We start from the raw sequence: 72,089 nt of genomic DNA on the forward strand, positions 1-72,089 counted from the left end.
AAATTTGTGTCTGCAGATGCTCTGGCCTTTTTGTCAAATGGCTTTTCCTGTGGGAATGCCCCAAAAAATGTATTCCTCTTCTGTTCGGTAATTTAGTTTCTATCTAAAATGTCCACTTTGTACTGTATGCTCTTCAACTCTCCTGCTAAAACCATTTCTTCCCTATGGCTGTAGAAAAACATCAGCTGCAGAAGTGTTGTGGGCCTCTGTTTGTACCTGAAAACCTGAGGATAGGCCAACTTAATACATCAGACTGTATAATATTTTTGGGTTTATTGCTTCTGTGTTCTGGGGCTTTTTTTCTTGCATCACTTCCCTCCATCTTTTATTCTTTCGTGTTTTGAGCGTAACTCAACGGTATGACTGTTGTAGGAGGATTGTATCTTTCTGTCTGTAGTTGGCTTTGTGCAGCCTCTGGAAAGAGAAAGCAGAAATCTGTTGGCTTCACCAAATCTGCTTGGCTGAAGTCAGTCTGGTAAACTTTGTGTGTGTGCTACAAGATACTTCTTATCAATAAATATTTGAATGGAGTTGGAATATAGGACTCATTGTTAGATGATACAAATGCATATTATGGCTGTTTGAAGGGCTGTTTTATGTGAGTTTGAATTTCTTAATCCATTTGTGATGGCAAATTTATGTTAAGAATTTTCCAAACATGTACTTAAGTGCCACAAAATACTGTATTTTTTAATTTATTTTTTATATAATTTAGTAAACACAAGGTAATCTCCTTCAAAGAGATGCCACTTTGAATTGCTTGTTAGGAGTTGTTTCAATATTGTTGACCCCAAGAATCCAACTTTCCTGTTCTTTGTTTATTTAATATTTTTTTTTAATTTGTGGAAATTTCCATACAAAAAACCAGTGTAGAAATAGTAAAATTGGTTGTCTAGAGGAACATCATTGATAAAATGAAAATTTATTTTTTTAATAATAAAGCTTAAGCTTATTGTCTTTTAGCATGAACACACAGTAACAGATGAGTGCTTTTCTTAAATTAGTGATTGCTTTTAAAATTTCATTTTTTAGCTTTTGTGTTTAAGCCAGAAAGTAAAACCTGAATAGAACATCTGTTCTCCAGTACCTTTATTTTGCCACTCTGTTTACGATGTCATTGACAGCAAAAAAGCAATTTTTAAGGGCAATGGCAGTGTGCTTTTTTGTGTTTTTGTTTCAGGGAACACTCAAAGGTTTTGATCAGACCATAAACTTGATTTTGGATGAAAGCCATGAACGAGTATTCAGTTCTTCACAAGGAGTTGAGCAAGTGGTGCTGGGCTTATACATTGTGAGAGGTGATAATGTGTAAGTATAGCATGCTCTTGTTTAAATCCTTCCATTCAGACTTTGTGTGTGGATGCACATGTGTTTGTGTGTATTTATATATCCATAATCTGTATAAATTGTGATAGCCCCACACACCTTGCATCTTTGTGGGTGGCACTGAAAGCATTGTCAAGGCTGCAGGTATTAAAAGGATGTGTGGAAGTGAACTTAGAGACATGGCTTAGTAGTGGACTTGGCGGTGTTAGGTCAGTGGTTGGACCTGATCTTTCCTAACATGACTGTGATTCTGTATTAAATAGCAAACATCTGCACTTCTTTTACAGAAGTGATTGCCTTGTAATGTTGAGATTGAAGATGATCTCAGGGCTGGAGCATCTCTCCTACAAGGACAGGCTGGGAGATGATGAAGAAAAAGACAGAATAATCACTAAAAAATGAGCTAGAACTTGTGTGCAAAAACTCAGCAATCTGGTATACAAAGTTGACTTGCAACAGTTTTGTTTTGGTGGTTTTTTTTTTTTACTTTAGAGCAGATGTTCACAGAGAACACTTTATAATGGAAAATCCTTGAAGGTTCTGACTTGACAGTGTAGCGTGTTGAAGCCAATGAAGTGACATGTCAGATGTATGAGTTGGTATTTGATACAAAATTCCTTTACAAAATGAGAGTGAAAGCTCATTGAGTACAGAGGGAAGTAGCTGGTGTGCCAAACCCATGAGAGGGTTACAGGAGAAGTGGAAGAAGGCCTGGTAAGTGGGCCAGCTAGGAAGATTACTTTTGCAGCAGCATTGTGAAACCAATAGCAAAAGCAAGATGGTTTTTTTTATCACAGCTGGAAAAAGAGTATGTTGCAGTGACCAACACATGAGCCTGGATAGGAGTTTTCATCTTCTAATTCTAATGGATATTTCTGTACAGCAAAATGCCAAGGCTTAAATTGATATTTAGGTGCATTTATCTAATATCATTGAGAAAGTGGATCATTCTGAATCCTTTCATCACTTTCGACATAAACTTTTAAGAAGAACTAGTTTGACACATTGTATGCCACTCTACCAGTAGCTTTTCATTCAGATACTAAAAATGTGTATAAAACAGCAGATAATGGTTTACTACTTCACTGTTTGATCATACAGTTGAAATGTATGATGAAAGACATCATCATACAGCCACATTACTGAAATATATTCAGAATATGCTTCTGTGATATAGAATTGTTTTTGCAGTCTTAACAAATTCAAACATATTTAATACAAGTAATAATTATTTATTCATGCAACTCTTCAACATGCTGAAATTCAGTGTCCTTATAGGAAGAAGTAAAAAGAATCAACAGGTAAGTAACCGTAACTTCAAAACAGGGGACTCTCATGAAATAGGGAAGCTGTTGGAAAATAAAAGGAAAGAAAGAGTACATGATACAAAGTCTTTGAGCATTCCAGTGTGCATCACTAGAGGCTTTCATGGAATAAAGGACATCAATCAGAAGTTGGTATAGTTCAACAGGAAGTAAGGCTTGTTAGAAGATAAAATACAGCTTCTGTTTTAGAACTGTGTGATTTGATTTCAACAAATAATAACCTGATTTTTTTTTATTGCAGTGCTGTGATTGGTGAAATTGATGAAGAGACAGATTCTGCTCTTGACTTGGGGAATATTCGAGCAGAACCTTTAAACTCAGTTGTGCACTGAAAAGATAAAAATGCACTGGGACTTTGTAAATCTTTGGTTGTACAGACCTACTTAGCAATGTGGACAGTTTTTACAAATGGTGTTTAATTTGTTTAGTCACCGTTTTTTTATTATGAACATGTTGTAGTTTTGCATGTAAATTAAAGTTTCTACATTTTGCTAAAGATACTTTCATTGAATTTCTTTTGGGATTTCATGCTGCATAATTTCACTGGGAAATGCAATCAGTATCAGTGATGGTCCTGATACTGTGTATGTATACCTTGTTCTTAAAATAAGATCTCATTCCTAAAGGTAAACCAAGTTTTTTTCAAGTTAACCCAGAATTATTTGAAGGTAGATGTGTGCCAGTCAGTTTAACCATCTCTAAATGTAGTTGTGGCTGTATGTAGAAAACTGTTCTTTGTAATTTTTTTTGTGTATGTGTGTAGTGCAGAAAGGAAGAATGTTAAAAGATTTCACAGTCAAATTAATGACTTATGCACATAATACTTTTTTTGTGGTGTCAGACCTTGACTCCACTGGAGGTGCAGAAGTTTGTAATGCCTTAATCCTTGCAGACAAATTGGAGAAACAGACTTTTGAGCAGGAACAAAAAACCCAAATGCATGCATTTATTTGAAGCCCATTAAATTCCAGACCAACTAATTCTCTATCTTTACCTTTCAGCAGCTGTTGTGTTGCTCAAAATTTGGGTAAGACCTACAGAAAGAGAATTGTGTGTTTGCTAATGTGTAACCATTGTCTCTAGAATGTAGTTTAGAAGACACAGAAGTACTTTTGGTAGGTAAATAATTTATTTTGAAAGAAATTTGGCTTTATATTGGATATAAGTATCCCAAGTAACAATGATTACATACAGACCTCTTATACCAAGCTACATGGGACAAGCTCTGTGCAGCATAGTGTGTTTGATGCCATATCAGTATGAAATCTATACCCTTGAACAAAGCTGGTTTTGTTTTCTCCAGTGTCCCACAGGTCCAGTATTTTCCCCCTGTATATAAATGTGCTGTCAAAACAAACAAAAAGTAATTTTAATGTGCATATCAGGGGGTTTTATACTAGTTTTACTATTAAGTGGGATTTTTTCATTGCAAGTTCACTGTTTGGAAGCCAAATATGTTGAAGTGAAGATACTTGTTTTCCATAAAATGTGTCTCTCCATTCTTGTAGCCTCCACCTTGTTTTCTAAGATTGTTCTTGGTGGAGCATGTCAAGCCCAGCAAAGCTTTTTTTGCCTTTATCCATCTTGTGATCTAGTACTGTGTTGTGTTCTGTCCACGTTTCTTCTGGGAACTGCTGAGCAAACATTGAATAAGTCAAATTAATGTTTTCCTGTGATTACCAGAAGTCAGTACTAACTCTGGCTATAATTGATTATGTCAAGAGAATCAGTTTCATTAAACAGTCAAGAAAAAAGCCTTTTTGCTACTGAAATGCTGATACCTTCACAAGAGAAAAGAAAGTATAGGAACTGAGTTGTATTGATAAAGAAAAAACAGGTTATTAAATTAGATATTTTAGAGCTCAGCAAAAAGTGCAGAGGCAAAGAGTGGAGTCAGGATGAGCAGATTTTTAATGCACTACTTATTGTTGGATGTATTAGGAGAGTTATAGTTGAAACACATGGATTGAATACTTGTAGTAGCACTGGAAAAACTATGGAAATATGTTGTGTTATGGCTGAGAAATTATGTTTGAAGATTAGTTATGGAATGCTAATGCATTATGGAGACCATTTACCTCAAACACATCATTTGCAATAGTGAAGGGATCAAAGCCAGGAGACCTAATCAGAAGGGGTTTCTTAGAATCAAATGTAGGACTTGATAATTCTTTTAAAAATTTTAAGATGCAAATAAAGCTTTGTGAACTTTCAGGGACTCTAAGTTATAGTGGCTAACTAGGTACCTGTAGTATATAGTGCAGAGAAATCACTCAGTAAAGCAGTATTTCGTGCATGAGGTTGAATTATAACCAGTCTGAAAGCCTTATTTTCATTGAATCAAGACCATAGTGCAGTCTAGGCTAAAAAACAGATCACCAATGAGAGTAATTTGTTTTCATAAATAAAAAAAGATGGGAAAAATCAATGCAATTGAAACCACAAAGTGGCCATAGACGGATGGCCTGGTATTAGTGATTCTGAAGAAAACCAGAGAGTGTTAGTCCCTAGAGGAAGAGTTGGGTGGAAGCTCAGCACATGTAAAGCCTGTCTATGTGTCTTCACACTAGGGCAACTCTGCAGTCAGTGTTGCAAGCACATTGAAGGTAGTAAGAAGGTACAATAGAGCAAATAAAGTAGAGCTGAATTTTTGAGAACAAAACTTAACTCCTCAGATGCTGAAGAGGTATGAAAGAGGACTGGATGGAATGAAAAAAGAGCACCACAGATTCTTGTTCTGTGTTGAGAAGGGGTATGTTTGCTGTATGCCAACTGGCTGGGTTGAAGGTTCTCCTGTTTGACACTGATTGCAGAGATGCAGCAATGCAAATTTTTCCTGGGAGATAAGTAGTATTGTCTGCAAAAAGCCTTTGCTTTATTTTTCCTGGAGAGAAAAGTACTCACAACAAAGAAAGAGTAACTCTCTGGAACTGAAGGTGCTCCCTAAGAGTTCTGACTGCTGGTGCCTTACGGCTGTCAGCTGGTTCCATGGGGTACATGAAGAGCCCTGCTGAGATCATGAATACTTTTTTCCTGGAACTGTCTTCCTGCAATGAGCCTAGATTAAATATTCAGTAAATAACAGGATACTCAATAAAATCCACTGAGTCCTTGCAGAGTAATAAACATACTATACAAAAATGAGAAGGGTAGAGAAAGGTGATACTAAGGCTAAAAGGAAGTAATGCTGAATTGGAGGTAATTGTGATATGCCATTAAATTTCCTGCATTGTCATAGGTTGGTCACTTCCTCCTTTTGTTTGATTGAGATCTTGGAGTGAAAGGACAACTCTTGACTAGCAGTGGAAAAATCCTCCAGTGAAATGAATGAGCTGGTTTATGAAGGGATTAAGTAAACTAATTTGGTGTGCATGAAGAAACACAGAAACTACCTTCTGTGATCCAAGGGCAATTTTTCTAACTGCAATCCACATTAAATTTACCTCCCTGTCCCTTTCACATACTTGCAATCAAAGTGCTTCAAATATTGCGTGGCCTACAAGTGTGTTACTGGCTGAACTGGATTGAAAGAACATGGATACTGTTTTGAGGATGTAATCCCACAGTGGACAATTTCTGTACAACTTGACCTTTCCTATCAATTGTAGCCTGTTGTCCTTAGCCCTGGAGGTTGTATTTATTCTTCAGTCCATTTTGTAAGTAAACATCGAACACTCAGTGCTAGAACTGAAGGTAAAGTGCAGGTCGATGGTATTTATCTGAAGGCCACTACTACTTTTGTAGCAGATGTACCAGATCTGTGTGCTTGAGTAGGTGTTTTGTACCCATGGCAACATAATTCCACCAATTAGCCTCTGCTTCATGCTGCTGCACTCTGCTAAGGATTTTATTCTGCAGATTAATATAGAAATTATCCTTAAATACCAGGGTTGTGTTCTCCATGCATTGATATGAAAGGATTTAATTTATTCCATTGTTAACATGACAAATACTAAGTCATGTGCTGTTGCTTGACCACAACAGTACTTCTCAAGAAGGAGAAGCCTCAGTTGAAGAGACTTGGAAACTGTGAATGTGAGTTATGCCAGTTAGAACACCAAGGTGTGTTTGCTGGTTATATTTGGTCTATGATACATTTGTGGCATCAGTGTGTGCTACTCTACTAATTTTTACTAGTGGATTCTTCTGCTTTCCAATTGAGAGAGCTGCAGCTTATTGATAAGAATGATGAAAATAATTCAGTGGATTAAGTGGCACTTAAGTAGCCAAGAAAACTGTCATATCAATTAGTTTTAACTTCTCTGTTAAATAATAAGGCATTGTAACTTCAAGTATCAGGTATTCATGGACAAATAACTATGAAACCCAGATGTGCCAGAAGTTTGAGATTGTTCAGGGGAGGGAGGGAAAGCTTGTACCACACCTAGGTTAAAAATGCATGACAGAAGATAGTAAAGAGCCAGGTATTTGTTCTGGGAATCCTGGTCCTGATGGCCTCTCTCAGAGTGCTATATTTTGCCTTAGGGTCCTTTTCAGGGTCCTTTTTTTTTTCTGTAGTTTTTACAGTAATGGCAGAAATGCTGATATTTCTTACCTCAGTAGCATTTTCCCTGAAGGAAATAAAAGCTCCACTGACGCAGGTGAAAACCAAAGCTGAAAACACAATAGCATTCAGACTTTTGCCAAAACCTGCTTACTAGCCATAAAAGCAGGCCTTATCTACTTGTTAATGTTCCTTCCTGGAGCATTGCAGCACGTTCCAGGAGCTCTGGAACTTGCTTGGAACAATGTGCTGCTGCCGTTCAGCCTTACATCAGTAACAGTGCCACTGGATGCCAAAAAATTTCACTCAGTGCTCAACTTCTTTCTGGCTCCTTGCACTTTTAGATGAAAAGCTTTCATTGCTTTAGAGAGGACAAGTACATGTGCATGTGCTGCTTTTGTCTGCTGAAGCCTCTTTAATGGCTTTCCTGCCATCTTGTTTTATACTCTAGGTTTATTTTATCTTTAGTGTCAAATCCAGCAGTGATGATTACAGTGCATAGAAATGGGAGTGGAAATTATTCAGTACAGAATTTGAAGAAGTTGGACCTGAAGTACTCTAATGCATAAAAAATAGGAATAACTAGGATGGACACCTGCTGAATGTGAACAAAGTTGGGCTTTACAGCAGTGGTCATTGTAGTGAAATTCTCTTAAACACAGGTACAGTTACTGTATCTGTATAAATCATTCATCTGATAAGAAATACTGAGAAATTGTGAGAAAACATTTTCTACTCAGAAGTATTTTAAGGCACTGGAATTTTACATGCAACTTCCTATCCTAAAAACTTACTTTTTAATTATGGTTATTGCCTTGTATTTTTGTGCTTAAATTTTTGGTAATTCTTACTTGTGTAATTTTCAGACTTCAGCTCTGTTTATGATGCAGATGGAAACCTGTATGCACAAAAATGCTGTCATGTTTGTGCAATTTGGCCAGAGCTGCAGGTGGTGTATGGCTGGGATCTGCAGCATTCACACTGATGAACATGTGTGTGATGTAGAGACCATGGATACAGGGGACAGGTTCTCAAGCTTGTATTCAAAGCAGTGTGCATGCAAAAGACCAAGAAAAAACATGCAGCATTAACCCCCCCCAGCTATGCGTAATAGTTTCAAATTTGGTTTGTAGCATTTCCAATTAATAAAACCATTTCTTGCCAACTGCCACGTAAATACCACCTCATCTGTACCATTTCATGCATACACACCTAATGTACAGTTCTGTTTTGCACTGAGTTACAAGACTGAACAGAAGCCAAGGCAGGAAGTGATTATGGCTAAGGAGCTGATGCTGATTGAAAATGTGTGATGCTGTGGAGGAAACATCAGACAATAGAACCTCAGTCAGTTTGGAAACAGATTTAAAAACCAGCACATTAGGATGTAAACAGTCAATAGGACCGGGGCCAGCCTTTCTCCTAACAATCAGATCATTAGCAGTAGGAGCGTGCAGAATGATTTCCATGATTAAAGTGCAAGTGCAAAATCCATGAAGGCGTGTGCTCATCAGTGCTGAACGGAAGCAGCCTTGCTTTTTGCTGTGTTTCTTCTACAGGTTGTCCTAACTCATCCTGGATATGAGAATCAGGCGTAAGTGCAGTTTAAATCTAGGAAGTGCAAATGGTCAAGGACTTTGAAAAGAAAGGTTTAGGATTATTTTGTGTAACACTAATAAGGTAGGATCCCTCTGGAATTGTGCTTCTGATTTTCAAGACAGCTTCTGTGAAAAGTCATCAGCTCATATTCAATTAAAATTGTCAGGATCCAAGTGGAAACAGTCTCTGACAAGAATGGAACAGAGCAATTGTTGTAATTGAAGTGATGATCATTATGTGGCTGAAGGGGACAGCTTCCTGATTTGTCTAGAGACTAGTTTAACTTCTTGCATCATTTATAACATCCATGAAGTAATTTTGAATTTTATGCTGCAACTTCCAATTTCACCATTTTACGGAAGTCTAGCCAATGCAGAAAGCAGTAAGAAAGGCAAACTTTATAAATTAACATGTTTGTATGTATCCATTTCATTTATGGATAAGACATGTACAGTGTTTTATAACTACACTGTACATGTCAATAGTTTTGAGTTTGGTTCTAATTATGCTATTTCTGAGTTTCAATGGCAAAGTACAGATGGCAGCAAAATGGCCCTTAGCTAAAAGGGAATTACCAGGCTACCCTACTGTTAATGCCACTCTTCAACACAGGAATGCCTGAGCAATGCCCTCCATTGTTTTGGGTCTTTAAGCAGCAGAGCATTAGTTATGAAAGCACTGAAAAGACTGAAGTTCCCATGCTCTCTGCCATGGGCCACCTGAGCCTTAGCATTTTAATGAAGCAAGAAACTTCTAAGATGACAAAGCTTCTACTACATTTGCCTGGCCTCTGGCTGTTAATATCTGACCAGTTGTTAAAATTATTAGAGACAAGTCTCTGACTAAAGGTGCAAGCGAGACCATATGCCAAAGACATTAGTACAGATTTTCATTTATCAGTAAATGTGAAGTAGAGAGACATAGGAAAAAGACAAGTGGAGGAGGAGAGGGAGAGAAGGGAGAGACCGAGAAACAGAATAAACATCAGAAGTATCACCACCCCACAGGTTCCAATGACAGCCTCTTGATTCTCTTGTCTTGTTGGCGGTTGCAGTCCTGTTGATGTGGTGGTTGCAGACTGTACCCATTAAGTGGGGAGGAAAGAGCCCATATAACACCAGGTCCATGGGGTTTATATTAGCTGAGGATAGGTATTATTCCCCTGGATAATGCAGTACTGGATCATGGGACATTCCCTGAGTCACTGACATCTTTCTAAGGTGTTGCATCTGTCTCTTACCCATTATAGCTCAATTAATCATGGCCCACCAGCCAAGATAAATACCTTCATCCTATGGTACTTCAGAGGGGAGTTCTCACAGCTGAGCCACTATGTAAGGGAAGATATGGGCATGGTAAAGACTATCCCACTTTGCAGGATTTGCCTGTTATCAGTCTTTTCCCTTATCTGGAAACCCAGTTTATAGCCTCAGGTGTGCACACCCACCTGCACTGGGGAGGCCACTCTGTGCACCAGTGGCCAAGCACCCAGCTGATTGTTTGAGCCACTCCAGTCTCCTGCAGCACCTGGGCAGTTACTGCAAATGGTCCAGTGTATGAGTCACTCATCTGTAGCAGGCCAGTCTCTTACAGCGGGACAGGTAAGGTGCATCTGTGAGCACAGGAGAGTTCTGGAGAGTTCTATGAGCAGGGAAAGGGTGGAAAGCAGTGTCCAGAAAAAGAACAATAAAACAAACTCATGTTCTAGACTGCAAAGTTTATTAAATATCAAGTTCAATTAAATACAGTGTAATAGCTTCACAAAAATGTATTCATATAAAAAGGAAGAATGTTACAGCAGCATTTAATGCTTTTCTCACTATCTGTTAACTCAAGTCCTTAAAATAGTGGGTAAAATCCTAAAATTCTTTCAGTCTTGATTCATCTCAGTACAATTATTCTTACTTTTCCAGAACTGGGACTTGGTTCTATACATTCCTAGTGACTTCTGCAGATGGGAAATGACAACACATATCTTAATTAAAAACCAGTAACTCTCTGAAATAAGTAAAACTGCATATATGGTTGCTATCAATTTTCCACCACATCTGTGCTACAGACACCATATCATCAGCTGCTAGCAGCAACAAAAAGATTGGGTATGCTATCACACAAGTTCTGGAGAGTACTGAGGAGTGTTGGTAATATTAATGTTCCTTTTCTTCCCCTCTCACTGAAAGTGTTTTCAGGTGTACCATAAAAGCAAGAGCTGCAAAAGTCTGAAGCTGCAGCAATTTTTCATACAGATATCAACACCAATACCATGAGAGGTACTGAGTTTGAGTACCCCTCATGATATTCAAGTGTATTGTGACAGTGACTCATCATGAGGTCAGGTTGCCTACGAAGGCTTTGGAGTCTCCATTTTTAAATTAAAAAACCAACACAGATCTGGGAAACTAGCTAAAGGTGGTCGTCCTGGAGCAAGAGGGCTAGAAAAAATAGCCTCCAGAGGTCCCTTCCAACCTCACTCATTCTGTGATACAAAATAAAAATACCAAAAAGACCATAAAACAAGTCTTGGCACTACTACACACTCACAGGCATTTTAAACTTACGTTGCATAAAGTGACAACAATGTAAAGTGCCCTTTCCTCCAGCTTGAACACCACTATAAATTAATTAGCAGAACTTAGTACTGCATCAGGATTGAAGCACTGGGCTCAAAGAACATCAAATGATGTCCTAAGCATTGAAATAACACCGGAGAACTTACATTGAGTGAAAGGATTAAACAGAACAAAGGGAATGCTTTTGTTAAAACACAGAACACAAATAATGCAACATAATGAAGCTACTGTAAGAGGAAACATTTCTGACAGTTTTGTCAAGCTCAAGAATCCAGATCAGTCAATCTCTTGGTCAGAAAAAATGGATGTGGTTCTTATTGTGAGTGCAAAAGAAACCAGCTATGCAGAAAAAACCCAACAGATGGGTGCACTGTGCTTGACATCCATTTAATGGAGTTTATATTCACACTGCAATGAAAAAGTTTTCAGATCTGAACTGGGGAGAAGGGAAACCATAGATGCTCTATAAAAGCAAAAACTGTTCAGAGCCTTTCCACAGCATTTCACTCAAATCATGTAATTTTTGGTTAAAACATCACGGTACTCCTCTATTGCCCTGGAAAGGGGATCCTGGGCCACATGAAGGTTTTGGGAAGATCCAGCACATCCAGTTTCAAGTTCAGCAGTGGCTGAGGGGAAAAGAAACAAGATTCCTTATGTTACTTCTACAGCAGACAGGGAGAAATAAGGCACTGTAAGAGTCGAGAGTCTGCATAACTCAAGAGCCTGCAATACTGAACAAGACTTTAAAATTTCCAAGGACACCTAATAAGGGAAGAACTAGGCACAAAGGAAGAAACACATTTTGTGCACATGTGCTTATCAGTCAACAGCATTTCTAAAGCTAGTGACAGACATTCCAGAGGCTACACACTGAACATCTTGTGGGACTCCACATGACTCCAGTGGCCCTTAACAGGGCTGCTTAATGGAGCCCCTGCAGAGCTCTTCAACCTGAAGTCTCTGCTTTCCTTAAAGGTTCAAAGCTGTGCTTTATTGCAACACTACAACTACACAGCTGCAGTCCCTGCAAAGCAGTGACTCTGGAGGACCAGCCATCATGAAGCAAGTGGGGTTTCCTCTTTGGATGCCTGGCCTCAAGTTACAGAGTGTGTTTTAGATTCCATGTTGAAAGCATTGAACTCATGTTTGCCTAAACACTACTGAACCATCTCTTCCTAAAGAAATGTTGTCTTTTATCCCTGATCATGTTGTTCTACTTTTTCAAAACAAGACTGACTGCAACACCTAAGCTATAAAGACAAGCCATGAATCATAGCAAGAAAAATCAGGATGTAAGCAGAGAATATGTAGGGTATGGTTTAGTACTGAATGCAATCCATGTAGAGGGAAGAAAGGAATGGCTGAAGTCTATAAAGATCTATAAAAACCTGGGGGCTTCTTTGACGTTTTTGCTGGAAATTAAGTCTAGTGAATAGCAGCTTCATCCTAAGCACACTGTTTCTGAGTGGAGCAGTGGATGAATTTCCTTTTTGCTTGTTTTTTCCTAAGCAAGTGCATAACATTCTATGCAGTATTTTGGGAAGCAGGAATTTTTCACATTCAAGTCTAAACTGGAGAGCTTGCAGAAAAAAATCTCTGTGCTTAGCAGGAGAAGGTGAAAATAATGGCTTGAAAGGTGTCAAGACTTAGAAACAGACACCATTTTCCTTACTAACCCTCTAAATGGAATGACACATTACCTTCTTTCAGTTCCTTCGTGATTTTCTCATCCAGTTCCTGTCGTACCTAGAATTATACATCAAAAATATAGTTAAGACATAATGTGACTCAAATGTAACTGCTAAAACTTCTAAAACATTCTTACACCCCATGGACAACATGATAAAACCAAAAAATATCATCCCAAATAGAGATGATGGCCTATGATGGCCTGTGATGGCCAAGAAGATGCTGAAGGCCCTGGACCACATGAGCTATGTGGAAAGGCTGAGAGAGCTGTGACTGTTTCTTTCCTGGAGCAGACAAAGCTCAGGTGACCTTGTCTGTATGTATTAACTACCAGGGGGTGGAGTAACAGAGATGGAGCCAAACTCTTCTCAGTGGTACCAAAAATCCAACTGCCTCCAAGCCTCAAGTTTTTTTCAAGTGTGGAAATAAAGCAAACACATGGATTTCCCTGAAAAGGAAGGAAAAGGCCTTTGAATGAAAATACACCTTTGAGGACTGACAATGTCTCCACTGTCCTCCTGCCTCCTCTGGAAAAGTCATGAAGTACCAAGGACTGAACAACAGGCCCTAATGAGGCCTCAACAATAGGCCTGGAGGCAAATCTGACCTTAGATGAACCTTCCAACCAAATGTTATCTATATATATCTGCTCATTAACAAAGTATTTTTATATGTGTACATTTACTGGCAGAACATGTATTTACCTTTTCGCTTCTAGAAACTAATCTGGCCTAACCCCCTAAGGGGGTATAGGATCTAAGACTTGATTCCTCCTTGAGCCCTGGCCAGGCTTTGTGAGAAAGCCAACAGGTGAATGAAATTACACATTATGTCAGCTTGTTTGTTTACCAGTATAAAAGCTGGGCTATTTTCACAGCAAAGTTGGGGGAGCCTGGTGGCCTGAAAGGTGGATGCACCACAGGAGTTCCCCGGTACCTTGGTTCTCCAGTCCTTCACTGTGACACCTTCCCCTGACAGCTGAGGTGTCTCAGACTTGGATTATAGCAAAGTACTGGAGTAACTGGTGAGGTATCTTTCTTTATAGGCATTCTTTTGTAGTAATCATTAGGAGCATTACTTAGCTTGTCCTTTATAATTATTTGCTAATGATTATATGCTTTGCTTAGCTTGGCATATCCTTCCAGAATTCAATGCAGTTTTACATTATAGTAAATTCCACTATTTTTCAAGTCAGTGTCTGTCTCACTGCTTAGCTCTTCAGGCAGTAACATACTGGGTCACTTGCAGCAGTCACCATCTCAGTAATTCTGTTTCAGGAGGTGATGTTGACTTACTACTTACCCACGGGGCTTCTTGAGCACAGAGTAAGTTGGATCCTCTAAGACTCCATGAGATGATACTCAGGGTCTAGGAACTCAACTTCAGTTCACTCAACTGCTACTGCACACACAACTGCTATTGCTACCCAGAACTTCTTGACTGTCAGAACAGACAAGGGCAGTAAAGAGCCTTCTCCTCTAGTTTAACCAAGTTCCATCAGAAGAGGTGAAATCCATGCATATGGTGCCATCTTACAGAAGCTGAACTACCACAGAAGCCATAACTTCACAAAGACATAAAGCACAGAACTACTGGGCAGGAAGTCATTCTTTCACTCAAGAGAAACCAGCAAGTTCAAAGTATCTCCAGCTTTAGGCCAATGTGAATGCATCAGTAAGTTGGAATCAAACCTAGCAGCATAAATAGACAAAACATTTGCAATAGCACCCAAGGTTAAACAGTACAGGCTACAAACCTTGTCATATATCTGGCTGCAAAGAAGAGAGAGATTTTTGATTAAGGATCTGAAGAAAGAAAAACAGCCTGAAGTTCAAAGGTCTTCAGTAAGAAACAAGAACAAGGCCTACATGTATATAAGGCAAGGAAAAAATCTCACAACAGAAAGACCACTAAAATACAGGGAGGCATTTGGAAAATGAAGCCAGAAAAGGAACAGAAGTTAAGAGAGAGCTGACATTCCCTTTCTCACATTATGCAGGGAAACTGGTTTCATAAATCCACCAATTCACACTGGTTGCAGCTAGCAGAGTTCACTATTCTTTTCTAGACACCCACATTCATTTGCAACAGCCTTTGGCACAGCTGTTAGGATGGAAGCTTGACAGTTTGTAAGTATAACAAGTGGCCTTGTGTCCCAAAATCTTCTTGCAATACTTGCAGCAAGTAGACAGACATTCTCTGCCTTGGGCTATGCACTACATTTCCAAATTCTGGTACACAGACCACTAACAGTACTTCCTATTTATGACTCAGAGAGGGAAGACCAAGTTTTAAGACTTCCCTGAACACACTAAACATTGAGGTACTTGAGGCTACAGGTGGTGCCATGACAGTCTCAGTTCTTCCCTAATTGATGATTTCAGGAAGACTTATCACAATAGAATGTGCAGCTCAATTTAGTATGAAGGCAGATAAATTCACAGCAGGAAATCTGAGTCCCAGACACCACCCTTTTGCTTTCATTGAGCAAAATGTGGCATGCTGAGATTTCCATATTTCTCTTAAAAGAACCTGGTTGAAATGGTAAGAAATACGTATGTTTTCTGTGGGTATAGCAGTTGCTTGTCTCACCCTTATTCAAGGGAGAAAACTTCAGAATTTGATACAACATTAGAGCTCAAAGGGAATTCTAAGAAGACAAGCTGTGTATAGTGAGAGTAAATTATCCTCAGCTCCTCTGGTGACAACAACCATAGGTTGTGATCAAGAGCAGAGAGAACTTCAGGGGACTAAGTCCTATCAGCAAAACTGCACTAGGAAGGAAAAGTGTTAGTATAAAAGAAAGTCCCAAATTAAGAAGAAAATAATGGACATCAGTAATTGAAGACTGGGAAAATGTCATACATAATCGTTCAACAACTTCCTTGAGAGTATGCTCAAAACTGTGAGATACACATGCTCTGCAAAGAAACTCTGTGGGTGCTCTTGAAGTCAGGACACTGAGAGGGAACAGTATCACCATTCTCAGATCTAATGCAGACTTGTCTTGGAATCAGCTCAAATGTTTTTCACAAGTGGATTTGGAAGCATTTTTCAAAAAACATTGAAGAGGCCTACACAGCAGCTTGAACTATACATCTGTATTTATTAGCAGCTGTATAAAACAATGAGCCACGAAATAGCCTGAAGAAATATTTAATTTCTGTAATTAAATTTCCCTACTTAGGGGAAGGCAGAAACCCGTGAAGGTGTCTATCTTGATATTGACAAAACTTTGAGACTCTCAGAGAGTTCCAATGTGTTCTGGAAAATGAAAATGGAAAGCACTACCTGAACACTGTAATTGAGTTTTAAGAAGCATTAAGTACTTCCATTTTCTTTCCCTTCCTGTTTTCCTCATTCTTCTCCAAAAAAGCCACAACTGTTAAGCTTTTCCTTGTAACCTAGGGCAGCTTTTTTTTTGTCTAGAAGAGGAATGATTTCCTCTTTTGCCTTTTTTTTAATGTCTTGTTTCCATCTCTCTGTCCTTTCTTTCCCTCTCTTGTTCTGTGCTCCCTACCCCTCTTGATCTCCTCTTTATTTCCCTTTCGCAGTGGGTCCCAGTATTTTCCTTCCTTTCTAGGGCTTGTATGCAGAATAGCCCCTGTAGATGATACAGTACTAATGACTCCATGAGTCCTTCCAGTAATGTCTGTCCACCTCTGCCCTCAAAAGAGTGTTCACAGCTACACAGAAAAGTTCATCTTTGTAACTGCCACAGCTATGCATTCCCAATGCTGCTTCGGTCCCATCTGTTCTCTTGGCTTGTTTTTGCAGAACAGGTGCTCTGTGCAGACACATGGTTTAAATGGGTTCTTTCCAATGAGGGGGGACCATCAAACTGAGATGGACTTAAAAGTGAAGAAATACTTGTCACATTCCCTTGACAACAGAATACAATGACTCAACAGAGAAACTTGGCCATGTTAAGTGAGTCTCTCACTGATTACACCTATTGGTGTGAGGTTTTTATGGCATAATGTTCAGCCTTCTGTGAGGGATGTGCCATCACAGTGACTGCTAATTACAGGGCATACTTAGACCAGCGGCATTGCAAAGGTTGCAGCATTGCTGTAAAATCAGAAAGCTGTAAAGACTTGCCAAAGAGAAGGTAATTTTACTATTTCATGAAATAACACATGGCAGGAACTACAAGAACAGATGTCTCTTATGCACAGTATGTATTCTGCAATGAAGTGTGAGAGCAAAGTTATGCCATCCCATTCATATCATCCTATTTTTGAAGCATCTTTTCGTTGGTAGTAACATACTAATGCAAGTTCTGTGAAGAAATTGCTGGAGTGAAGATCAAGGAAGAAGAAAAAAGCATCTCAGAGATGTCTGATTGGATTTGTCACTCAACGTGATGTTAGCCACTTTAAACAGGTTAGCCTGTTTAATACACTGGAATTTCATGATGAGCTTAGCTGGGAGTTCCCTATGCCACAGTACTCCTTGTCACAATTTCTCTTGTAAAAGAATGTCATAGCACAGTTCACTGCTTTGACTTAAATATTTTATGGCCTTTACCCTCTTGAAAATTTTTAGAACTCCGATCACCAAAAATCTTCAGCCTTACAATGTATAGCTGTGCACTGTTCTGAGGATTAGCAGTTGCTTTGGCCTATTAGACAATATGGCATGGAACAATAAATGGATTCTAACTTCAGGCTAAATGGGAGAACCTTGCATATGGCTACTCTTCAGCAGGAGCTGAGAATGGTATTTCAGAATGCTTACCTTGGCCACGAAGGCTGCAACCCTGTTTCTTGATGATAATGTGTTCTCAGCTGGGGTGAGGAAACTTCCTCCTAGACTGAGACTTCTGCTCAGTCCTAAATTGTTGCCAAGATGTCCCAGTGCAGTTGAATACAGAACTGGAGTAGCAGCCAGACCTCCGCTGACAATGCTGCTTGTGATTAAGGATTTGCTTTTATGGCGCTCACGGAGGAGCTTAGCATTGGCTTCCTCAAGTCTCTCATTAGCTCTGAAACATTTGCAAGCACACAAACAGTTACCTTCAGTAGCAACACTGTCCCAAAGTTAGTCTCCAGGTCCTCAACTATTATTTGGCTTCTTGAGATGAAGAGCCTCCAAAAGTAGTACATCATTTGACCTGAGCTTGTTTGGAGGGCCTGTTTCTAAGCCGTCACACCAGGTGCAAGGAGCAGCGTCACCAACACTTAGGAGCGCTCAGCATGAGGGCTTCAAAGCCTTCTGTGAAAGCCATGTGTTTACAGAGCTTCTTCTGGAAGGTACATCACCTCTGTAACAACTCTGGGCTGGATCCCCTTCCCAAGGAAAGCTCAAAGCTCAGAGCCACTGCTTAAACAGAAGCCAAGGGAGATAATTTCTATATTTCCTTCACAGAACAGCAATCTGTTCTCTGAGAGGCCTATCCTTATTCAAACAATAAAGGACCTGAAATTCATTTTTTCTATTGTACAGAGGATGAGATCATAGAGACTGGCAAACAAACCTGCCAGTTAAAACAACATCAACTTGAAAAGTCTCCTGTTCATGCCATAGTTATGTTCCTGTTGAAACACTAAAGAGAAATGAAGGCCTGCTAAACGGGAAGGGTCTTAAGGTACTTTTCCCACAAACATGTCATCACAGGCTTTCAATGCTGGCCAGGTGCAGAAGAGGAATTAACAAGAAATATGCATGAGGAAAAAGGAGTCTCTTATTACCAGTCCAAAGAAAGCATAGACTTACCTTTCCAGTTTCTTTGCTAAGGATCGTCTAGTTTTCACTTCCTCCAGATACAGCTCCTTGTACTTTTCCACTTCTGCCTGTACACATTCTTTTGGAAAAGTACTCTCTTGCTGAGTATTTTTTATCTTGTCCAATTCACATTCAAGGTCTCTAATTCTGTCTTTTAGCTGGTTTCTCAGAGAAGCATGATGACTTGCTCTGATGTGTTCTAGTCTGTCCTGGGAGGCTGCCTGTGCCTGAAGGAGACAGTGCACCTTCAACCACCACAAAGAGAACTCTCCCCACCCGTCAGTTGCATGTACCCAAGGTCATGGGCCCAGCTTGGCTTGGAGAGGCAGCTGTGCCTCTTCATTACCATCAGCAGTCAAGTCAGAATCCTGGAGCTACCACCATGGTAAATAATTCTTTTCACTCAGGACAAAGCCCAGATCAGTACCACTACTCAAAGCTACTAATGAAAGGGCGTTATCTCTATAGGACAGGGCATGGAGAACAGGATTCCTCAAAGATCTTAGCAGGATGCCTCACCTCCTCCCCATCTCCACACCTGCAACTTCAGTCACTTGTTTTCTGAGCACTGTCCCCCATACAAGGACAAAACCAGACCTGTAGGTTTGGCTGTGACAGGTGGAAGGTGCAACTGTGCATGCATGAACAGTCAGAAGCAGACCAGTGGAGAGAGACAGCCCCAAGCACTGCAAAATGGAAACCTACCTTGGGCAAGCTTTTGATTCAGGGACCTGCCTTCAGGGACATTGCACACCATAAGAGCACTCCTGCCCAGCCATATGCCCTTCTCCCACTGCCCACTTTGGCACAGATACAAGTACAGCACTAACACACAGAATCAGGCACCCAAAGCAAAACACTAAAAAATGGTGACCACAACCAAAGTCTACAGAGTGCCTACAGACACATGTCAGAAAGTCACTCACTTGCAAAAACAGATTGACTTCTTGTAATTTTTGTCTTATTTCTTGACCTGCTCGTTCATCAACCTCTCTTTTATACTGCTCTATTTGGCTGTGATCCACCATGTTAGTCTCCAAGTGATGTTGGAGTTTTGCCATTTCTTCTTTCAGCTGGCATTTGCTCTTCTCCAGTTTTTCACAGTTCCCATGCAGGGTAGATAGCTCTTCTCGCAAATCCCGGTTTTGGGCTTCTAGCTGCATGCTTTTTTTAGACTCCATGTCCAGCTGCTGGGAAAGTTCAGCAACCTGTATGTGGCAAAAAAAAAAAAAAGAGAAACTCAGAGGCATCTAAAGGCAGTGAATTTTGTTAAAATTGCTAAAGAGGTTGTCCATGGAGACTGTATTTATCATCTGCATACTCAGCCATGACCCTCACCCATGGACATGATGTCCTGGTAGTACAGCAGAACTGCCCATCCCTAAGGCCCTCCCTGAGGATCTGCACTCTTGGCTGACCCTGCTGCTGTCACCAGACCTGTCCTGTTCTTCTTGGTGAGTGCCTGTGGGATGGCTCCTTGGCCCATGAGGTCATGGACCCTGCCAGCCTTGCTGCCACTCTTGGCTTGCCCTTCCTGTGCATGATAGTCTGCTCTTCTGGTGCCATTGTAGATGCTGCTTTGCACTTAAGGATTGCATCTTTACCCATAAGGACAACTACATCAGTATTAGTTAATAGTCACCTGCTTCTCTAATAGCAGAAAAACCACTGAGAAAGACCAATCAAATCAAAAATACTGTCAAGGAAAGCAAATCATCAACATGACAAGAAAATCAGGCAAAGCTTCACACAGGGTTGAAAAGTAGTAACACCATAACCAAACAAACCCCAAATTAAGCAGAGCTCACCTTTGTTCTCAATCTATCAACTTCACTGACCATTTCAGAATATCTGCTCTTCATTTCTTCCTTCAAATTAAGCTGTGACTCCATTTCTCTCTCCTCATACACCTTTATTTTCTTTGTAGCTCTACTGAGAAGTCTCTTCAACCTAAATGGCAAATCAGTTCAGAAAACAATGAAACACAGGAATAAGCAACCTTTTCCATATGCTCTCCAGTAAGGCATGCAGAAATAGCTTTCTTCATCTTTAACATACTTGAAAGTACCAGGAATTGATGATAAAAAAACCTGGTCTTCCTGTGCCACAAATCACCTGGTACATCCAAGTTTCAGCTGAAAAAATTAATTGAAGACTACCTTCCCCATCCCTGGAGAACTTCAAGGCAACCTGGATTGTCAATTCTTGCAGCTTTAAGTAAGTATAGGCTCATGCACATAGGTACCTTGCAGGAACTAACACAAGACTTCAGTTTGCTTGCAGAGTATGTGTACCTATTCTTACGTTGCATTGTGATTTCAGGATTTACCTCATAACCTCGGGTTCCTCCCATGACAATTCCCTGCCAGGTGTGTCAGTCACCTCTCCTTCCCCCTCCCTTGCCCCCTGCTGAGTGCTGTCTGTCAATCCTGGCATTCCAGAAGGGCGTTGACTGATTGGCAGAATTCAAAAGATGCCATCTACCCCTGGGGGGGACATTGGGCCATCCAGGTGTCATTGTCCCTTAAGACCTCCTATCACGTACCTGGTTGGTGGGATTCCTACCCCTTCCCTCCCCCTCGCCCCGGGGTTAAAAGAGCCAGCAACTATGTGCTTTGGGAGTTCTGTTAGAGCAGTTGCTGCATTCAGAGGCCTGTGGGCCAGAATAAAGCTCTGGATCAAAACCTTCCAGCAGAACCTGACTCCTTTCCTTCACCATTGCCTTAAAGCTTCTCCACCAGAGGTAAACCTGAGCTTCTGCATGCCTGGACTTGTCTCCAAGCATCCAGCTTAGCCAAAGGTGTCTCTGAGGTGAAACCACCACAGTTGCCACTGTTGGGTCAGCAGCAAGGGCCAGACAAGCTCAGGCACATCCCATCCGGCTATATTGGTAATTATTCCAATATTTATTACATTACAGTTCAATAAAACTGCACTTCTATTCAGGGATATCTCTTCACCACATCAAAAAGCCATACCTCTTAAAGTCTTTCTGCAATTCTAAGTTTCGTCTCATTTCTTGGTCCAGACGGAGTTCAACTGGGCGTTTTAACTCTATTAGTTTCTTCACTTTCTTTCTTTCACTCTCACACTTTCAAAACAGAAAAGACACACGACACACAGAACATGTAAGAACCACAGCTATGTGCAATATGTGTCTCTAGTGTTCTCCATGGAGAAGCTACAGTCCATGTCCATTAGCCAAGTTACACGTTAGGTTTCACAGCAAACTGGGCCAATACTGAAGAACAAAAATAGATGCCTCGACTGAAACAAAGGTGGAGAAGATGCTGAGTTCAAGAGTTCTCAACTCATAGTAAGGATTATTTAGGTATGCTTATCATGGGAGAATACAAACTAATCTAAGCTTTTACAGGATCTTTATTGATAAGCAGGCAGAGGAATTTGATCTTTGGGAATTTTTTCAATATAATATTCCCTTCCCCCCCCTTCTTTGTGGCTACTTCTGTGCTAGTTGCTTTTTTTTCATTTCCCCAGAATTCCTTCACTATGTTTTTCTGCAAGGCTTTTAAGCGTCCACTGTCCTGAAAACATGCTGCTGCTACTCCCTGCACTGCACTGGAAAAATGAAATACTTCTGACCCCTTGTTTTCTGGGCAGGGTTGAAGATGGCCAGAAGGAATCCAAGAAAGACTTGGGGAACTGAAGCCCTGCTTGATGTGTTCAACTGATGCAAACCATACTGGGAATCCTTTCAAAGAGAATCACTCCAAAACTTACACAAGATACCTAGATATCTTTCATTTGCTTCCTTCATAACATATCCAGAGCCTGAATGGCAGGGGTAATAAAAAAATGCTCTTTATCTAAGAACTTGACCAAAAGGTTTATGTGGTTCTCTCAGGTACTGGCTTACATCTCTGGAGAATTTTCTGGATTTACCTGTTCAAAGAGGTCTGCCTTTTCCCTATCAAGTTGAGCAACACGCTCTTCAAGGTTAGATCTTGACTTAAACTGCTCTTCCCACATGCTCTGCAAGTCCTTTGATGTTAGAGCCAGCACATTCTGCTTTTGCACCTGTAAAAGCAACAATAGCAGAAGAAGAAACTAAGGTGACTGTAAAGAAAACACTGGAACAGAAAGCTGTAACTTAAATGGAAACTCTCTCCTCTCTCCATCCCATGTCTATGGTTAATGGGGGATGTAGAACACAGCTTGGGAAACATAATCAAGAAGAGAAACTGAAGCTGGTAAAAAGCATGAATGCAATAGGGGTGGTTAGATGAGGTGAACTTTGGTGAATAACAAACACACACACAAAATCACCCTGTAGCTTTCTTCCAAAGCTTCTCCAGAGCTCATTACATACTTTCTAATGCAGTCTTTTCTAGTGCCCGCCATAGAATATACCCTACCCTCATGGCTTCTGTGACAGCTGTATATCTCCTCAGAGCAAGAAAATGTTTTGAAATTGACAATGGTATTGATGGTTCTATCTAAAGGGACAAAGATTTGCCTAACAGATGCATTTGAGTTGAACACAACTTGCTGATTCAGTTCCAGTCTAAAGACTGGAAGCTGACTAGATGCTTTTAGTGGCATTTCTTAAGAAAAAAAAAGAAAATTACAAAAGCAAAAAAGGAAAAAAACAAGAGAGATGCTTACTGGCTACAGTAAGTGACAAAACAGTTAACACAAAGTCTCAGGTAAAAAAAATCCATAGGGTCTATGACTTTCACAAGTTCTCACAGAGGAGGTAAAACACTGTGGTCTCACGACAAAAACTGACGTGGCCTCAAGACAAGCTCTGACAAAATGACAAAGAAAATACAGATCTGTAAAGTCTGCTATCCTCTCTCAGCTTTCAACCACAGATCCCCATGCTGTCCACAACACCCACTATATCAGTCATCTGCTATGGCTTAACCCTGGTAGGCAGCTAAGCACTTCACAGCCACTGGCTCACTCCATGCAGCTGGCATGGGGAAGAGAATTCATTAGATAAATCACACTGATGAACACAACTATCTTGCACACCACAACACATATAAAACACAGCAGTAGGAAAATCAGGAAATTTACAGTCTTTTCCCTTGAGGGCGCCTTGCCCTAAAACCAGGATATTCAACAGCTGTGTGCTTACACAGCCCACATAATCTTTTCATCAATTACCTATACACAAAAAATTCAAAGACTAAAACAGTCATTCACAGAAGCCCGTCATGTACCTGCTTGTGGTGGTCCTCTGCGGCTGCCTGTGCTGTCTGCAAGCTCATTATCAAGTCTTCCAGGCGATTATGAACCTACAGAAGCATTACAAGAAGCAAGAAGGCACACTATCACTTTCTAAATTGAAGCTACACCTCACTGACAAAAGTATTACACAAAACCTCTTAACCTCTTTATTCCTACACTATTTGCACCCAGCAACAATGATCAGAATGGCCTTAGTTTGATGCCGCTCTAAAATTGTTAGCAATCATCACCTCTGGCATTTGATGCAGAGAGACAGAGAGAGAGAGAGAGAAGAGACCACATGGGATATAAAGAATATTCAGTGAAAACAGGCAGGAGTAGTTTTTCTCATCCCCAGTACACTTGAAAATCAGGCCCTATTAATCAAAGTGGAAGAATTTGTCACTGCCTTCCCACTGGCAGTCACAGTATCAGTACATCACAAATTTTGACTACCACATGTAGTGACATTCAAAATACCTTCAGCTATAACTGATAACCACAGTCGTAACAAGAACCCTAGTTCAGTGACTACAATACAAAAAACCACCACCACCACCAAAAATCTCTTAATTAACGCCACAGATGTTAGCACTTATCTGAGCTAAATTTAACCACTGTGTAGAAGCTGTGGTAAATTCCAAGGCTCACACTGAGTTTTGCAGATACCACAAGCAATCCTCTTCACTGTTTCATGAGAACAGACACACAGCAAGTAGGCAAAGAAAAAGCAATTCTGCACAGCAAAAGCTCTGGGACATGTAATTTTTGTTTCAGTCTAATGATGTCAGCCAGATCTCTGGCATGAAGGGCTTGGCATCAATATACCCTGTGGAATTTCCACCAGTAAAGATGAATATCTTAAATGGAACACACTGCAGTCCCCAAAGCAGCATCTGATGTTATGAAGTGTCTAAAGCAGACAGTAGTTACACCAGTGTATTGCTGTCAAATCCTTACCTTTTAGAGTGTTGTGTTTGACTTGCTATAGCACGGGAAAATTTTCAAAACTGGATGGCTGGAAAGTAGAGCAGGCTGCTTTCTGAGCAGCCTCTATTCAGAAAAAGCAGGCATTGAGCTCCCCTTGGCTCTCCAGGAAAACCTCACCATAAAATTTCCCCACAGAAATAGGTAACTAGGCTCAGGAGACACCAAAACGGAAATTTATGAGCAGCTTACTGAGGCAGAGGCTTGCAGGTCTCTCTGCAGGGCTTCAATCCTGTTGTTTTGTTGCTGGACAGTGGCTTCCAATTTGGTGTTTTCAATTTCAAGGCTTAAAAGAAATACAGGTCTTATTATAAAAATCTGCCAGAGGACCAATTCCAAAAGAACAGTGCAAAATAATAAAAAACAAGAAGATTCTTCATAATCTTAATAAATTGTTGTGACACAACAAGGTACCTATCTATGCTGTGGTTTCCAGCCAATCCCTGCAAGTGACAGATACCTCGCCCCACTGTGTTCTCTTACTGTTGCACGTGTTCTTCCAGTTGTTTTATAGTAGTGTTTGTCTCGGAAGATGCCAACAGCTGGTCCTGCAGTCTCTGGGCAGAAGCTGTTGCTTCTCTTTCCTTACCATCCAAGGCAGTCTTCAAGTCACGAACACAATGCTCAGACTGAAGATAGCTTTCTTCCACCTCCCGCAACTGTAAAATCACAGAAAGAGTCCACAGTCATCAGGTGAGCTTTTATAAAGGGCAGTCAGCTGCTGCCCAAGGATTCACATGCTGCAGATATCTGCTCATAACCACCGCCCAAAGAACTGTAATCATCTCAACTTTAAAAGCTTCTACTAGCAAATGAACGCAAGCTGTGTTACTTCCTAATCTTATACAGTGGCCTCTCCCATCCCTCCATGGATTTCCAAGAGCACAGCTCTAAGCACTGACACTGCTGCCCTGAACCTTTTGGGGACTTAGGATGTTCTTTGTAGTCACTCATTTGCTTCTCTGTGAAAACATGAATTAAAAAGTTCATCTGTCTGTAGTGACTTCACAAGTCCCTCATAAGGATCAGATTTTAAATTATTTTCCTTTCAGAACTCCAAGGCCTCTGTACATCCATACCTTGGAAAAACACTGTGAAAGGTAGTCCCTAACTCAGAAATAGCTTACACTTCCCTTGCAGGAAAGCCACTTAAGGATGGCAAATTATAGCAGGGCCAAAGGGGAAAAATGCAGAATAAGTTACAAAAGCATTCAGAATTTGGTGTGTTACCTCATGACAGGGCAGGGTGGGGGGTGGGGGGGCAAGGGGAAAGCAAGAGCATAAAAATGTCCAAACACAGCAGTCCAATATTTCTACCGTTCTTCAGAAATCAGACAATCTGCTTGGCTAAACCAAAGGTAACAAGGCATAAATATAGACACAAATTTATGGTGAAAAGCACCTTCGCAAATAAAAAATTTTGTCCAAGTTAGGGCATAATGTCCGCATGTCAAAGATGTGGACACCAAGTTTATAAAATAATGTAATTGATTCCCACATCATTAAATCTATCCTGTTTAATTTTTTCCTTAGGTTTAAGGATGACATCCAATCCTACTTTTAACAGCCACCCTAAGATTTATTCATATAATTACAGACATTATGTACCTTGGTTTTGGCCTTTTCCAATTCCTTTTGCAAGCGCAGCTTGTCTTCCTCCAGGTCACTGCGGTAGCGCGCAGTAACTTCGAGTGAAGCTTCTGACATAGATTGCTTTTTAAGAGCATCAGCAAGCTCCTGCTGCAGCTGTCTGATCATGCCCTAATGAAACAATTAAATGAGCATGAATAAAGTTGTAAGAAAATGAAAAATGCCTTTACCTTGTCTTATTTCATTATAGAGTTAGACTTGTCTTTGGATTGAACTCAAGTGAAATTGTCTGTCACCAGCAGGCATGTGCACAATCACCTCTCCAACCTTCTCAGCTGAGGGACCCCAAAACTGTCAGCACCTGTTCCTGAGGTTTTTTTGTTTCCTAATACATAAAAGATCCAGATATTTTTCTTCTTGAAACCATGCATAAGCACACACTGCAATAATGGGAATTTTACTAACAAAATCCAAAGAAATCTGTTGTGATGCAAGAGCCATAATCTGACTGCAGATACTATTTTGTTGACCAAAGGCAGGGCTTGATATCACATCATTCTTTGTTCTATTCCTACATTTTACAAATATAATTAAATGAATACCTGTATCTAAAATTTCTTTTAAGATAATACTCTAAGAATATGTTGAACCACATCCTCTTACAGCCGTCTTAATAAGTATGTTTTAGAATAACAACTGCCTTTATACTGACATATTAGGTTTGCTAAAACCTGGACAGTTCATACAGTTAGATAGATCTAGTATTTTCAGAGGGAACCTGTTGTTTTGGTATGAAGAATACACAGCAATTCACAGATTAAAATGACTGACAGTATTGCTGGAGTTCTCTCCCCACACACACCTTACAGTAACTTATAAATGAAGAATAAAGAAGTTATCTCACACATGCCTATATTTATCTCACTCAAAGATTCTGGACTTGTTAGGAAGAAGGAAGTGTAACTTTAAATCACTGTTTAAATCATTAAAGGCAACAAACCATACACCAGTGTGTCTAAATACTGACTTTTATTAGCTCCTATTTTCTAGAAAGTAAGGGAGATTAAACAAAATGAGTAAGGCAATTTTTAAGTCATTACTCTACCTGAAATTGGCCAGAACAGTCTATCACAGAATATCCTACCTACTCCTAGGAACACAGATATTGATGCAGACTCCTCAGAGCCCCCAGAATATTCATAAATTAATACCTGGACACTAAAATACTCTTAAATTTTGATAGCAACTTAGGGAGAAGCAATGTTTTTCCTCTGTAGGAACTCAATATATATTAAGTCCATCTCACACAATTCACTCAGCTGCATTTTCATTTCTCAACTGTCATATATTACATCATTCTTCCTTTTACATCACTTACTTGCGTCACCAGTGCAATGCTAAAAAGAAATAATCATCAAATACCTAAACCAATTCTGTAGGGCAAAAAATGGACTAAGGAAAAGAGAAGAACTGGAAAACTTTAAATTGCTGTAAGTCTGTATTTTACCTCTCTCTCTATTTTGTCAGTCTCATATTTGAAGACTTGTTCTCTTAAATCAATACATTTGGCATTTAATTCCTTGTTTCTCTCTTCCACTAGGTAAACTTGCTTTTCGGTATCAGCTCTGAGTTTGTTGAAAATATCATTAAACCGATCTTGCACATCATTAACTACTTTTTCTTTGATGATCCCCTTGTTCTGCAGATCTTCCAGTTGCTGACGGAGCAAAAGGTTTTCACTCTGGAGCTGGGCTAATCGCTCCTGCATGGATTCCTGCTTTATTATAAGTTTGTTTACTTGGTCTTTTTCAAGCTGTCGAGCATGATCATGTTCCTTTGCCTGACACTGGGTTTGACTTAATTCTTTTTGTGTCATTTCTAAAAGCAGTGTTTTCTCTCTAAGCGTTTGCCTTAACTGGTGAAGCTCATTTTCTAGACTATTAGCTTTGCTTTCAGCTTTACTCAGCTGCTGGGACAAGCTCTTGTTGGTTTCTCGCACATCTGAGAGGTCATGATGGAGCTTGTCTTGCAGGCGAAGCCATTCATCACGTTCTCTCTGCAACGTTCGCTCAACATCGCTTCTTGATGACTGCTGACGTTCAAGTTCTTGAACAGTAGTGTTCAAGCGGGAACGAAATGATTCAATTTCTGTCTCTAGTCTGTCTTTGCTTTCTTTTGTCTGCTCAAGTTTGGAAGTTAGCATTGCAGATTCTGTCTTTAGTAAGTTCAGTTGTCCATTGTACTGAAAAACTGTTTGCGTTAAGGCTTCCTCATTCAGCTTAAGTTCTTTTTGGAGATCTTCATTTTTTTCTTTCAAGGTCTCATTTTCCTCTAAATATTTTCCTTCTTCCTCCTGGTGCCTAAGTCTTATTTGATCAAGTTCTAGTCTTAGCATGGCAATCTCATCTTGCAGTAACTGATTTTTGTACAACAGATCCTTTTCTCTCTCAGTGTCGGATTCCTGAAAGACAGAGAACATGAATAAATATCCAGGTGGGAAATAAATCTACAAAACCACTTCAGCATTAAACTGCATTTTAATGTTTCTAACACTGCAACATGACTGCAAAGATGAGAATGAAATTTCAGATAAGACATAAGCTACTCTATGAACCAGTGCATGTGTCCAAAGCAGGCACAGAATGAAGGCGTAACACATCCATAAATAAACAAGCCAAATACATAATGTCTTTTTTTCTGTAAACCAGCAACTAAATAATAAGATTATTTAAAATATTTCAGGTATAAAGGTTATAAAATAACAGTGCTTTCTTATGTGTGCATGCCTTTAAAATATTCCCTTTTAGATTAATTTAGCTGTGTTACTGATCTGGTAAAATCTCTGCTTACCAGGCTAAAATGGGTATTTTCCTTTTTAAATATCTTCTTGACAATTTTTGTCATTACTGAAAGTTTGCGATACAGCTGAACCATCCCTGGAATGCAAGAGTTTTGTATAGTGCCTGTTGATTATATAAATCATTTTCCATGTAAACATATTCGCTCTATATTTATTGGGCAGTACAGCCAAGAACAAATAATTCTTCCAAGAATTTCACATTCTTAGTAAATACATTAAACTTTTCAAGACTTCTTTTTTTTTTTAAGTGTCCATGGTTGCTTATTCTCCTTCAATTCTTTTAACTAGTATTCAGAGTTTTATTGCTGATTTTCCTTCATAAAACTTTAATATGTGGAGGTGGAACAGAACTTCATACTTCAAGCTTGATAAGGGAATAAATAATTAAAAAAACCCCAAGTAATGGGAACACAGAGTGTCAACTTCCTTCCTGGCCAGTCTGGATGTAGGTAGCTAGGTGTTTCACTGCTAGAAACCTTAAAAAGTGGTGATAACATGTCAAGGAAATAAAAACAAGACAGTTTAAAAAATGGCATAAATAATGTTTTCTTTTAGCTTTCTACTTGTACATACAGAACTGATACTGCTTCCCAAAACTTTTAAAGACGTAAGGGAAAACAGAAGAGGTGTTTGCACAATAAAATCACACTGTAAATAATCCATCAAGAAGCAGAAAAAAATTTATAAATTTTATTATAACTTTAGAACAAACATGGTGAAATTGAATTAATTAGAAAAAAATCTCCTTACATCTGAACTTTTTCCTATAGTTCTTCTTGTCTCTTCTTCTAGTTCCTTCTGTCTCCAAAGGTGGTTGTTCAAAATGCCTTCTTGCAGGGCTCTGGCACTCTTTTCCTGAGAGAGCTGTCTCTGTGTTTCATCACGCTCATCTTCAACCTACGATAATACAATTAAATTACTTGCACCTTCAGAAAAATCAAAGCTAGCAATATCATTCCACTCTCCCTTTTATTCTTTTAAATATTTTTGCTTTCCAGAGTTACAATAATCCATCTATAAATTTTAATTTTCTTCTGAAAATTAAGAAGAAATACAGAATAATTTAGTTATTTTAATTATTATTTTGTAATAATTTTGAAAAATAACTCAAAGTTAGGCTTTGAAATACAAAAAAAAAAAAAAGGGGAACACACTACTAGGAAACCAGCTGTTCACAAAATCTGGCAATAGTTACCCAATGCCTCTTCCATGAACAGAGTACCTCTTCTCTAGGCATACTGGAATACAACACCAATTAAAAAGAAGCAGAAAATAAGAAGACAAGTGTTTAAGTCATTATCTAACACACCTGTTTGAAGAGCTTTCTCAGTGTTACTAACTCCATTTCTAAATTCCTTGATTGTAACTCAAGTTGCTGTTTCTCCTCCATCTCTTTACAATATTGCTCTTCTTTCCTTCTGAGTTTTTCTTTTGTTTTCTCATATAGTGTTTCTAGTCTGAGCCTCTTTTCTTCTTCTTGTTTCAAAGTAAACCTGGGAATTAAGAGTATAGTTGAGAAACTAAAGCACTAATATAAAAATTAGATATTCTACACTATGAACTTGCAGAAACAACTCAAACCATAAAAAATGTTAAATATTTTCAGATTTTATATTTTTACTCTAATTTTTAACTTTTTAAAGAATTCTATCATCATTCCATTATCTATGGTATCACATTTACAGTATATGGAAATAAACTATTGACTGTTTTATCACTTGTAAGTTTATCTAGGTAAATATACTGTTACAAGGTAACACATTTTCACAACACAAGATTACATACTTAAGGCTTTGGATATCACTTTTCCATTCCACTTCTTGATGAGCCAATATGGATTTCAAATCTTGAGTCTCTTCTGCTATTAATTTTGATTCCTCCTTTTCACTTTCCAGTTTTTTTACTTCTCTCCAGACCGCTGCATACCGATTTTTTTCATGCTCTATTATTTGTTCATATTTAAGAAGTATGTTTTGAATTTTCAGTAAAATAGCAGAACCTATTTTGAGATAGAGAAGACAAAGTTGCACATATGCATAAACACTTTCTAATGTGTAAATTATTTGATTTGGTGCAGGTGATAAAAGTTTTGGTAGTGGGAAGACTGAAGGAAGGCAAGTGGGAGTTCTCTGAGAGAAGAGGCCAGGGGTTGCACCATTCCAGACACAAGACAATGGACCAACTGCAGGGCACAACTGAGCCTTTCAGCCATGCTGGGGGCACCTCATAAGAATATATTCAGGAGAAGACAAAACCACCACTCAGGCAAAGGCAAAAAATAGGAAAAACAGCTGCTCTGTACACACATGTCAGCGATGAAGGGGGTGGTGGGGAGGTGTTATCCTAAATATAAATGAACCAAGACACCTAGGAATGCACACAAAAAAACCATGTTTCAAAAGAAAAACTTGTAACATCTGAGGAAAAAGTGACTTTAGAACATACCTGTATGATCCACAGTAAGCTGTTCTAAGAGCAACACAGCCTCTTTGTAGGTGGACGTTGGTAACTTGACGTCCTCTGATGTTGTGTCAGATGAGTGAGTTAAATCGAGGTCGTCAGTTACATCCATGTGCATGCTGACCTACAAACAATACAGTATTTTCTGTATACAAATATGTAATATTACAGATGCATGAAGGACTCATTCTTTCATTCACAGTCCATATCTGATTGGTCCCATCTGAGTGATTAAAAGCTGATAAAACTATTTATCAAGAAACTAATTTTACAGTACCTTGTTCTTTTCATTCGCTGTCTTTGCTGCAGGTCTGGAAAACAGAAATGTATTTCAGTTCTGGAATGTTTATCTTGCATTAAGAACAACAGCTAAAGTTGTTCTGAAAATGTAATTTCAGTAGGGAATTAAAGTCAAATTTAATACAAGAGTATTTTTAGACGTAGGTGAATACTGGAAAAAATTATCATCCTTATTGGAAGATTATTTTTTTTACAAGATATTAAGCAAATAGTTGAAATAACTGTTCACTCAAAGAGACAGGAATCATATAGCTACAGACATGCAAATATAGTTATGTGCATTCCCTGTATAATACTACAGGTTTTGTCCCCTTCAGTATTTAGACTCTTTCCCTTAAGGTCAAAGAACTGTACTTTTGGATTCTCTAGTGTACTTAGGTTGACTGGAGCGGAGTTAATTTTCTTCAGAGCAGCCCACACAATACTGTGTGTTACATTTCTGACCAAAACAGCATTGACAACACACCAGTGTTTTAGCTATTGCTCAACAGTGCTTATATCCTGTTGAAAACTTCTGTTTCTCATTTTGCCCCTCACAGTTAAGTCTGAGTAGGCAAGAAGTCAAGAGGATATACAGATGAAGAAAAAAAAATAAAAAGAAAAAAACTCAAACCCTAAGATGCATGTGATGAAATAGCAACTTTGTTCTTGTATAAGTCTCTCTTCTCCCTTTTAAAAAATATATGTTTACATATACACTGACCTTCAGGTAATTTTTTATCACTTGTGCACATTTGTCTTTATAATGAACTTGGGTAAGATGTTCAAAGCACATAAAGCAAAAAGGTTGTGTTTTGGAACACAAAAGATATCAAGTAATATTGTCACATGAAGGAATAAAAACTGCACATCAGGTTTACAAAAAAACTTACCTTTAGCCTTAGGTCAATTTTTATCATTAAATAAGTTTTAGTCATAACCTTTCTTATATTCGCGTACCTTCCTTCCTCTTGAGATGTTTCACTTGAAGTGCTATCATCTGGTACTCGAAAATGATTCCCACTGGCAGGGCTCATCTGCTGATTAGCCTTCTGCTTTGAAGTTTGTCCTTTATTATTCTTTGCAACATCATGATTCAGGGAAAGTTCGCTACATTAAACAGAAAAAAAAATACCACTTGAGTAACTTTACAGAAAATATTTCTTTGAAACAGACATAAGATGATGTCAGAAACTCAGATCTGTCAGACCTCAGAAACAACTGAGATTAAAAATATCTCTGATAAAATACAGACTTAACTCCAAGGATTGTATAGTATTTAAAAAACCTTGCCCGAAGAATGAGGGGGGAATGTGGAACCTGAACAAGATTCAGGCAGTATCTTATATCCACATTAGAGGAAGCATTAAGAGCAGAGATTCCTTTGAAGGACAGACAGAAAACCCCTCCTGCTTAGGATTTCATAAAAATATCAATGCCTCCTTCAAACTTTTAATATTTGGTAACATCTTTTCCTGCTTCCTAAAAAAAAAAGTGTTTTTCATAAATGTTTGTGAAGCAGTGGTCTGGTCAGTATTGCTTTCAGCATCAAAGAAACTGCTTCAACTAGTACAATATTAGAAAACCTAAAAGATACTTAAGTAATCCCACAAATATGAATTAGAGATCATGCCTTTAGTTTCTACTTTCATTGTCATTTTAATAATTTCTGACCTCTCCTCAGGTGAAAATTTCTTGTTGACGTTTTCTTCTGTAGTGTTTTCGTCCTCCATTTTCAAAGAGTCATTCTTCTTCAGTGTAAGCTTTTCTCTCATTTGCTGATTAGTAATGTTTGCTGGTGGTGTATTTAATTTATCAGCATTTTCCTCTTTTGCCACTGTCTGCGTATTCAAACTTCTTTCTTTGTTTTTTTCCTTCTCAACCTACAAAAATAAAGTTAAGTTTCAAGTATTAATCAGTCTTTCCATAAAAGAGAAACACAATATCTAATACTGAATAATTCAGGGTTTACCTCTGAAGAAGTGCAAAATGAAAAAAAATACAGAAAAGTATTTCCACAAAAATTACATTACAAAGTGTATTGTTATTGAAAGTACTTCAAATCCACTCATGATCCTGTGATGTAACAGAAACATGGTCCTTAGAAAGAAAACAAGTGTATCTTAACCCACAAACAACAAAAATGCAAAAGCATTACCGATGGATTAAAGAGTTAGAAGGACTGCACAATGTTTGTTATTAAAACAGAAATTAAAAAAAATCAAATGGAAGTGTGCTTGGTTACTGCTTCCTCCGTGGAGGGTAACCAGGGTAGCAGGGAAAAAGATGCCAAACCCACAAGTAGAAACAACTCCACTCACAGCAAACAAGAATTTAAGTGAAGGGCAATGAAGACACACCATGCAGAAAATCACAGCAAATGAGAAGTCCAGTCAAGACCCTGTTCAGAAGCTATTTTCATTCTTCATTTCAGAATCAAAACTGATTTAATTGTGTGCACTTCTTTTTATGTCAATGAAGTGATAACTTACACTGGAACCGAGTGCCACATACTGTTAAACTGGAACAATAGTGCATTCTGTGTTTTCTGAAAAAGGGGAAAAGGCAACTCTCCACTGCTGTATTTATTCATAAGTATTGTATTTTCATGCAAACAACAATTGATTTGCACAAAGCATCTTCATTTAATGATGAATAGCTGAAGTGAACAGGACCATTGATATGGAGAAAGACTAAAGAATAAGGAGTAGCAGGTGAACTACCTCTTTTTGCAGCTGTACCTTCTCTTTCTCCAAAGTCAGGAATACTGTTTGCAGCATTCCTACCTTACTCTTAAATCTTTCCATATCTCGTTTTAGCTCTTCATCAAGATTTCTTTCCAGCACGTCACACGATTCCTGAGCACTAATGTAAAGACTTTCAGTTTCTCCTATATTGCTGCTGATACAGCAGTCCTTGGGAACATCATCATTAAATCCACAGTACTTTTTCAGTTTCATTTCTGTTACAGAATGTACACTTTCATCACTTGCACAAACAGGTCTTATTTGAGGAAGAATATTAGAAATGTCACCCAAAATACTTGATTTTAAGCTATGTCTCAGGGAGTAAACAGGACCTTCCTCTGCATTTTTACTATTTCCATTATCATTCTCTTCTGTTTCCATAATGGGCATTTTCTTTTTCTCTCCTTTAGCCAGAGACACCTTTCTGTTATGTACATTGTTAATGCCAGCTTCTTCATCTGTATTCCAGGTATCTTCTACATTTATCTTTAAGCTATTTTGATCAGGAAGAACACCACGACTTGGAAATACAATTTCCATTTTGGGTATTTTTCCACCTGGTGTAAGTTTAATATCCCCAAATTCACCTTGGCTTTCTAAATTATTACTTGATTCTGTCACAGGAAACGAAAAAATGTGAGAACTCTTCAATTCTTCACCAATGCCATCTTCTGGTATTTCTTCCACAAGTGAAGCAGTTTCCCCAGCTTCATTTTCACCAAACAACTGCTTCAGCTCTGCTGTAATGTTTTTGAAATTTGTTTTCAATTCCCTTTTCTCATTTTCAACCCACATTTTTTCGTATCTTTCTTCCCAAGGTTTTAGATTTAACTCCTTGTCAGCACTGTGCGATTCCTCATTTTTTTTAGGACCTCCTGATGTGAAACTTCTGCTTTGTCAGTCTGATTTTCATGTGCTGTTTTTTCTATCAAGTTGGCAGTTTCTAAAATATATTTATCCTTAAGTAAACAGGCACAGACAAAAAGATTACCAAGAAAAAGGAAGTTAATCTAGGTAATTTCCATTGCAAACTCATCCTGTCATGTAACAGAAATAACAGCATCAAGATATTCTGAAAGCAATTTTTATAATATAAATCAAGGGATACTAAATTAAAGGTTCACTGACTCACCTTTTTCTTAAAAATAAAGCACTTACTAGCTACTAGGACTTATTAGAGATAACAGCTTTTCTAGGATTGGAGTTGTCTAGGGTTACTTTCACCTTTAGGCCTGCCTGCTTTCTGTATTCAGCAGCCTCTGTTAGAAAGCAATTTATTTTTTCATGTTTGCTGCTTTAATACCACTTTTCTTTGGAACTGCCCATATTTTCTCACCTTCCTTCCTCCATACTGTCTGGCATTTTACAATCCCCTCCCAGCTAAGCTAATACAGCGTAAATGAACACAATGATGTTTTTGTTGTCCACAACATGAGAACTGGGCCTATTTCTTCACCCAAGGCACAGATACGTTAAATTTCATTCCAAGATCCAAAGAAAAGCATTTATGAGGGAAACCTGTCCATTCCCTCCCTCATCCCAAAAGTCAGGAACCCAAACTTATGTGAAAACTGTACCATGCCTCACTTACAACTACCCCCTGTCCCTGACCCCACACGCTGCTTCTCACATGCTCCTTCCCCATTGCTTCCTAGTGCCTGCCCTGCAGGCCCGCACCTCCGTCCCAAGGGGCTAAAATCATTCACCTCCTCTCTCCTTAGCCAGGCCCTTCTCTCTCTCTGCCAAAATTCCTGCTTTCAGGACAGGGAAGGAGCACCTCAGCCAGCTCCCATCTGTCTCAGCCTCACCATTCCCCAAGTTCACTGCCCAACCACCACCACTTCCAGTAGGCCTAAGTTCCATGCTCTGCCTGTCAATATTAAGCATGGTCCTCTGTCATCATAGCTGGGTGTGGGGTAGAAGTGATTTGTTCCACTGTCCCTTGAGGTGCTACAGAAGACTCCAGACCCCTCTGTCCAGCCCTGTCCCTCTCCTGTTGCAGGCCCAACACAAACAGGATGTCTGCCTTATTCCTGTCTAAAACCCCCTCTGAAAAAAACCTTTTCAAACACTTACTAACATGGCCAAACAAGCACATATTTTGCAGAGACAGGGAAAGCATTGAGGTCACAAAATTTAACTTTTTTTTTGTTTCTTCTCCTGTTACAAAGTGGAAGGCCAGGCATATTTAATCAAATAGATCAGCATACTTACAGACAAATTTCTTTCTCTACTTGAATGTGCATTTTGGATAGGGAAAAAAAAGAATTTGACTGCACTGTTTCTCAGCATTGTGCAAAAGGAAAAACACTGAATAAAGTCTAAGCAAACAAGCTGGAAACAAATTAGTGTAACAGCAAGTATCCAATATAACAATAAGGATTTGTCCCCATCACAAGAAGACTGTTTTCCATTTTACTTCAGGTGTTATACAACCTTTATCTGTAGGATTCTCCAGAATTACTCATTGACTGGTAAATTTCCTTCACTTTACATATATATACATATAATTCTTTGCTTTACAGTATAATACAATTTACTGTTTCAGGCTCCTAATTCAAAACTTTTGGTGTTACATACCCACGCTCCATAGTTTTCAATGGCATCCTTATCTTCTTTTTCAGCTGCTGATGACATATGAAAAGTAGATCCTGAGTACTCACCTACAGTGAGAAAACTATTATTTTGATAACCAGCATGACCTAATACTACTTACTAACATTTAGAGTGCATCTTGGATCATATTTGTGAGAAAAAACTTAACACAAAATAATGCATTGCCTTTAATTTGTGAGCTCTTAGAGACAAAAATTACCATAAAACAGACTAAAGATGTATCAGTGTACACTGCTTTCTTACAGAGCATTTAAAGGAAATTTGCTGAAAATTGCTGCAAGTGGTCACAAATTAACCAATGCTGTTTCTTAAAGGTGCATAATCTTTCTCTTTGAAACACTGTGTGCCATACAGTAAATAGTTACATGGCTCCAGCAGCTGTAATTCCCCTATGTGTATATGTGCAGTACACAAAAAAATCATGAAAAAAACCCCACAGCTTTGAAATATTTTAAGGCCCCAGCTTCACTCTATGCATGAAACAAATCTGTCTCTAGACATGGATCTGGACTGAGTATTTCAAACTGCTACCTTATCTGTTGCAGAATGGAAAACTGAAAGACAGACTTGTGTAATGCTGAGAAACAATCCAGGATCTCAACACTTTGCTTATACTGTTGAAAGCCAGATTCCACTCTTCCCTCTCAGAATTTCTATATAATATGGGCGGGTCATAAACTTCTCAGATGTATTCACCCAGTCTGGCAGCCTACCCTGAATCTCTGTTACACCAGAGAACTGCACTCCAGATAATCCCAAACACAATCTAGAAGCAGCACTCCACTACCATTGTTCTTGTGGAAGGCATATTGTACACTTTCAAGCGACAAGCTTTCAGAAAGAAATGAGTCTAAGCACCTCAACTGGGGAATCTAAAAACAAGAGATGGAGTCTTATCACTCGTATCACTCTGCACCTCCTCTCTTGCTCCAAAAGGCCATGGATTCTACACCATAGCATTTCTATACACAAAGTTTAACTGCTAAAGAGGGACACAATATCCTTCCTACAAAAAAATGAGCCAGACTGAGAAAAATACATAGGTGTCATCATAAAAATACAAAAGGGCACAACCTCACTTCTTGGCATTTTCTGCTTTAGGTGAATACTTTTGCAAGCCTTCATTCCTTGACGGGCTCTTAACATTTGATACAAGCTCAGAGTTACAACTTTATGTCTGAACTCCTCAGTCAAAGGTCTCCAGAGGTCAATTTTGATCCCAAGTTACACAGTGTGAAGTAACAACCTTTTCCTCCCACCTCACTGCTGGGTAAAATTTGAGATTTTTTTGTAGATTTGACTGTTGGGTATTTCAGTACAAGGCATTACACAAAAGTCATTAGTGGATTGACACCACTTCTTTCACAGGGTTGCTATGATAATCTTTTGATGACAGATGTATTTCAGATAGTCTGATAAATACTAAAGACAATAATAACAGCAATAATTAGGGATTATCTAAGGATAATGTTCTACAAGGAACACAGGCATTTTTCCCTTTTTCTTGTTTTTCAACAAGAGGAGATTTAGACTTTACTCTTGCTTATAGATATCCCAATACCAAGCTGTTTGCTGGTGCAGATGAAGGCTCCAGCCAGCAGTAAAACCAGACAGATGTACTGGTGGTCAAGGAACATTTGTAGGTAGCACCACAGAAATTACTGCAGAGGGTATCCTAAGTTATCACTCCCAAGACTGCTGTAATCAAAAGCAACTCTAACTCCCATTTAGTCTTGCCCATCAGAGAAATTTTCAACAGCAGCTATGTTGAGTTTGAAGCCTCAGTCTTCAAGTAAGATTTTAGGATCTTTGGAGCCCATAAGACCTATTTCACATAGTGTTTAACCAATCTCGAAATTTCTGTGTAACTGGCAGAGAACAAGGGAAAAGACAGGAAAGACACAGGGCATCAATGTTCCTCCATCTTCAGGACTGCCTAAAAAGGGGAATGACAACACGTATGCTGGAGGAAGCCAACATCATGGAAGGGTAGACTGTAGGAGGGAGCAAACATATGTACAGGTGCCTATTTCAGTAGTCCTTCTGCTTCCAGAACACCTTGTTAGAACCACTGATTTAAAATTAAGAAAAAGATTTGCAATTAAAGTGTGCCTGTCCATGAAACAACATGACAAACATGAATACCTTCAATATCCTCAACATCTTCTAAATCAAATTCCTGCAATAGATCTGCAAAACATAAAACAGATGCCTTATTAAATACTCCTAAAAGATTATAAAGCTAAATCCAGAACCACTTAAGAAAATTATTACCTGATTTCTGCTGCCTGTTTTCAGGAGAAGTTTTGTTCATTTCCAAAGCAGAAATAGGAGTCTTAAGCTATGAAAGACAATTCAATGATAAAACATCAAATTCAAAGTAACTACAAACTATTTAATAAGCAGAATAAGTAGTCAGTCTAACATGAACAAATACTTACCTGTGAATTGTTGAGTTTCTCCAAAAAGCCTGGAAGTGAAAAATATTTTGGGAAATGTTATTTTTTTAAATTGTGGGTACATTTTACTCCATTCACCATCAGTAGTTTCTACAAGTAAGTATTAGTCACAAGCATTATTTCATCAAGAGTACAATACTGAACACTCCATTTACCTCATCATGCAGCATGTGTCTTAGTATACAAGAAAAAAACAATGCATACTTCCCATCATACACCTTGGATTTAAAAAATTATTATCACAGACCTAGGACAATATAGGTGAAGCAGTAAGGTCATGCTTGTTAACAGAACAAGATTAAAATATTTAGTCCTTTTGAGGAGCTGAATCCTGCTTTCTAAAAGGATTATTTCAAAAGCCAAAGCCGGTGTGCTGCAATGAATGATCATAAAACAGCACTATGACTGTGATTATTCTACAAGTGCTTAATACTGAGGAGCATTTTCTTTTCCATTGATGGGACTAAGAAAGCATGGGTGCAGACAGAGAAACCTCATATATGTCTAACAAGGTAAAATCAAGGCAGTGTTGATCAGATTGTTGTGGTTTAGCTTGCAGGGAAACAACAGAAACAAATGTTGTCTGGTTTTAATCTACATTTATAACATAGTTCTGAATATTTTTTTAAAATTTTGTCCAACATTAAATAATTTCCAAACCCACACAATTCCACCTGTACTTCTCAAATCCTCTGCTTAAGTCATCTTATGGTTTGAGTTCTCTCACTAAAGAAGTATATGAAAGAATACTTAGAATTATTAAGAATGGCTTCCACGGCAAGAATTTTATATTTAACTACAATTGTTTATATTTTAGATTAAAAAAAAACAAATCAGCATTAAAAAATAAACAGTATTCAATTTCAGTAAACCTGGTGGTCCAGTAGTGTGGAAAAACCTTAGAAAGATTACCATAACCAACTTCTACCATCTTTTCACACTGATCCTAAACTTGTCTTACTAGGATTCTTGTCTAAGCAGAATTCTGTGACAAATAGTTAACAACTACATTTGAAACTCCTGGAAGCTTTTAAAGTTTTGCTCAAGACACTCAAGAGACAGTGTCACAAACTCCAGGCAGAAATCCTCAGCAAAAATCCCTGTACTTGTAGTCCTACTTTAGCTCCTAGGCAAAGCACAACATAAAGCTATCAAAATGCTATCAAAGGTTAAGCTAGGGCCAACAAAAATGCTAAGCCAGATCACAGCTGTCTTCTGCTGCATTATCATCTAAGAATGGTCAGTCCTAATAGACATACACTGTCATCACTATGAAACAAGAACCTGAATCAAAAAAACTAGATACTCACTGCAAGAACACAAATAGGGCAAAGAATTTCCTTTACAAACTGGCCAGCAAGTGCTGTGATTACTGACATTAGTTTTCAAACAATAAGCATTTCATTGGTATGGTTCACACTCACATTCTGACAGCATTTCTAAGACAGACACTGATAAAAGTTTACTTCAGCTTATAAATGCTTACAGACAAACATAAGCCCACCAGGAAGTTACCATTGTCTCTTTCCCCTGAAACAAACTGGGAGCATGCTCCATGTCTCTCTGCAGCTGGGAGCAGCACACCACACGGTATCTTATTTGGCATTTCAGAATCCGCCTGTGTAACCTAAAACACATGAATGAAAATTGGTACAAATGCATTTTCAATTCATTTCTATACAAAATTTCCTGCTAAGCCAATTCATGTAGCACGGTATCAAGTGTATTCTACATACAAAAATGTTTTGTAAGGTCCTTGGCAAGAATCCATCAAAACACAGTATACTGGAAAATCACAGCAATTGGGTTTGTTTTCAGATCTTAAGCAAAAACTTCACGCCACTATTCTGCCACGCTGACAAACCTTGACAGACTGGACAACCACAAACAAGAATTAACATGGCAACTCAAGATACAGGTTGTGAACTAACAGCTACATGTCTGCAGTGGTCCAGCATTTGTACTGAACTTGTATATGACATTCAAGCTGGTACTGACATTCCCTAGACATATATCCTGCAGGAGTGAATGAACACAGTGCTGCTCCCAATTCCAAGAGCCATTTGGACTGAACAGAGATTAGCAAGGCAGAGCTTAAAATTACCTTGAAACTAACAATGTTTGAGCCTTGTATTTTTAAGAAGGGGATGGGAAGAGTTCTTTTTTCTCAAAAGAAGAACCAGACGGACTTAGCTACAGACTTTGCTGATTGCCATGGACAGGAAGAATGAAAAAGGCAAACAGGGCCATCACGTGCAGTGCCTCTGTTGAACATGATTTTAAAGAGGGCCAGAGTACACCTACAAAAGGTAGAGAGGATCTGTTCAGAAGCAGCTACCTGTCTAGCTTGTAGACCCCAAGGGCAACAGCTAACCAGGTCAGCACACCAGGGCTGTATGGTGAAAAAGCAACAATCCTGCCAGCCTCTGTGAAAAGGTCAGAGTATTTTAAGAAGCAAGGGACTTCACTGTTTCAGGACTATACTAGACACCAAACTCAGCCAGTTGCTGTGACCCAAGCCATTAGCTCAACCTAACTTCATCCCAATCCTAACTGAGCAGCTGGCCTAGAGCAGAATGATTTCAAGGGCCCCCAGTTACAAACATACAGCAAAAGGAAGAAAAGAGGAAATAAGCCTTATCAACAGTAGTGTCCAAGTGAAAAGGAAGCTCTCAAGTGATTCTAGATCTTACTTCTACTTCCTGCAGTGGAAACCCTTGTGTCCTTCACAAAAAGTACCTCGGAATCCCAGGGAGATTCAGCATCTTCCTCCTGCTCTGCTCCCACTGTTGGAAGGGCATCTACAAATAAGGTAAGAAGCGATTTGCTTGAGTGTTTGTACATCCACAGATGCAGGTTCAATTGATGAGGACAAACTAAGAAGCAAGTTTTATTCAAGTGTTTCTTCCCACCCAGACACATCATGTTATCTCCTTTACACTTCCAGCTCCTTTTGCTTCCTTTCTATCAGAAGATGTCTATGCACAACAGTTAACAAAGCTACAGGCAATATCCAACATGCTTGGGTAACATTCAGGAAGACACTTCAGTATCCTGCAGTTCTGCTGTACACAGAGTTAAGGCCTCTCCAGCCTACAGCTCCAAAATTTGGCATTTGCTATCGCTTTCCACTGTACAAGGGATACCACAGAAACACTATCCAAAACCTCCTCACACTACCATGCACAAAGTCACCAAGAAACAATCCACCCTTTGTTGTGCTACTAGGAAAGATCTTCCCTGACAAAGCTGTTACCTGGCTCCTTCCCAGAAGCTAGACACCTAAGCATTGCCATTTAAAAACAGAGGCTCACACTTCAAACACTTAACGCAAACACAAACCCAAACACAAAAAAGTCATTTCTGTCTTGAGGGGGTTAAAATTCAAACCTCTTCCCTACAACTTTAAGGTTCATCCCCAGGGGGTTACTAGCCAGATTTAACGATTGTATTTCTATTTTAAGCTAGTCCACCAGGAAAAACCGATTCAGAATTCAATTGTGTGGACACATACACATAAAGAAGGGGAAGGACCTGGATGCCTGTGAGGGTACGCACCCCAGAAGAGGAAACTGCTGGCTCCAATCCGAACTCTGACTACTTACACTATGCCAGATACATGCTTACAGTGAAACACATATAGGCAGATGAGCAGGTACAGGCACAACACTACAGCTAGCAGGTTCTGCCAGTGCCCCCTGTGCAGCATCTGAGAAGCAGCTACACATGCTCTAGTAACTAACATCTGCTACAACAAGCTACCCTCTGGAGACAGACAATGGGAATGGTGCTTTGTCTTCCTACTGTCAGACGTCAGGTAAGTACCAAAGTGCTCTGACTAGGCTGGTAATGTTTTCAAGCACACACATGTGGTGCTGGAGAGACCTTCTACATTTTAAAACTAGACGAGGTGAGGCACTGGAACAGCTTTCTCTCAGCTTGACTCAAATCCTTTCCTAGCTTCAGCCAAGAGCAATTACAGCCATTCAGTGTGACAGTACTCATGATAAAAGGGAATACTGCTGTCACTCAAGACATCCTAATCCTCCTTCTCCTTATCTGTGCATTTTGTTCACATCACTTCAGGAAGAACATAGCAACAAATCAAGAATGGCACCTGCTTCTTATTGCATTGCTTCATACCCAATGCTACAATTTCAGTTCTTTAAGAATGAATGAAAAGCAACACAATCTGCTTTCCTTCTCTGCCAATGCCCACTGGGACTCGCAGGAAAGAGAAAATTTTGCTATTGTAGGAGTCAATCACCATTTTAGCTCATTTTCTATGCATTAATATTTGTAGAGGAAGAACTTGGGTCAGGATTTACAAAGTCATTTCTCTCACCAGAGTTGTCCTTTGAAACTTTGTGGACTTCATGCCTATCATTACAAACAGAATTTTTCACATCCTCAGAAACTGCAATTTGTAGCTTTTTGCCAGCACCCTCCTTCTCTTCATATTCAGATGATTCTTCCTAAAAGAGACCAACCAAAACAGTTGAAAAGAACAGTAGCAAACATCATCTTTGCTGTTCCTCCATAAGCAATTCCTCATGTCAGTCTAACTCCAGCTTCATTTAAGTTCCAACATTCCAGAGCATATTTCTTTTTTTTTTCCTACTTTGCTCCATGAAAAATCATTAGTTTCCTGTTCTCGATCTTATACAAAATTATTTTTGTTTCCTCACTTTCAGCTATCACGCCATGAATTTTCCTAAATGGTAGTAAAACTTCACAGGTAAAAGCTGTAACACAGAACTTAGAAAAATCTAACCGATTCCAGAATCTACTGCCTATTTTTTTTCCATACTATAATGTATTACCATACCATAGCAAAGAAACTGTTTTGACTCCAAGGAAGACACTAACATCAAAAACAGATGATCAAAAGACGGATATATTTGAAAAATAAGTATTAAGAAAAATCTGGTTTAGTATGTGTTTCTTACTTATCTGACCCTCAGAAAATACCCTTGTGATTGAATCATCCTTATATACTTACTTCATTGCTTGAATGAAATGCTGCTCTCAAATTTTCTTCTTGCTTATTTAAGTGCAAAATTTCACCTTCTTTTTTCAGTGGTTTACAGACTTTATCATCTACTCCTTCATATTCCTCCTCTTCAGTATCTTCACCATCCACATGCTCAAGCATGACAGAGCTTTGTCTTTCACTTTCAGGTCCCGGGTTTTTTTCTGCTAACCAAGAATTATTGTCACTTTCAAAGCCATCACTGAAGTTTGGCCTTTTCTGCTTAACACCACAACTATCTAAGCGAGGCTGAGGTATCTCTTTTTTCTGGTCTGTCACTTCAGAGTTTGGAAAACAGGGGTCAGTGTTTCGGTGAAATTTCTCCTCAATCATGCTTTTTCTGTTCCAGCTTTCTTGCATATCTTGCAGATTATTTAGATTTTGAAAGACAGCTTGTTTTGGTACTGACTTGCAAGATATTTCATTATTCATGATCTTTGGAGACACTGCTGTTTTAGTTTCTTGAAACCTTTCAAAAGACCCAGCTATGAAAGACACAGGAGTATCAACAGATTCCTCCAGCTTTTCATCATGTTCTTTATCTATTTCATCATCATCACAGACATTTCCTGTTCCACATCGAGCATCCTCTTCACACTTGGCTTTACTGAAATACTCTAATTTCTGATTAATTTCCCCTTTAGGTTCTGTTTTCTCCTCCTCCAGTATTTCATTAGACTGAGTTTCTTCATCCTTCAGCTCTTCCTCCTCCTTTTCATCTTCAGTAAAATCTTCATCATCGTCTTCCTCCTCCTCCTCCTCCTCATAATCTTCATCACCATCTTCATTGTCATTTTCATCCTCTTCCTCCTCCTCCTCCTCCTCCAATTCTTCTTCATCCAAGTTGCTTGCAGCTGAGACATCTTGATTAAACAATTCTTCAGTGTCCCCTTTGTTCACATTTGCACCTGATGGGATTCTTTGTTTGTGACTTTTCTTTGGTGACTTAGGACTTTCAATTCCAGAACCACCACCATCATCTTAAAGTACAACAAAAAGAAAAATGCACGTGAACAGAAAGAATTAGGTAAACAGTAATAGGGATGTTCTCAGACTAATGTACAAGAGAGAAGCCATTTGGGCATGTCTAGAAATTGAGAGGTTGGGCAGGATGGAGGATGAACTTGATGAAAGAAAGGGGCTTAAGAAGTGATTAATATCTTCATTTTAATGACTTAATTTATTCTGAATTATTCAGTACCGTGTTTACAAAATGCTACTTTTCCCATTTACTATTTAAAAAAAACCCCACAAACTAACCAAAAAACCTACTTAGCAAGTCTACTTCACATATCAATATATCATCCAACCTTTTGCAAACTAACTTACTGTTTTTCCTGAACTGCTGTGAAGCATTCATTAGCAGTGTCAGGTTTGGCTTCTGCAGCTTCTGTAAATAAAGATTTAAGATTTTTTTTTAACAGTAACAGCAACAAATCCTTTGTTCACATCAAATCTTGAACAATAAATATAATCACTGTCCTTATGATAGTGCTGGCTCCATCCTATACTTCTAACTACACAAACACTCCTCTCATATCCAATTCAGTATGTGCAGGCACCCTTCTGCAGATTGTTTCCAAAAATGTTTACGTGCATAACTGTTCTAAAAATCTGTTTCAAATATGTGTAATACTTAAGTAAAATTCAATTATAAAATTCAATTCTATTAAAAGTGCATTTTCAGGATGCTTACTTGCAAATATGCACAAGGTAACTATTAATATCCCCGTACTTAATGCATAAATGTAGTTCCTACAAGTACACTTAAAAAATACCCCTAAATTTCAAAATCATGGCAGAAAAATGTATCATTTCTATTTAAATCAGTGCAAGAAAATAAAATAAAGTTAAAACTAAACATGCTTGCATCTCCAGCATTACAGAGTGGGTTGAACCACCACACTCAGGTTCTACATTACAGCACAATGCCAATGCAACAGATGATGCTCCAGACATTACTCAGAAGTTCAAAATTCTACAGATCATTAGTAAAAACAGTAGGCATAAGAGCTTGTAACTAACAAAAAGAGTACTACCCAAGCATTACAAAAAAATGAGGAAAAACATGCAGTGTGAGATCACATGCAAGTACTGAATGTCATCTTATAGAAGAAAATAGATGACCCATTTGAGTAACTCGTCTGCTCATTGAGTACTCTTGAGGAACCTGCTGAGGAAAGGAGAACTAGGTGATGAGGATTTTTACAGATCTTGATAAATAAATGTCCTTTATCACTTAGGAATATATCCCCAAATTTACAGAAAACATAACAATGATTGGACAGGATAGATTATTATTATAACTTACAAATTTTTGAAGTCTGCAAATCTGACTCGTATGAACAAGAAAAAACATAAAACTATGTGGTTATCTTGTCACCTACTGCTTTTGGCTTCAAATTAGAAATCTACTGCATACTCTGTCACAGCTACAGGTCCTTTAGGAAAAAACTCACAGGAGAAGGAAGGCTGGCAGGCCAGAGAGTACTTTAAGGAGAAAACAATATTGGCTGGAGCTGCAGCTTCTTTCAGTTCCAAAGAAAACTTGCCTTCAAACCCCTTATTTTTACAGGATATTTTTCCTGTAAATGCACCATACCTTGGGGGTAAAATCAAGTTCCTCTTCCTCAGAGGTATGCCAACTGTCATCGCTGCCCTCTTTCTCAGAGCTTCTTTAAAAGCAAAGCAAAATGAGTACCGTGTCTCTCAAGTCATTCCTCAGGTAAGTGTTATTATTTTTAAAGTCTCACCTTATTGAGTCTCCTTGGGAGAAGTCATCTATTGCTGTTCAAACATTAATCAACATGTTGAAATTAAATTTAGCATGCTAAAAATTAACCATTTAAAAATTAAATATTTTACATGGACAACTCTGCAAATCATAATAGAACGATGCTTTGGGCAGTAAATTCAGTATGAGGTGGCATAAATAACTGCACTTCCAAAACAAAATTGCATCTTCAAACAACACTGAATTTTAAAAAATAAAAAAGGAAATAAAAAGACCAGAGCTATATCTCTTCTGGAGTCTTATACCTAGAAGTTTAAAAAACATAGAAACACCCCTAAACTAAAAAAAACCAAAACCATAGCATTAATATCCTACATTAGTAAACAATTAACAAAATGGTGATGGTTTAGCAAGACATTAAGACTTCCTAAGTACTCATTTCACACACAAGTACCCATCACATACAGAGATTTATTATTTTATGCAGCATTATGTATAACATTATGCTAACATTACACTATCTGCTGTTCTACCCAGTTACAGATTATTTTGCAAAGGTAATGAAAATCAAAAAGCACAATCAAGCTCTAAAGCTCAAGTAGAAGAATCACCAACACTTCTGTACACTGCATCAAAAAGGGAATTCAGCAGACACAAGTGGCAAACCCAGGGCATTCTATAGCACACTCCAAGCCTTTATCAGTGTTACAAATGCGACTTGCACGTAGGATAATAGGATAAATCAGGTCAGAAGGAACCTCAGGAAGTCTCTTAGCCAGCCTTCTCAAAGCAGGCTCAGTTATGAGGTCAGAGAAGGTTGTTCAGGGCTTTATCCAGTCTGGTCTTAAACACTTCCAAGGAGGAAGACTATACAACCTCTCTGTTTTACTGTTCCCACACCCCATTTGAAAATATTTTGTTGCCATTAATGCCACTTATATCTCTGCCTCCTGTCAATGTACCATTGGGAAGCACCTGGCTTTGTCTTCTCACATATAGTAGAAGCTGCTGCTAGGTCCCCTGCAAATTCACTTCTCTAAGCTGAAAAATTCCAGTTTCTTCAACCTGTCCTCAAAGGGCAAATATTCCTGTCCCTGATGAATCTGATGGCTTTCCACTGAGCTTGCTCACTTTTGAAAGACAAATCTCTCTTGAACTGGAGGCTCAAATTACACCCAGAGCACTGGACATAATCCAGAGAGTGCCAAGTAGAGGTGGGTAATCACTTTCCTCAATCTCTTGGCTACGCTGCTCTTAATACAACCCAGGACACTGCTGTCAGGGCACCCTGTTGCTGGCTCATTCTCAGCTCACTCCGCCAAGACCCATTAGGCTTTCTCAGCAAGGCATCTCTCCTGCCAGGCAGTGCCAGCATGCTTTGTAGCAAGGCGTTGTGCAGATTTTGCATTTGCCCTGGCTGAATTTTGCTAGACAGGTCTGAGAGTTCATTTACACAGTCTGTCAGAGTAAATGCCTCTGAATGACAGCACTGCCCTCAAGTGCATCCACTGATCCTCCCAACTCAGGGCTATTTGCAAACTTGTTGACGATGCACTCTAGCACATCACTGATCCACCAAAGAAGCCTGACCTCTAGGAATCCAGCTTCAGGAGTGCTAGAACCTCTCAAATATCAACAGCTAAGGTCATATAAAAGGGCTCTTCAATTCCCAAAACAGAAGGGGAAAACAAACACAACTTCTAATAGTACCTATTTCAGCATTCCTCAATTCTTGATAACTAATTCTTGTCAACTATCATAACAACCAATCCAAGGCCTGCGGCAGAATCATTAAAGGGAAAAGAAAACTAAGGCATATCATATGCCTGAAGACATCTCCTCCACTAGCACTAAACATAAAAGAGCATGGAAATTTTGTCTGTTTTAAAGACAGGGTACATGTAGAAATGTTAATGAGTACATCTCCTGACCTGTACTGGGCTTTTGGACAATGAAATACAGTGTGCATGTCATATAGAGAAAGCCTAGAAGCTGAAACAAGGAGAAGCTAACAGTTTAAAATACCAACACAGTCTCTAATTTTTACTGTTTCCTTTTGCAAACACACAATATTTAAATAATCTTAATTACTTGTACATACCACAGTTCCTGTTAACTCAATCAGCACCAGCAGGCTAACCTACTGCTGATTTCCCAAGCTGAATAAAAATGTCTCCACCAGTGTGGAGCAGTCAGTTATCACGCCTGATGATATATTTTCAATTACTACTCAAGTAATCAGAAGTGCTGAGTAAGTTTTCTGAAATTTTGCTTCCAATGAATAGATTAGCTCAGTTGGGTAGAGCATGGTGCTAATAATACCAAGTTTGTGGGTTCAATCCCTGTGTGGGCCAGTTACTTAGGAACTGGACTTTATGATCTTTGTGGGTCCCTTCTAACTCCAAATATTCTGTCGTTCTGCAAATAGTGACTTTAAGCAGTGATCAAGAACAAGTCACATTGTCCTTTAGAAGGCAAGAGAGAAAGTTCATGAGCCACCTCTCAGACACCTCTGATTACAGTAGAAATGGGATCTAGAAAAGCAGTCTCCGGGGATTGCTTGTTTCCATTTTAATTCAAGCCCATTTCCATTTCAGAGTAAAAGAAGGGCTTATTGAAAAAATTATTTAGTATCACGAATGACACAAGGCAAACGCTAAATTCAATAATCAAGAACAAGGCAAAACATGCAAACAAACAAAAATCACACAAAGTCTGCTCTCAAATGTAGTTCATAAAACCAGTACCATCAAAATAGGAGCCTCCAGGATAATAAACATCATAGATGCGTTGATATCTGTATACTGTACAACATGTTTCATATTTTAAATGCTACTGTACAAAATACCTTTCCTTGATTTTCCTGTTCTTGATGTCTGGTTAGGTGATTGTTGCATTTCTATATCCATTTAGGAAAAGGCATGGAAAGGACAGATGGAACAATGACATCAGAATAAACTGGAATTTCCAGAAACTTGGAAAACATAAGCAGTACATCAAAACAGCTACAGCAACGGGAGAACACACTGCAACTATCAGCCTATTCTACAGTTAGAAGTGCTGGAAACAACCCAACCAGAGTCTAAAGAACTCTGCTCTCAAGGGACAATGTCAAACAGTAACTTAATGTGCTTGCTCCCTGTAACACATCCATATTTCAGTACTGTGAAACACTGAAACATATTATCAGAAATATACTCTCCCGACAATTTTGTATTTCCCTCAGCTTAACTACTTGTCTAGCAGAGATGCTAATTAAATTCCTTTCCGGTTGTAGAGTGCCTTACACATACAGCACACAAAAGTCCTTATTCTAAGCATCTCAAAAATCTGTATGTGTCAAGACCCAAACTTTTAAGACTATCCAAAAGTTTCAAGGAAATCTTGGCTCCCTGTACTCAGACCAACATGCAACTTTGAGACATTATGTTATTTACACATACTCATCTTAAGTTACAGTTTTAGCATGTTTGTTATCCCTTGCTAAAAAGGAACCCAGTAACTTGTTGCCTTAAACCAGCTCATCTTAAAAGTTGTGTCAGTTGGTGCCTGATACAAACATAGGCCACTTCTACCTAAGTTTGAAGAGTCCTGCTTACATTCATTTGACCATGCTGAACCACTCAGACATGACAAGAGGGCAGCACGTTCCCCCAGGGCTATAGAGCAGGCCACAATTGGACCAAAATGCGTGCATTGTCTGGTGTATCACACATATGTGTTTGTGTGCGTACACGTCTGTGTTGTGGAACACAAGTTCAGAATATAAATCACTGTGCATCTGCCCTACCCATCCCACCTAGTAAAATGCAAGAATTCATTCTGTTATTGCAGCTAACTGACACCAAATTCCTTCATGATGCAACGTTTGTCTCAGAACAGAAGGGAGTCCTGCTTCTATTGATTTTACCACAAGCTACATTTAAAGAGTTAAGAAAGGACTGCATGATGGTTTCTCATGTCTTCTGCATTTCTCAGCTTTCTGAAGGGATAATACAGGACAGTTATTACTGAACTTAGGAGACAGAAATCACTGAATTCTCTTCAAAGAGCTCTATGATGGAAACCCAACAGTTTCCATAGGGACCCAGGAACACAAAAGGAACAACACATCACACAGTAAGTATTCATATAAACAAAAGCCAACTTTTGAAGTAGGCTGAATTGCTCATTAGAGAAGACTATCTTTAAAAATATTCAAGAAGTGCAAAATCAGCAAAAGGAACAAAGACAACACTGAAGATCCCAGAAAAATTGTATAGAAGAGCAACAGAAACAAAACTAATTCCAAAATAGGTTTCTCTGTTCTCCTGAGATCATTCAAACTTCTCCTCTAACAGAAACTTCAAAGTCTCTTACTGCAGCATATTAGAAGGACTCTCCTGCTACAGGACCTGTACTTTTTATGTACAAGTTAGAGACTGCAGAATTAATGCATGTAAATATGCTCTTTTTGTTACTAATCTCTAAGAGACAGTAACAGTATGCACTGTTTGGGCACAAGCATCATTTTCCTGATTAAACCACCTGTATTGAAATCTTTAAAGAAGAAAAAATCCCTGCAATCTATCAAGAAGCTTTCCAAATCTCTGACTAAGTCAAATCAAGTGTTTCTAAGTCAAAACAACAAAGCCTGACTCTAAATTAAATTCCTGTATCTAGGAAAGGTCAGTGATGAAAAATATCCCATATTTTGCTCATTTTTCTAGACATATTTAAAAATGGAGTAAGGAACTCTATTTAAAGGAATAATGAATTGTGTTTGAGCAGTGTCTTCTGCCCATTTGCCACATAGAACCAAAGTAACACCCTTAAAAATTCGGAAAGAGTAAAATCTCCCACTTGTAGGGCTTGAAACGCAAAGAACAAGACACACTATTTCATTTATACTAAGGTATTCATTTTCTAAGATTCCTCTAGGACTTTGAGCTCATAACCATAGGCTGAATTTTTAAAACTCACTGAAGGAGTTAGTTTTTTGATCACAAGGCAATTTAATTTTTCTGGATCACAAGGTAATAATTATTTTCTTAAAAAAATTCATAAAAAATACGGAAAGTGGAAGAAAGGCATTATTATTATTTTTATTGTAAATCAAACTATGCTCTAGCCAACAGAGCATTCACAGACACTGCAATGTTATTGCCAACAAAGTTACTTTTCCAATATAATATTTGCTAAGTATGTCTCTACAGCACCTACATGGAAACAGTTATAACTGATTTTGAGAAATAGAACATGCAAAAAGGACCTTAGTGCAGATGGAACTATTAACATTAAAATGAAGACACAAACTCCATGAAAATCAACAATACACATACCTTTCTGCTCATTTCTCTGTTGCTTCCCAAGTACAGAAAGAGGAACAACTACTCAGGTGGGACCCACTGCTTTTGTGATTGGATTTTCACAGTCTGAGTTGCAATCTCTAGGTAAAAGTACACGCTTGAAAAGTAAACACTTTTGCCTAGTTCCTTCCCTATCCTCCTCTCTCTCTCAAGGAAAACCCAAATAGGAGGACAGTCTGACAGACAGAAAGTAACAACCCTAAGAAGTGATCACAGAATGCAAATCAAATGCTTTCACAGCCTGACAAGCAGCACTTGCAACTATCATCAAATAAACATATGGACAAAGCTTGTGCTACTCCGTCTGATGCCTCCACTAAAGTCAATGATGAACACAGTAAGCACTAAGAACACAAACCCACTAAGAAAAAGCCACACTGATTCTCCTCGTGAGCTACTCCCTGGTGAAGGGTCTTACCTCCTCTGTCCACAGCAGGTGCACCCAAGGTGAAGCCAGCAGCTGCTGCCCTGTGTGGAGTGCCAAGTGCTGTGATCCCTCGTGCACCACCACCTGTAGAAGCTTCTCCTGTGTTTTCCCAGTCTGCATATTCTGCCAGTTGTTTGCTAAGACTGTACAGAAAAAGAGAGGAAATGCATTAGGTAAAAAATAATCCCATACCTGCATATACCATTTAATAAAAGAGTTAACAGCCACTCCTTATCCAACCTATTCTTATCCTATCCAAAGCCATTTAGATTTATATACTCATATGCATTTACTGCATCACTATTACACACTTCAGTAGTCACTACAGTCACATTCAAACCTACAAAGGTATTAACTCCTGCTTGGTACCTGTTAAGTTTCACCTCTGGATAACTGTAGGATACAGACATATTTTAGAGTTTATATTGAGCAAGTGTGAGCTTAGCAATAAAACTTGAAATCTAACAGAGAACTCTGGGTAAAAATTTTCCTCAACTTCCAAGTTAACACTAGAGACTGGAATCATACATATTAGAAGACAGGAGGACATGACCCTAAGTTGTGCCGGGGAAGGTTAAACTGGATATTAGGAAAAATTACTGCAGGGAAAGGGTTGTCAGGCATTAGAACAGACCGACCAGTGAAGCTGTTGAGTCACCAGCCCTGGAGGTATTTGAAAGATGTAGACTGGCACTTAGGGATGTAGTTTAGTGGCGGTGTTAGGTTGATTCTTAGAGGCCTTTTCCAATTTAAATGATTCTATGAAGACATCACTGAGAACACCTTCAATACAAGTCTCAGCACACTATTAAACTTTGGTGCTGTTATTAAAAATTATCAAAAACCACACTGATAACTGACAACTTACTCTAATGATACAGTTTAAAATTTACCTGGAATATCCATGAATAACAGCATAATCCTCAGCTGTCCATCCGTTAGCGTCTTTATGGGAAACATCAGCACCGTACCGAAGAAGAACCTTTATCACATTAAGTTCTCCACCAGAAGCAGCAGTCATAAGTGGGGTTCTGAAGGATCCAAGAAATATGACATGAAATATATTGCTTTAGCGTCACCATAAATATTTTTGTTTCTGTTCGCCCTCAAAAAAGTTTACTTTAAAATGAACAAAAGAAAAATAATTTTTCATTAAGATAAACAATAAAATCAGAGAGGGTCTCAAAACAATTAAATGTTTAATCTTAAAGTTTTCACACGACAACACTTAGAAACTCTACTACTATGCAGGAGATGGCTTTTCAATTTGAGGGAATGCCACTGAGCAAGTGGCAGGCTTCCTGCCAGAAAGGCCATCACAGACAATAACATTTTGAAGCCCTCAATGTGGAAAGCATCGAATGAGATACAACAGTAAGCACTGAGGTATGACCATCTTTCACAAGTCACACAGAAGTAACTGCTTCTGTGTGGCTCCTTGTTCTGTATTTTTTCAAACCTCACTCCCATGTCTCTCTCAAGCGAAGCTGAAGAATATTAAAGAGACCCATGTAAAGTTTTGACAGCCCCTCACCTTTCACACTGATCTCGAGCATGCACGTCAGCTCCTTTTTTAAGGAGAAACTCCATTATGTCTTCATGATGTTCGGAGACAGCAAGAATAAGAGGGGTACATCCCTCCTGAAAGGGCAGATAAAGTCAAAAATCAAAGTTAAAACAAAAAAACCCCAACCAAACAAAACTTTAAGAAAAATGCAAACACAACTTTTGGAAAGCACTTCACTAACAAATATAAAATTTACCTTATTTTGGGCATCAATATTGGCATTATGCTGAAGTAACAGCCCTGCTACAGTAGTATTACCAGACAGGACAGCCAGGTGAAGGGCAGTGTTGCCATCAGCATCTGCCAGATCTGGGTCAGCACCATGTTCTAGCAGAATAGCCACACATTTTTCTTGCTGGCACTGTACTGCCTGGAAACAAAACACAAAAAACTCTGAGCATTTACAGTTTCACTTTGTAGCAATTCCTCCCTCTTCCCGGTACTGGGAATTAAGAGCACCTTCAAAGATAGCTAACATATGCCCATTCCACAACAATCACAATATGCGTGATTTTACAAAGGTCCACATAAAGAATACTGAAAAATACATCATTTAGTTCAAAGTCAGTAAGTCTCACTTGCAAGAACATATCATAGTCCACGTACCTTCATCAGTGGTGATCTGTTATCATTGTCAAAAAGATTTAGCTTACACTTGTTTTCTACTAGAAATGTAACTACATCCACATGGCCATTTGCACAAGCAAGATGCAGAGCTGTCCTAAAAATTAAATAAACTGAATTAGCACAGACAGGGATAACTTCAGGTTTTTTTGATAAACAGATATGACCACAAGTTTCATTTTGCAAATATCAAGCTTAAGAACCCACTCCATTAGCTGCACAGTAGCTGCACACCAAATGCTTGGGACTTGCTAGCAAAAACCCTCCACAGCATCTGCTTAGTAAGGAGACATTTCTTTCACTGTAGAACAGAATCTGCAGAGACTCCTGTGCCCAGATGTTTGGTACTGTCCTCTGTAGTGTGGGACTACACATGTGGCACAGCAACAGAGATCAAAGCCAGGGAATCTGAGCTGGCAAATTAACATCTAAGTTTTTCTTTGATCATTCATGGGCCAGAAGTGTATTGGAGATGTTAGAGATGGGTTGAATTGAAAGAACATAAGAGCTTCCCCTCACTTTGAGAACTTCTCCTTTTTCTCTAGCTTTTTTACTACTGAAGCAAAACCAAGAACACATTTGCACCAAAGTGCCTCTAACAACATGTAGCAAACCAGAGAACAGAACACTCTGATCCTGACTTCAGGAAAGTAGTTTTTGACTTTCCTGTAATGTTTAACTATCATAGTCATAAAAAGCCTACTACAGATTAAGTCCTTTCCAAGGAGGCAATACTGTGTTTCCACAATATATAACCAGCACAGGAAAACTGAACTTTCTTCTTCAATTTAAAGCCCTGTCAGAAGGAAAAGCAGTCCTTCAAACCACAACATCTTAGGTCTGATGTCAATTAACCAGTCTACTTGTACACAAAGACCCAATCACCGAGGAAGTTCTTGCACGTGATTCCTCCTACAAATCTAGTAGGTATTTTTGGGGCAATAAAACTAGATGAGCTTTATTGCTGCCACAAGTCCAGCCTAGGAAGCTGAACTACTCTGCTAAAACCAGACCCTCTTCAGAATATCACGAAGGATTTGACTCTGAGCCTTTTCAGAAAAGGTGATTCCCTTTTGCTTATGATATATCACTAGGAACTATGCTGCAGCCCAGGGCTTCTCCTGAAGGTAGAACTGTTAAGGGCTTGCTGTGCTCGACTCAAACCCTCACACAACACCTGCCTGAAAGCAACAGCTTCTCCTGCAAGTCACTGACCAGATATTCCAGTCCAAGGTACTGATCAGCTGTACCAAAGCCTCAGAGCAAAAAACTAACTGCCACCTAAAACCACACTGTGGCTTAGGCTGCCACATCACACTCAAAAAAGGCAACTATGCGTGCAGCATCAATAAACAACATGTTTATGTTGCCTTATAAATCCTTCCTAACTGAAGCGTCCATCTTTAAGTTGCTCCCAGCTGAGGCAGCACATCCTTCGGGCTCAAGTACTGAACCTGCAGGCTGAGCCCCCAGAGGTGCACAGAGGTGGGTGCGATTACACTCAGACTTCAAACCCTGGCTAGAGAACGGCCACAAGGCTGCTCTTGCAACTCCCCTTTGCCAGGGTAAGAGCTCGCTTCCACCCCTGCGCCCCTGGGCAAGGACACAGCAGGCCGGGAATGAGGGCACTGAGGAAGCCGGGTCACAAGTGGTAAGGCGACAGCTGGCCGAATTCAAGGGGGTTTTGGCAGCCCAAGCCTGCTTCCCACAGCCAGCCAAGGGCTGCGGCGCCCGCACTCCCACTCCTCACAGCGCCGCTGCCGCTCCGCTCCTGCGGCGGGGAGCTCCCGGGGCTCCTACAGCTGCACCTGGGGCTCCCGAGGCTCCTACAGCTGCACCTGGGGCTCCCGAGACCGCCCCGCGACTCCCGCCCTTACCGCTCCGCCTTGTCCCGCCCGTCGATGCCGTATTTCTTCAGTCCCTGCCGCACCTGGGCCAGGTCGCCGCTGGCGGCCGCGCGGTGTAGCTTGCCCAGGTCCTTCTGCCGAAGCTCGTAGGCACCGCCGGGAGAGGGAAGGGAGGCGCTGCCGGCCGGCGGCTGTCCCTTCCTCTTCCTCCCGAACCCGAAGATCCTCTTCATCCTGAAGCAGAAACAGACGCACAGTCCCGTCTAAGGAGAGCGACGGCGGGAAGCACCGGCGGGCTGTATCGCGCCTCAAGCAGGGGCAGGGGAGGAGAGCTCCCGACAGTGAGCTCGACTCAATGCGGCTCTGGCGGAGCGACCCCCGGGCAGGGCGGGAGCCCCGGGCAGAGCCCGCGCCCACCGCCCCCGGCAGCCCCGTCCCACCGCCCCGGGCTCCGCGAGCTCCGCGCAGGCGCGGGCGGGCCCGCGCAGGCGCGGCCGCGGGAGGCGGGGAGTTAGGGAGGGAATAGTGCTCGGATGGAATTAATGTCCCGGGGCACTCCGTGCTGCGTGGGTGCTGCGATCAGGCTTGGGTGAATGGGTGACAAGAACAGACAGCAAGGATTAATACAAGAGGAAAGGGGATGGAGCTGAGCTTCAGACATCATCTGCTTACGTGCCTGACTAGATGCTGAGGAATACGTCTGGTCCAGGTATCTGGGATCGCAAGCTGCCGACAGAGATGCAGGTTAAGCTTTGGGTGGGATCCCGAGACAAGAGGCCGTGAGCTGCCAACCTTCGGGATATAGCCAAGAGCGCGAAGATGGGTGATACTAGTCAGGTGACTCTGGGAGACACAGCAGGAGCCTGAAATTGCCGACTTTTTGGGTAGCAAAGGAGATAACAGCGCCAGCCAAGTCGTTCAACTTGGAGAGTGGGACAAGAGCTGAATACTCGGGCGGAATAGCGGGACGAGCTCAGAGGACGACTGTGAGGCTGTAGCAGCCCAGAGGTTCTTTATGTAGTTGCTCTCCTCAGAGGCACCAGCTCGAGCTGTTTCTGTGTTACTGCACAGGAATAAATTGCTTTATGGAACGAGATATCTGGGACTCTGCTATGGGAAAGCGGGGTCGAAGCGGTAAGGAAAGCTGGTGTGACCGTGTGACAGCCGGGCTGCGGGGAGATGTGTCCAGCGAGGCGCCCTCACCGCGCTGGAGCCGTGCGGGGGCTGCGCTTCCAGCAGTGGAAGCCTTTGGCGCTGTGACACCTTCGGGGTGTGAGACTGTCAGAGCTTTGTGAACAGTCAGACTGGGAAGCTTCCCTAACATCCATGACAGACTCAGAAAGTTACTTTCTGATAATTGGGGCTAAGTTGGCGCCGACACAGAGGAATACAAACATGCATGCAGACAGCTTGTATGAAATTCTAGTACAGAAAGCAAAATATTTGGTAAGTTTTAATTATTAATATTGTACTGCTACAGTGATGCCACTGGGTGGTTCAGATACCATATAATTTGGGGGTGATGCCATGGGTACCCTATACCCAATTGGGTACCCTATACCCATGGGTACCCAAATACCCTAGGGTATTTGGCTAATGTAACACCTTCCCAAAACAATTCTTCCTATCTTTAGAAACTACTTTTTGCATATGAATTTCTGAAAAACAGATGGCAAACAAAACCTAATTCAAACACAGGAATGCATTTCACTATGACAAGCAGTAAAAATATTTATTGCAACTGGACAGGAATATAGTACCACATTGTAGGGAGGTGATTCAACCCTTTGAAATATTTACTTTTCCTTCATCACTAAGAATGGTACATACACTAAAATCTTTCTTTTCGTTTCTAGCATGAATCTTCACAGCTTTATCAAATGTTTGCTTCTGGCAATATTCTCTTGTACTGTGGTGGCTGATGTACAGACACTTTCATTAGTTGATTCTCAGTGTATTAGCAGTGTTCTGTTTTTTTAGACCTGACTCTAGAAAGAAGAGCCAAAATAATAATAACAATATTTTTAAAGGATGTAAAAATACTCTTTTGCTGAAACCACAGCTAAATAGATTCAGGCTGCAAAACCTAAATTTCTTTGAGTATTAGGAAATAACTACTAGTAACCATTTTGAGAGTGTCTCTATAATCAGCCTGACCATTTTATTGAAAAAGGGAGAGCAAAATGCATTTTTAACTGGATATATTTGTTTTCTTCCAGCCATCTTAGAAGAAAAGCAAGTCTTTATTTACAAGATGGCAACATGGTATAAACATGAGTCACCTCTATGCTCTTCAGGAGGAAGTATTTAATCTCAACTTTTCAAGTGGACACATGCTCAGCCACAAATAGTTTTGTTTTTACAGTTACTGCCCAGCTAAGACCAGCAAACCCTAATTCTATGTCAAATATTTCAGAATGGTATCAATAAAAAAACCCTGTTGATAGCTGAATGGGCTAAAATTTGGTTTCATGCTTTTGAAGATAAGGGGATGCTGATGGGGTCATAGAGTCATATGGGCACAACAGGAACTGTCCTTACTAGCCAAGAAAGATGCAAAAGAAATAGCTAGTCTCTGTCACTAAAGCAACTGTCTGCTGTTATATCAATACTACTTCTTTAATTGTGTTGACTCAGGGTGCTGTTGAAGATACCCAAGTGTATCTTTTTAGTTTTGATCCATTTCTATTTTAAATTTCATTTTTATAGTTCCTTTTTGGATTTACGTTTGGGGTTTTTTTTAATTTTGGTATTTCCTCTTCTGTTCAGTGTTCTCTATGCTTATCTGTAGTTTTCTCAGTATCATCTAATAGCAGCTGTTTCTTTTCCTATCTGCATGAAATGTTTCATTCCTGTTCCCGAGTTCTTGTTTCATTACAAGACTTGTGTACCACAGGGAGATTTCCAAATAGGGCTTAAGTGTGACTTAAGTGTTGCATAAGCACTGGTATTTGGATTAGTCTGCTATAGGTACACCTTGCCTTCAACATGATTCACTGTAGCTGGATAATTTAGTTCACAATCTTTGTACAGCTGAGGTATAAAATGACAGTCTGAAATTCCCCTTTGCCAATATGGCTAATTCCCCTCTTAGACCACCTGGTGTATTTTGTCTACCAGGAAGGAAAAGTGTCAGTAAAGACTTGGGCTGATAACAATATGCTGCTAAGAATCTGGTTTAGTACACCTGCTTTGCAACTGCTGTATTTATAGAAGAAGTGGTACAGCTTAGAAAAGCTGCCTGGGAGGATTGCATGTCTCAGTAATGCCAACTGTGAGCCTTAGAAGGGGATGGGGTAGTTAGAACACATCCTGCAGACAGTGACTTCAGCAGCTTTCGCTCTAAGGGCAGAGCTGCAGCTGTGGGGGTGCTTCTGGTGTGCCACCTCTGGAGCCTTCCAGAGTCATTGGACAGTTGTGAGTCCAGTGGGGGCAGTTTACTTGCTCCCAGTCCAGCCTGACACACCATATCCCATGCACATGGTAGGATTAGCAGCTAGCTTTCCGTTCAGAATGTAGAAGGGATTTCTTTTGGCTTCCTCTAAGTGATGAACAAGAAAATTTATTTTCTTTTCAATACAGTAAAAGAGTTACTGTATGAGATTGGCACAGTTGGTCAGAGAATGGTGTAACACCACCAAGGTTATAGGATCAATCCTTTTATGGGCCATTCACTCAAGAGTTGTACTTGATGATCCATCCTTGTAGGTTCCTTCCAACTCAGAATCTTCTGTGATACTATGATTCAGAAGAGGCTTATTAGCATATTCAGAACCACACAAATTCACTGCCTCACACTTTCTGGGCTACCAATATACAGTTTTCATGGAAATGAACTCTGTGTCATTGTGGAGTCGGGTAGGTCGCAATTGGATTTGTTAGGTTTGCTTCATTTTAGTTGAGAAAAATGCAAAATAAGACCTTTGTCTTCCTTCTTTTTATTAAACTACTTGGAAATGATAAACCATAAGAAAGGGAGAAATGTCTGCTGACAGCAGGACTGCAATGCATTGAGAACTTATTTCAATTCCTAAATGCTGTGGCTTAACCCCAGACCCACAGGGTACCACACACCTGCATGATCACTACTCCCTTCATATGCACCACCATCCCCCCACAACTCAGTGGGATGGGGAAGAGAATTAGAAAAAGTAACAAAAAAACCCTGACTTGTGGGTTCAGATAAGAACAGTTTAATAACTGATACAAACAAAAAGGTAAGAATTGTAATTTCTAAAAAAGGAAAAATTAAACCCATTAGAAACAAGTGATCCACAATACAGTTGCTCACCGCCCACTGATTGATGCCCATCCTGTCTAACTTGACCCAGCTTCTATGGTGTGGAATATGCCTTGGGCCAGTTTAGGTAAGCTGTCCTAGCTTACTCCTACCAGCTTTTTGTGCATCTCCCCAGTGGTTGAGACATGAGACTTTGAAAACTCCCTGACTTCTCTGATAAGCACTGCTCAGCAACAGCCAAAACATCAGTGTGTTATTGTGCTGGTTGGGCTGTGGTAGAGTTAATTTTCTTCACAGTGACTGGTATGGGGCTGTGTTTTGGATTTGTTCTGAACACAGTGATGATGATGATGTAGAGGTGTTTTTGCTATTGTTGAGCAGTGCTGTTCAGTCCCAAGAGTGCAGTCCTTCTCTGGGATAGCCACAAAATGTCAAGTCCTAAGAGCATAGTCACAGACTGCCTACCAGGTAGAAGATATTTGGGATACCCTTGGGCTAAATTAGACAGAACAATGCCAAGCAATCAAGTAGAAAGTTTTATTCATGGCAGCAATGATGGCAGAACTAATCTTAATTTCCAGTCTTACTCATTCTGAAAAGTGCTGCATGTTTAGAATCCAACTGCATTAAGGCTGTACATTCCTCTTCAATGGAGAGTCTATCAGTGATTCCAGTAATGGCAATGAAATAATTTAAGCTAAAATGCTTTGTAGGCTTAGACCTATGTTTGGGTTTGGTGCATCCATACAGTGAAACTTAACACATCAATTATTCTGAGTCTGCAGTGCGAATATCAGCCCTCCCCAGAGCTGTGCTTGAGTATAGAGAATGTATGAGAAACATTCTGATGGAGAGGTATGGGAGCCTTCATCCTTCCAGCAGTGAACAACTATACAAATAAGAGAGTAGGCAGAAAGTTAATGATGACATTATTAATTTTGTTGTCTGACAAAATGTTTTGTTGTGCTTACAGTTTGTGCCAGCTGTGTTTCAGATACTGATAAAGAGTTTAGAATAGGCTTAGACATGGTTTTAGAATAGGCTTAGACATGGTTTTCAACAGACACTGAGGGAAAGAACCATGATTGTTCCCAGAAAAGTCCCCTGAAAGCTTCAGTTGGTAAATGATTTTTCTGTGAGCACGACATACTGATTATTAGCCTTTTTTTTCAAGTTCAAGTTAGTTTCAATTTCTTGAAAGACTGAGACTTTCTGAAATAATTATGCATACTTAGTGTTTAAAATCAAACCAGCATCAGACAAAAAGAAATCAGTGCTAAATCAAAACACATATGCAAGTGATTTGCTTATACTGCACAACCTGCTAAACAGCCAGATTTCATCAGCTTACATGGCACCGCAGAGTTTACTGCTGCTTCTTACATCACATGCCTTTACTTAGAGTTTACAGTACTATTGTTCCTCTCCTCCTCCAAGCAGAGGTCTCATTCTCAATTATGTGAAGAACTCATACAATGTACTGTTTAATTAAAACTGTTAGCCTCCAAAGGACATTTGGGACTTACAACCCATACATTTGCTAATAAATTAACTTTCATGGGGATCATCTGGAGATGAGGTGGAACATTATTTTAATGCACTTTGTGCCAACTGTACTTTGGTGTATGTGTGGAGAGTGATGTCTCAGAGTTCTAATGCCTGCCTTCATGAATTTGAGGAAATGAGGACTGGTGAGGTGGACTTCCATAGATGTCTACTTCACAGCAAGACCTGGGAATGGTTTTTCTTCTTGACTTCCAGGTCTCAAACGTGTCTCTGACATGAAAATAACACTGGAAACATTCCAAACACATTAAGGGAAGGGATGAGAAAGAACAAAGGGAAACTTTGGTTTAACTTTTGTTAAAAAAAACAGAAGATGAATAATGCAACATAATGAAGCTACTGTAAGAGGAAACATTTCTGACAGTTTTGTCAAGCTCAAGAATCCAGATCAGTCAGTCTGCTGGTCAGAAAATACAGATGTGGTTCTTATTGTGAGTGCAAAAGAAACCAGTTATACAGAAAAAACCCAACAGATGGGTGCACTGTGCTTGACATCCATTTAATGGAGTTTATATTCAGTCTGCAATGAACAAGTTTTCAAATCTGAACTGGGGAGAAGGGAAACCATAGATGCTCTATAAAAGCAAAAAGTGTTCAGAGCCTTTCCACAGCATTTCACTCAAATAATGTAATTTTTGGTTAAAACATCATGGTACTCCTCTATTGCTCTGCAAAGGGGATTCTGGTCCACATGAAGGTTTTTGGAAGATCCAGCACATCCAGTTTCAAGTTCAGCAGTGGCTGGAGGGAAAAGACACAAGATTCCTTATGTTATTTCTACAGCAGACATGGAGAAATGAGGCACTGTAAGAAGATTTTACATAACTTGATAGTCTACAAATCTGAACAAGACTTTAAAATTCCCAAAGACACCTAACAAGGGACAAGCTGGGCAAATAGGAAGAAACATATTTTGTGCACGTGTGCTTATCAGTCAACAGCATTTCCAAAGCTAGTGACAGACATTCCAGAGGCTACACACTGAACATCTTGTGGGACTCCACATGACTCCAGTGGCCCTTAACAGGGTCCTTAATGTAACCCCTGCAGAGCTCTTCAACCTGAAGTCTCTGCTTTCCTTAAACGTTCAAAGCTGTGCTTTATTGCAACACTACAACTACACAGCTGCAGTCCCTGCAAAGCAGTGACTCTGGAGGACCAGCCATCATGAAGCAAGTGGGTTTCCTCTTTGGATGCCTGGCCTCAAGTTACAGAGTGTGTTTTAGGTTCCATGTTGAAAGCATTGAACTCATGTTTGCCTAAACACTACTGAACCATCTCTTCCTAAAGAAATGTTGCTTTTTATTCCTGATTATGTTCTTTTTCAAAACTGTTTTCAAGACTGCCAACACCTAAGCTACAAAGACAAGCCATGAATCATAAAAAAAAAAAAAAAAAAAAAGATCTAAGAGCAGAGAATATGTAGGGTATGGTTTAGTACTGAATGCAATCCATGTAGAGGGAAGAAAGGGATGGCTGAAGTCTATAAAGATCTATAAAGACCTGGGGGCTTCTTTGACATTTTTGCTGGAGATTAACTCTAGTGAATTGCAGCTTCATCCTAAACGGAGTGTTTCTGAGTGGAGCAGTGGATGAATTTCCTTTTTGCTTGTTTTTTCCTAGGCAAGTGCATAACATTCTATGCAGTATTTTGGGAAGCAGGAATTTTTCACATTCAAGTCTAAACTGGAGAGCTTGCGGAAAAAAAATCTCTGTGCTTAGCAGGAGAAGGTGAAAATAATGGCTTGAAAGATGTCAAGACTTAGAAATAGACACCATTTTTCTTTCTAACCCTCTAAATGGAATGACACATTACCTTCTTTCAGTTCCTTCGTGATTTTTTCATCCAGTTCCTGTTGTGCCTAGAATTATGCATCAAATGTACAGTTAAGATATAATATATATAATATGACCCAAATATAACTGCTAAAACTTCTAAAACATTCTTACACCTCATGGACATGATAAAACCAAAAAATATCATCCCAAATGGAGATGATGGCCTGTGATGCCAAGAAGATGCTGAAGGCCCTGGACCACATGAGCTATGTGGAAAGGCTGAGAGAGCTGTGACTCTTTCTTTCCTGGAGCAGACAAAGCTCAGGTGACCTTGTCTGTATGTATTAACTACCAGGGAGTGGAGTAACAGAGATGGAGCCAAACTCTTCTCAGTGGTACCAAAAATCCAACTGCCTCCAAGCTGCAAGTCTTTTTCAAGCATTGGACAGTAAAATCCTGGTGAAGAGGGATCCCTCCAGAACATGAAATTAGACATGAGTAGTGGAAGGAAGCAGGAAATCTCAGGTCTAGACCAAAAGATGACCTAAAGAGGACTAATCCTAAGCAAAGCTGTAGTAGTTGATCTGTTGGAAGAAAGCACTTTCCCCAGTTTATGAAGCCTTCACAATGACCAGAAGGTTCACAGGACCCTCTGCTACATGTGCAGATGAATCAAGAGAAGAAAAAGGTCTTGTCTGACTCTTATTTATTTTAGTAACCAGCAAGTTCAAAGTTCACCTTAGGCCAATGTGAATGCATCAGTAAGTTTGAATCAAACCTAGCAGCATAAATAGACAAAACATTTGCAATAGCACCCAAGGTTAAACAGTACAGGCTACAGACCTTGTCATATATCTGGCTGCAAAGAAGAGAGAGATTTTTGATTAACAGTCTGAAGAAGAAAGAAAAACGGCCTGAAGTTCAAAGGTCTTCAGTGAGACACAAGAACATGGCCTACATGTATATGAGGCAAGGAAACAAGCTCACAATATAAAAACCACTAAAATACAAGAAAGCAGTTGGAAAATAAAACCAGAAAAGGAACAGAAGTTGAGAGAGAGCCTAGGGAGCTGACATTCGCTTTCTAACATTAATGGCTGGCGTACGAAATGGTTTCATAAATCCACCAATTCACACTGGTTGCAGCTAGCAGAGTTCACTATTCTTTTCTACATCAAGACACCCATATTTATTTGCAGCAGCCTTTGGCACAGCTGTTAGGATGGAAGCTTGACAGTTTGCAAATATACCAAGTGGCCTTGAGTCCCAAAATCTTCTTGCAATACTTGCTGCAGAGACATTCTCTGCCTAAGGCCCCATCTTTGGAATTCTGGTACACAGACCACTAACAGTACTTCCTATTTATGACTCAGAGAGGTTTTAAGAGTTTAAAATTTTTACAACCCTGATGACCAAAAATCTTCAGCCTTACAATGTACAGCTGTGCACTGTTCTGAGGATTAGCAGTTGCTTTGGCCTATTAGACAATATGGTATGGAACAATAAATGGATTCTAACTTCAGCTAAATGGGAGAACCTTGCATATGGCTACTCTTCAGCAGGAGTCAAGAATGTATTTCAGAATGCTTACCTTGGCTACAGAGGCTGCAAACCTCTTTCTCGATGATAAGATCATTTCATATTGGCTTAGGAAGCTTCCCCCTAGAATAAGACTTCTGTCCAGTCCTAAACAGTTGCCAAGATGTCCCAGTGCAGTTGAATACAGAACTGGAGTTGCAGCCAGACCTCCGCTGACAATGCTGCTTGTGATTAAGGATTTGCTTTTATGGCGCTCGCGGAGGAGCTTAGCATTGGCTTTCTCAAGTCTCTCATTAGCTCTGAAACATTTGCAAGCACACAAACAGTTACCTTCAGTAGCAACACTGTCCCAAAGTTAGTCTCCAGGTCCTCAACTATTATTTGGCTTCTTGAGATGAAGAGCCTCCAAAAGTAGTACATCATTTGACCTGAGCTTGTTTGGAGGGCCTGTTTCTAAGCCGTCATACCAGGTGCAAGGAGCAGCGTCACCAACACTTAGGAGCGCTCAGCATGAGGGCTTCAAAGCCTTCTGTGAAAGCCATGTGTTTACAGAGCTTCTTCTGGAAGGTACATCACCTCTGTAACAACTCTGGGCTGGATCCCCTTCCCAAGGAAAGCTCAAAGCTCAGAGCCACTGCTTAAACAGAAGCCAAAAAAGATAATTTTTGTTTTTCCTTCACAGAATCCAATTATTTTCTCTGAGGGGCCTATTCATACTCAAAGAGTAACGGACATAAAATTAAACTTTTGTGTGGTCCACAGGATGAAGAGGCTAATGAGACTGGCAAAAAAAGCTGCCAGTTAAAAAATCATCAACTTGAAAAGTATCCTGTTCATGCCATAATGTTGCTACTGTGGTGTTGCTGTTGGAACACTAAAGAGAAATGAAGAGAAGGCTGATGAAGGGGAAGGTCTTTCACCAGAATTATGTCATCTTATGCTTCCACACATGACTCTAAGCAGGTGGAGGAGACTGATTTGGAAGGAAGATGCACGAGGAAACAAGAGCCACTTTTATTACCACAAAAAATATGGACTTGCCTTTCCAGTTCTTTTGCTTGCCATTTGCTAATATTCACTTCCTTCAGATATAGCTCCTTGTACTTTTCCACTTCTGCCTGTATATATTGTTTTTGAAAAGTACTCTTTTGTTCAGTATCTTTTATCCTGTTCAATTCACATTCAAGATCTCTAATTCTGTCTTTTAGCTGGTTGGTCAGTGAGTCATGATGATTGGCTCTGCTTTGTTTTATGAACTCTTGAGTGGCTGCCTGTGCCTGAAAGAGACAGTGCACCTTCAACTATCACAAAAAAAAAGAGAACTCTCCCCACCCGTCAGTTGCATGTACCCAAGTTCAAGGGCCCAGCCTGGCTCACAGAGGCAGCTGTGCCTTCTCACTACCATCAGCAGTTAAGGCAGAACCCTGGAGCTAATACTGTAAGTCTTTTCACTCAAGATGAAGCCCAAATTAGTACTACTATTCAAATCTACTAATGAAAGGGCACGATCTCTGTAGGACAGGGCATAGAGAACACTCAAAGGCCACTTGCTATGAAAGACAGATAGGTCCTCAGCTGCTTTCTGAGGAGCCTCTATTCAGCAGAATGCAGGAACTGAGCTCCCCTTGGTCTCTGGGAAAACCACACTACAAAATTTCCCTATAGAAATAAGTAACTAGCCTCAGGATTCATCAGTAGGGAAATGTATGAGCAGCTTACAGAGGTAGTGGCTTGCAGGTCTCTCTGCAGGGCTTCAATTTTGTTGCTTTGTTGCTGGACAGTGGTTTCCAAACTGGTATTTTCAAATGCAAGGCTTAAAAAGAAATATAGGTCTTACCATAAAAATCTGCCAGAGCACCAATTCCAAAAGAACAGAGTAAAATACTGAAAATCAAGCGCATCATTCAAAACCATAATGATTTGCTCTGATGCAACAAGGGCTCTATTCTGTGGTCTCCACACAGCTTCTGCAAGCACCAGACACTTTGTCCCACTGTAGTGTTCTATTACCGTTGCACGTGTTCTTCAAGTTGTTTCACAGTCTCCGAATATGCTGACAGCTGGTCCTGCAGTTCCTGGACACAAGCTGTTGTTTCTCTTTCCTTCTCATCTGAGGGGGCTATCAGGTTCTGAACACAACACTCGGATTTTCGGTATTTTTCCACCTCCCTCAGCTGTAAAATGACAGAAAGAGTCCACAGTTGTCAGGTGAGCTTTTATAAAGGGCAGTCAGCTGCCGCCCAAGGATTCACCTGCTGCAGATATCTGCCCATACCCACTGCCCAATGAACTGTAATAATTTCAAGTACCTTCAAACCTTCTACTAGCAAATGAACACAAGCTGTGTTACTTCCTAATCTTCTACAGTGGCCTCTCCCATCCCTCCACAGATTTCCTAGAGCACAGCTCTAAGCACTGACACTGCTGCTCTGACCCTTCTGGGGACCTGTGATGATGCTCTTTGTATTAATGATAGAAAATACTTTATTTGCTACTGCAGGAAAACATAAATTGAAATGCTTTTAGTCCTAAAGAAGGAAGGAGTTTTGGAAGTGTCAGAGGAAAATAGCTGCAGCAGACCTACTCTGGAGCACAGCATTGTGCCATGGGAGCACAGGGAGAGTTTTTCTGACATGGCAGAGACCTCAAATGCAGCACCGAGAGAGGTGCCCAGCTCCCACTGAGCGGGAAGCAGTGGATTCCTGAGGAATGGCAGCTCTGCCTCCATGTGGTAGGGCCAGGAGGGATGGCAGCAGTTACATCCTGGTGAGCACCATTCAGCAAAGGCTCCAGGTGAACTGTGCCATCAGACCTGCTCTGGAGTTGGGAAACATGCTGGGATGCTTGGGGAGTGTTCTTAAACCAGGAAGACCTCGAATGTAGAGCAGAGAGAAGAATCCTACACCTCTGAGTGAGGAGTGTGGAAACCATGAGGAGAGGCAGCTCTACCTCACCATGGTTAGAGGAGGAGGCAGAAGGGACAAAGGCACATCAAAACTCAATGTAACCACCACTTCCTAGGTCTCTCTCCTTCCCCCTGGAATACTGTCTTGCTCTTTTTCAAGATGTATTGGAAGAGAGAGGCATGCAGAGCTTGATTCTAAAGGCACAGGCTTTCCCTAACTCTGCTCAAAGCCTAGCCAATTCCTTATGCAAGTACAGGCTGCCTTTCTCCAAGTTGGCCTCAAGGCTCTGACAGTAAGTGACAGTGAAGCTTTGGATGTAGATTGCTCTAGAACTGCACTGGCAACCTTCTGCTGCAGGTGTGGCACTGAGTCCTATGGAAATGGTGTTCCACAAGCAAGAAGTTTTTGCTGAGCATATTATGGGTGCTTTTACTTCTTCAGTTGCAGAATTACACCTGTCTTCAGAGTGAATTCAAACTAAGAAGTGCTGCTGGCCTCCAGTAGGTAGCCAAATTACCAATGAACTCTCACTTCTCCTTTTGCAGCCAAGCAGCCCAATGCTGCAGGGGGAAACAGAGAAAACTTCACTGCTTCTATTTGAGACTAGAAAGGCTGCTCAAAGGCCACTTGCTGTGAATGCCAGGTCCTCAGCTGATTTCTGAGAAGCTTGTATTCAGGAGAAGGAAGGCACTGAGCTTCCCTCAGGTATTCAGGAGAAGTCCACAATACAATTTCCCCACGGAAATAAGTAACTAGGCTCAGGAGTCTCCAAGAGAGAAATTTATGAGCAGCTTACTGAGGCAGAGGCTTGCAGGTCTCTCTGCAGGGCTTCAATCCTGTTGTTTTGTTGCTGGACAGTGGCTTCCAATTTGGTATTTTGAATTTCAAGGCTTAAAAATAAATATAGGTCTTATTGAAGAAAATGCACCAGCACAATCATCAGTCACAGCATGAAGTCACAGAACTGAAAACAAAAGTGCCCTTCACAATCAGAGTATCAATTATGTGGTTTCCACTCAACCCCTTCAAGCAACACACACCACATCCCACTGTATTTTTCCCTTACCATTGCACATGTTCTGTTAGTCCTTTCACAGTAGTCTGGTTCTCCAAATACGCCAACAGTTGGTCCTGCAGTTCCTGGACAGCAGACAGCTCTTCTCTATCCTTATCATACATGGTAGCTATCAGGTTCTGAACACAACACTTGGAATTTTGGTATTTTTCTTCCACTCCCCTCAGCTGTAAAATGACAGAAAGAGTCCATAGTCTTCAGGTGAGCTTTTAAAAAGGGCAGTCAGCTGCTGCCCAAGGATTCACCTGCTGCAGATATCTGCCCATACCCACTGCCCAATGAGCTGTAATCATTTCAAGTACCTTCAAACCTTCTACTAGCAAATGAACACAAGCTGTGTTACCTCCTAATCTTCTACAGTGGCCTCTCCCATCCCTCCACAGATTTCCTAGAGCACAGCTCTAAGCACTGACACTGCTGCTCTGGCCCTTCCGGGGATCTGTGATGATGCTCTATGCATTCACTTTATTTGCTACTGCAGCAAAGCATAAACTGAAATGCTTTTAGTCCTAAAGAAGGAAGGAGTCTTGGAAGTGTCAGATGAAAACTGCTCCAGTGGACCTGCTCTGGAGCACAGCATGGCACCAGGGAGAGTTTTTCTGACGTGGCAGAGACCTCAAATGCAGCACCGAGAGAGGTGCCGAGCTCCCACTGAGCGGGAAGCAGTGGATTCCTGAGGAATGGCAGCTCTGCCTCCATGTGGTAGGGCCAGGAGGGATGGCAGCAGTTACATCCTGGTGAGCACCATTCAGCAAAGGCTCCAGGTGAACTGTGCCATCAGACCTGCTCTGGAGTTGGGAAACATGCTGGGATGCTTGGGGAGTGTTCTTAAACCAGGAAGACCTCGAATGTAGAGCAGAGAGAGGAATCCCACACCCCTGAGTGAGGAGTGTGGAAACCATGAGGAGAGGCAGCTCTACCTCACCATGGTTAGAGGAGGAGGCAGGAGGGACAAAGGCACATCAAAACCCAATGTAACCACCACTTCCTAGGTCTCTCTCCTTCCCCCTGGAATACTGTCTTGCTCTTTTTCAAGATGTATTGGAAGAGAGAGGCATGCAGAGCTTGATTCTAAAGGCACAGGCTTTCCCTAACTCTGCTCAAAGCCTAGCCAATTCCTTATGCAAGTACAGGCTGCCTTTCTCCAAGTTGGCCTCAAGGCTCTGACAGTAAGTGACAGTGAAGCTTTGGATGTAGATTGCTCTAGAACTGCACTGGCAACCTTCTGCTGCAGGTGTGGCACTGAGTCCTATGGAAATGGTGTTCCACAAGCAAGAAGTTTTTGCTGAGCATATTATGGGTGCTTTTACTTCTTCAGTTGCAGAATTACACCTGTCTTCAGAGTGAATTCAAACTAAGAAGTGCTGCTGGCCTCCAGTAGGTAGCCAAATTACCAATGAACTCTCACTTCTCCTTTTGCAGCCAAGCAGCCCAATGCTGCAGGGGGAAACAGAGAAAACTTCACTGC

The 72,089-nt window shown here is 40.0% G+C and overlaps 2 protein-coding genes across 3 annotated transcripts in view; one reads left to right on the top strand and one right to left on the bottom strand.

Annotated features, from left to right (window-relative positions):
- Positions 1-3,151, top strand: part of LSM8 (LSM8 homolog, U6 small nuclear RNA associated) — a 4,321-nt gene extending 1,170 nt beyond the window's left edge. The window contains exons 3-4 of one of the 2 annotated variants that reach the window (XM_030959996.1): positions 1,181-1,308; positions 2,893-3,151. In XM_030959996.1, the coding sequence (XP_030815856.1) occupies positions 1,181-1,308; positions 2,893-2,983 (219 nt within the window). In that variant the 3' untranslated portion in view covers positions 2,984-3,151. The remainder of the gene's footprint in view (positions 1-1,180; positions 1,309-2,892) is intronic. The other variant, XM_030959995.1, reaches the window with a different exon arrangement.
- A 7,320-nt stretch (positions 3,152-10,471) lies between these two features.
- On the bottom strand, positions 10,472-57,957 carry LOC115910011 (ankyrin repeat domain-containing protein 26-like). Its single transcript, XM_030959781.1, is given in 40 exon segments — positions 10,472-11,953; positions 13,028-13,073; positions 17,757-18,003; positions 18,735-18,970; positions 19,670-19,951; positions 20,552-20,693; positions 21,722-21,834; positions 22,647-22,781; positions 23,933-24,007; positions 25,119-25,212; positions 25,410-25,585; positions 26,535-26,687; positions 28,024-28,977; positions 30,127-30,273; positions 30,686-30,869; positions 31,162-31,375; positions 31,822-31,960; positions 32,114-32,147; positions 33,076-33,225; positions 33,790-33,998; positions 34,839-35,728; positions 35,731-35,821; positions 37,443-37,525; positions 39,624-39,668; positions 39,753-39,819; positions 39,920-39,948; positions 41,453-41,564; positions 42,677-42,738; positions 44,283-44,412; positions 44,940-45,949; positions 46,299-46,359; positions 47,572-47,644; positions 47,723-47,756; positions 50,552-50,602; positions 53,470-53,621; positions 54,372-54,509; positions 55,013-55,119; positions 55,242-55,415; positions 55,652-55,766; positions 57,547-57,957. Coding segments are annotated over 40 exon segments (7,479 nt in total). The 5' UTR covers positions 57,750-57,957; the 3' UTR covers positions 10,472-11,831.
- Positions 57,958-72,089: the final 14,132 nt, after the last annotated feature.

This window comes from Camarhynchus parvulus, chromosome 1A, assembly GCF_901933205.1.
Source record: "Camarhynchus parvulus chromosome 1A, STF_HiC, whole genome shotgun sequence".
In the NCBI taxonomy this organism is placed as follows: Eukaryota; Metazoa; Chordata; class Aves; order Passeriformes; family Thraupidae; genus Camarhynchus; species Camarhynchus parvulus.